At 41.6% G+C, this 71,904-nt stretch overlaps 3 protein-coding genes across 3 annotated transcripts; all 3 read right to left on the reverse strand.

The window, feature by feature from the left end:
• Window positions 1-415: 415 nt before the first annotated feature.
• On the reverse strand, window positions 416-16,822 carry LOC146651429 (ileal sodium/bile acid cotransporter-like). The gene is made up of 6 exons (XM_085385067.1): window positions 16,318-16,822; window positions 15,741-15,859; window positions 4,961-5,049; window positions 4,349-4,524; window positions 4,103-4,260; window positions 416-958 (listed from the first exon to the last, which is right to left on the reverse strand). Exons 1-6 carry the CDS (start codon window positions 16,713-16,715, stop codon window positions 768-770), a joined length of 1,131 nt encoding a protein of 376 aa, XP_085241193.1. The 5' UTR covers window positions 16,716-16,822; the 3' UTR covers window positions 416-767.
• A 6,866-nt stretch (window positions 16,823-23,688) lies between these two features.
• Window positions 23,689-30,266, reverse strand: LOC146651430 (ileal sodium/bile acid cotransporter-like). Its single transcript, XM_085385074.1, has 6 exons — window positions 29,869-30,266; window positions 29,291-29,409; window positions 28,234-28,322; window positions 27,622-27,797; window positions 27,376-27,533; window positions 23,689-24,231 (listed from the first exon to the last, which is right to left on the reverse strand). Exons 1-6 carry the CDS (start codon window positions 30,264-30,266, stop codon window positions 24,041-24,043), a joined length of 1,131 nt encoding a protein of 376 aa, XP_085241200.1. The 3' UTR covers window positions 23,689-24,040.
• A 13,470-nt stretch (window positions 30,267-43,736) lies between these two features.
• Window positions 43,737-54,148, reverse strand: gtpbp8 (GTP binding protein 8). Its single transcript, XM_085385143.1, has 8 exons — window positions 54,013-54,148; window positions 53,529-53,729; window positions 52,584-52,737; window positions 50,678-50,776; window positions 48,809-48,939; window positions 48,038-48,137; window positions 45,545-45,663; window positions 43,737-45,259 (listed from the first exon to the last, which is right to left on the reverse strand). The coding sequence occupies exons 2-8, from the start codon at window positions 53,696-53,698 to the stop codon at window positions 45,169-45,171; spliced, it is 864 nt and encodes a 287-aa protein (XP_085241269.1). The 5' UTR covers window positions 53,699-53,729; window positions 54,013-54,148; the 3' UTR covers window positions 43,737-45,168.
• Window positions 54,149-71,904: the final 17,756 nt, after the last annotated feature.

Below are 71,904 nucleotides of genomic sequence, written 5' to 3' on the forward strand. Positions count from 1 at the left end.
AACTGATCTGTATACTTTTGGGTTTTCTACATCCTACTTGATTTCTACTTCTTGTCCATTGCATTTATTTAACTGCCAACCCCTCTGCCAAAGCAAGTACAGTTGCACTCAGTTTTTTAAATTGGTGTTTCTTCAGATTATTTGTATGTATCACCACCCACATCTGAGTTATCCTTCTGTGGTAACTGTACCTCAGTGTCACTTCATCAGGCAGGGTCGTTTCAATCACACACTTTGAAAAAAACAAAAAAACAACTCCACAGCACCTTTTACATGACTGGATCTCACATAGATTTTTCTTACGCTGTAACTACATCAGTATATCACATTTTGTTCTTTATTATCATCACTGTGTTCTTGTTGCTTTTGAAATAACAGTAATATCAAATAAATTATGACTGTCACATTACAAAAAACAACAACAACAAAAAACCACCCTGTTTTCCACCACTGAAGCACTCATTAAGAGACACTAACAATGTACAGGCAAAGTGGTTCTAAATATTTACATATGAATAAAAGTAAATAACACATAATTCAGCAGTTGGTCCCCACCACGTTCCCACTTGAAGTTAGATACTGACTGTCCCGGGGAAGAAATTTGTGCAACCCTGTTCAGCTAAAACTTTTCCAAATGGTTTAGTGTGGTGCACATACAGCCTGCAGAGTGCATTGTGTCTTCACAGTAGAGTCTGAATGGTGTGTTCAGTGATGCAGTTGTTATTGCTCATACCAACAACCGAACATCTCTGGTTTTCAGGGCTGCATCACAGCTCAGTGCTTTTGTCAGTGCTTTTATCCTTCACATCCGTGTTGTTGCTCTCATCGCCCTCAAAGCCACCATTTTCCCGTGGGCGGTACTTTTGTTCTTCTAGATCAGGATTGTGACCTTCCAAGTACGGAGTGTCACTGTTTGCAGACGAACCGCCACCACAATACCTTTTGTAAAGCTGGAAGCCTGGACAGGAAACAAACCATAGATTCAGAACCAGTGAGCAAACACCTTTGGACAAAACCTTTAAAAGTGGAATAAACAGGACTTCAGTGACAAAGCATCTATGCAAGATGCCATAACAAGACAATTTGAAGCATCCTACGTCTTCTTTTCTGTTCAGTTTCAAAATTAGTAAGCATCTATGATAATCTGTAAACCACTGTTCTCAAATGTTTGGTGCCCAGGACTGAAAGAAAAGTGAAAATTTCAAGGTATTCTGCAGAAGACGGCCTCCATATCATTTTCAACAATGTGAACTCTAACTTCCATCAATCCCCTCACTCCACATTTTCACACATTAAAACCTATGTTTATTCAAGGCTATTCTCACCTCTGTGACATTAAGTAGCCCCATCTTCTCAAACACACAGGCATTGCTAATTTAAGCAAAGTCTTTCCTTCCGATGTGTTCCGATTTGCACTGGGGTATGGCATTAGTGAGATTGTGTTAGGTCCATCTCATCACTGGTAAATGTGCAGGATTACTATTTTTAGGGGGTTTGTTTTAACCCAAACCAAAGTCTTTCTCTCTAAATTACTTAAAATACTTGTAATTACCTAAACCCAACACAGAACCTTTTGGTTTGCAAACTAAAGAGAGTAGAATTGAAAGGAAAAGTGAGGGATGAAAAATAACAGCAAATAAAACATCCCACTAAACAAAAAAACTCCTGGGTGACATAAAAACTCATGAAGATGTTGCACTTAAAATTGTTCATAGATGTTAGAGCATCAGTGCATCAGTGCTAAAGACACAGACACACAACGCCCCGCCATTGATGCTGCAGGTCAGCCAGCTGGCTGCTCAGTTGCCTCAGTGACACGCTTGCACCTGGCTGCGTGGCTGCGTTTCATTACAGCTTCGCTCAGTTTCATCTGGGACAGAGACTGCGTTTCCAGACGATATTACATTTGTTGGGCACGATGGCATCTATGATCACTGTAGTGCCACTTAGACTGGTAAAGATGAGAGTGTTTCAATGCTGGACTCTCTCTCACCACCTGTGTGCATCGCGTCACCTCTGGAGGAGGCTGATGGTAACCGCATCGTGCATGCTAGTTCTCTATCCCTGGACGGAGCCCAGGCTACTGCATCAGGGCTCTCAGATGGGAGGGTGTTGTTTTGCAAGGTGGTGTCCACAGATGCTTCCCTAAGGGGGTGGGGAGCGCTGTGCGAGGGTGCATCAGTGAGAGGGATCTGGTCCGCAGCCCTGCGTGATCTTCACATCAACCACTTAGAGCTGTTAGCAGTGTTCTTAGCTCTCAAACATTTCCGTCCAGTCCTGGAGGGCCAGCATGTCTTATACAGGAAGGACAATTCAACAATAGTCTCTTACATAAACAGTCAGGGAGGGACACCCTCCCTTCCCCTATTAAAGCTGTCTCGCTCTCTGCTGTTATGGTGCAGTGTTCATTTCCCCCAAAGGGGGGTACTCTGGTGAAGGAATGGAGGTTGCACCCTTTGATAGTGGCTCAGATTTGGGATCTGTTTGGCAATGCACAGGTAGATCTTTTTTTGCCTCCAGGGTAAATATTCACTGCCCCCTGTTCTTCTCAATAATCGTTCACAATGCAACCTTGGGCATGGACGCGCTAGCGCACCAATGGCCAGTCATGCTCCTGTATGCATTTCCCCCAGTGGAAATGATATCTCCAATTTTAGAGAGATTGCGTCGGCAGTCTCTCTGACTGATTGTAGTGGCCCCTTGGTGGCCCACAGGGTCTTGGTATTCAGAGATAATCAGCCTGCTAGCAGTGAGTCCTTGGCAACTTAGTCAACTTAGCCTCCGCAGGGACCTCTTCTTTCAGGTGGGAGGAGAAATAATTCATTTGCGCCCGGATCTGTGGCGTCTTCATGCTTACCTGCTGAGAGGTCAAACTTGATTGCTAAGGGTCTGCTACCTAGTGTGATAGTGACAATTCAGAACACTACGGCCTCATCCACTAGAGGCTTGTACTGTTAGAAATGGCGAGCCTTCGAGCAATGATGCCAGGACCGCCACACTGTCCCATTCCAGTGCTCTTTTGTGAATGTTTTGAAATTCCTGCAGGAGCTGCTGGATGAGGTCCTTTCATTTTCAACGATTAAGGTTTATTTAGCAGCTATATCTGCTTGTCATTTTGGCTTTGACGGGGTGACACCAGGTGCACATCCCCTCACCATACCTTTTCTGAAAAGGGTTTGTTGGCTGAGACCTGTGCTTAAGTCCAGTGTCCCTGCTTGGGACTTTTCTTTAGTGCTGGAGGCATATGTAGCCCCTCTTTTGAACCCATTGAGTCTGTGGATATGAAATTTCTCTCATATAAGACTGCATCAGTTCTCACTTTGGCTTCAGCAAAGTAAGTGGGTGACCTACATGCGTTGCAGTGCATCCCTCTTGCACAGTTCTCTCCTGATGGCCATAAGGTCGTATTGCGTCCAAATGCTGCCTATTTTCCCAAGGTCAAGCCTGCATCTTATAACTGAATGGAGTTTGAGTTGCTGAGCTTTTGCTTCCCTCCTTTTGCATCTGAGGAGCAGAGGAGGATGCATTCTCTTTGTCCAGTGTGTGTGCTACGTACCCACATTGAGAGCACTCAGAATGTGTGTTTATGTTACCAGCTGTATGTTTACACAGAGCTCTACCTCTGGCTGGATTGGTGAAGCAGACAAAGGCTGTCCCACTGGATTATAGAAGCAAGCTCACTGGCGTACAGCACCAAAGGTCTTGCTTTGCCCCAGGGAGTGAGAGCTCATTCCATCAGGGAATGGCAGCTCCTTTGGCCCTTTTTAAAGGGGTACCTGTAGCTGATATTTGTGTGGCAGCTAGTTGGGCATCACCGCTGCTGTCATAGGTGTCATGATACTTGATCTCTGACACAGATAAACCACCAGAGAAGCATGAAGCATGCTGCAACTCTATTACTGGTTAAACTTGGGTTAAATATTTAATCCTTATATGGCACAGCACCTGGCTCAATCTGTTGACTCAACACAGCAAAAAAACATCACAATGGACGAAAAGAAGGAAAATAAGGAAGCTGCATTCACTGACCAAGAACTAAAAAAAAGTCAAGCGATGCAGGAGAAAATGGCCAATGTATGTGTTGTTTGTTTTAAGGTCTTACATCCCACAAAGACGAGTGCTGACACGAGCTGGAAGATGCTGTATATGAGGGGGAAGACAAACATGATTTCCAGCTCCTCTGGGCTGAAGGACAGCTGGACGATAGTGCTGCACAACTGGGCATTCTGGAAACCTGTCTCCAGTGCAATGGTTCGACATCTGAACAAATAAAGGAACAATGACGAACCTCATCAATAAGTCAAATTTTAAATGTAGCTGTGTCAGAAACATTTTGCTGTCACCTCACCTGTACCAGGGTTGACCCACAAAGCGAGCCAGGAAGAACCCAAGGCTCAATCCAATAAAGGGGTAGATGGTGCCAATTATCCACAGGGAGGGAGCAATGGTCCAGGACGACTGGTAGAGGACTCCTCCAACCACAGCTATAACAATAATGAGAACCAAGCCAACAATGGATCCAACCTGTGCACAACATAAACACTCCATTAAAACCCAGTCCAGGTGATTTAACTGGTTCGGCACTGTAAAATGGAAATATCACATCCCCCCAGTATGTATGATGGAAATGCTATTTCTAAAAAGAAACATGTCACAGAGGCACAAGATGTTATAAGTGAAAACATTAAACCTGTAGCATTATATTCAATAAACTGCAGAGCAGGGGTGTCAAACTCCAGGCCTAGAGGGCCGGTGTCCTGCAGGTTTAAGATATCTCCCTGGGTCTACACATCTGATTCAAATGATTAGTTCATTACCAGGCCTCTGGAGAACTTCAAGAAATGTTGAGGTCATTTAGCCATTTAAATCAGCTGTGTTGGATCAAGGAAACATCTAAAGCCTACAGGACACCGGCCCTCGTGGCCTGGAGTTTGACACCTGTGCTGTAGAGTATTCCTACCTTCAGAATCTTTTTTGCCATCTCAGGCCACCTGCGCTTTACGTACATTCCCACAGCAATCGGGATGATTAGGGCTGCCAGAGTGATACCTGATGATGCAAAATAGTAGATTGTGTCTGTGAAGGTACTCAGTCATCCAGGTCATCGTAGTCAAATGAGCTTGCAAAGAAAAGCGTCTGGACTTCTTTAAGTTACTTGAAGACATTTCACCTCTCATCCGACAAGCTTCTTCAGTTCTAAGGTCAAATGGTGGGGAGTCCCAGATATAAACCCAGTGGGAGTATCCCCCCTGTGGGGATGAATAGAAAAGTATTTGACCAGCATAATATAATCTGCAGTATGATCATTGCTTTAACAATGTAACAGATAGCTTTAAGATGGCCTTAAGATGTTTATGATGATGTTAACTTTGTATTCCAGGTGCAGTTATAACTATTTTATACATATTGCATATCTGTGCTTGTTTGAGTTGATGTTCAGGTTCATTAATGGTTTTGAGCTTCATCTAGTGAGAGTGTCTAGGTGATACATGCTGAGGGAAAACTAGAACATAGAAGGAATTGCAATACATGCTTACAAAACACTTATATCAGGTCATTTTATATTAAGGTTTTAGTAGAGGTTCTTGGTTAAAACATTTATTTAGTAGAAGACATACACATAGTCTCAGTGAGCCTCTGTCCTGGTGAAAGGTCAGAAGTGCAACAGGTGAATTGAGAAAGAGCATTTGAGGACGAGACACAGACAGTAGGAGGTGAAGAGGTGACACAAAGAGCATGTGAGGTCAACACGTACACACACATTAGTTAAGACTTATTTAGAGGAGAGATCAGTTATGTCTAGACAAGAAAGAGGAACAATTCATTTTAAGATAAGAACGGAAAGTACCAAGCCATGAAAATAGAAGATGATTTTCTGGGTGAAAAGTCATGATGATGTTGATCTGATCTATGTATAAAATGTACCGGTGACGCATGAAGGGGCGTCAGTAAACAAACCCTGATGTTATAAAATAATTGTTTGTGCCTTAGTAAGTCGAAGATCAATTGCTGTTTTCAGTGATCTTCCCACGTGTGAATTAAAATCTTCGTTTGACTTCACCCGGCCGGACCAGTGTGGTTATTTTTCGATCACCTCTTGTACCCTTCCTCAATTCTTGAATCTTAACATTTGGGGGCTTCGTCCGGTGGTTGAGTAAGGGAGAAAAGTGGAGGTGTGAGCGGTGGTCCGAGGTGGTCTGACGGGCAGACATGAATTCCAGTGGTCGAAGTGAGTGGGCATAAGCCGGCTTATCCAAAAGGTAAGGCACTACCTGTTGAATTATTTCCAAAGTGTGCCAAATTGGAAATGATAAAACTTAAGTCTACTCACTGAAGTTACTGGTGGATGTCTGTTTTGATTTTGATGAGAATCTCATGACAGTACTGAGGATTTAAAGCAGTTGGACTGCTGGAAAGGATTTAATGCGGTTGGACCGCGGGAAGCAGTTGGACTGCTGGAAATGATTTTAGTAGGTTAGGGAATTTGGTTATTTTTTGGTTATAAGGTTGGACCTGCTTCAGTCTTACACTTTGTTGGGTGTTTTACTGTTGTTCCAAAGTATTATAAATTACTCAAGAACGCCAGTTGGACTGGTAGGAAGCGCAGTTCTCGGAGGTAATGCTCCCTCCTGGCCGAGGACGCTTGGCCCTGATCTATCGGCGAATAGGGTTAGTACGGTCGGCAACCGGGGAGAACTTGGGAACCTCCAAAATAGCTAGTGGTTGGACCACTTTACCGTTTGGAACGGTATCTGCGCTTTTTTGGGCAGCAAAGGTTGGACCTTGGGTGTTGGACACTCTTAAATTGAGTTAGGGATTTTAGAAATGAGGCCAGAAACAGTTAAAGTCTTGATACTGGTTAATTGGTCGCAAAAAACTCAGGGAGTTTATCGGTTAGACTGTTATGTTAAATTTGTCGAAATTTGATAGGTGTTAAAAGGTTTAAAATCTGTGCAGTTGTAAATATAAGACGTCTCTGTAAAAAAAAAAAAAAGATCTCTGTGGGTCGAGTCAGCAATGCACTGACTGCCTGCAGCTATTCTTAGATGAAGAGTGTGTGTGCATGCAAATGAGGCAGCTGATGCAGAGCGCATGAGAGGACTATGCTTTCGGTTTTGTGTGTCATTCAGCTCTATAACTATTGTTTGCAAATGTGGATAAATGTCTGCGATTAAAATGCTGGCTTAGTATATAATAACATTGTAAATATATGAATGGTGACAGCGTCAAAATAGAATATAAGAATTGTTTGTGTTTAAAACCAACGTTTAGGTAAGAAGATTTAAGGTGGATTTGAAGGCATAAACACAAAATAAAAGGGTTACAGTCTGCAAGTGTTGTTAATTCATGAGCTGACTGGATGCAGAGTAAGTGGAGTGGTCATCCTGAGAGGATTGAATGATGCTCTAACTCTGTGGTCAAGTCAGACATAGGCTTTAAGCAACCATGAGCCACTAATAAGCGTGACAGATTAATGAGTATGTGTAAATTGAACTTGTTAAATAGCCTTAATAGAAGTAACTCAATGAACACGCAATAAAGTGGACTTTTTAGGGGTAGTTTACCACTGATACCATAAAAAGCAACTCAATTAGTAGTTCAATAACAAAGTTTAAAGATAACCTTTGTTATTTGATAAGAGAGAGAAAAATTCAGGTTACATATAGTAAATAAATAAGGGAATGTTAATCTCTGCGTCATTTCACACTGAAATTTCAATTGTAGGGGATCATTTGGAGGTGAATTGTGTAGGACACGGGGAGACAGAAGAATCTCCCCATGAGTTTTCGGTGTGCATAGAAATTGAGGAGGCTGAACTGGAAGCCTGCCTGGGTCGTTGTTTTTGTTTATTTGAGGGTCTGCTGGAAATTTGTGAGAACGACCACCTTGATATGTGGGAGCCTTCTCGGGCAGCGATTTTTTGTTAAACCTGTGGCAGGCTGTGCAAAATGGAGAAAGCTTTGACATAATGACATAAAGGTGATTTCTTGGTTTTAGATTTATTAGTACGGGACAAGTTGAGGGACCCTTGAGGGTGTGTTGCTGTAAAGTATATAAGGGACGCGCAGCGCCGTTAATGGGTTTAAAATAAATGAAAAAACGAAAAAACACTAATCCGAGGAACTATTGGAGAGGTAAGTATACGGAGGTGAGCGCGTTGCGCATAAGGGTTGCTGGTGTCATATATTAACACTGTGAGGGCGAATAATTTTGATTGAGTGTCAACGCTTGAGAACGCGAGGACAGCGTCTAAAGTGCTGGGTTAAACTTTGTGTGTCACCGAGCAGGGGAAGAGGAGCCAGTGGTTGCGAGAACAGCGAGACGAAGACTGAAACCGAAAGTTAAGCGTGTCTGGGTGACCTAGACCTAGAAGGTGGAGTCGACCAACGCCATTGGAAGAGGTAAGTCTGTGTTTCAGAGAATGGCTGACAGCTCGGGTGCGACACCTAGTGGGAAAAGGGGATGCAAACCTCTGAAGGACCAGCTTGAACAGCTTAAGAAAGCTATTCGTTTGGCTTCCCCAGGAGCATTAAAATCAGCAGAGAAAGAGTGCCAAGCGATGGAGGTTGAGGTAAGCAAACTTATTACATCCCAACAGAAAGGGCTGGGTGATAAAATACCTCTGAGCTTGGTGTTAAAAACTGAAGGAGAAGTGTACGGACAAATGCATGAGGCCCTACGTGCGTCCATAGAGGCATTAACGGCATTGGAGGTTATAAAGCAGAGAGTAATGCAGGGAGGGCCAGAAGAGGAGAATGAAGACCGTGCGACGTCATCAGAAGAAGAAGACGATGAGGAGGACGAAGATGGAGGAGCTGAACCCCAACCAAGTACAAGCCTAATTTTGAGGAAAAGAAGTGTGAAGAGAGACCAAGCACAGAGACAGCCCATATTTAGGAGCTCAAAGGGAAAAGGAAAGTTGAGGAAGAGTAGAAAAGTGAGTTTTGAACAAGGAGCTCCTGACCCTGGTTTAAATCTGCCTCTAATAGCAGGTCCAAAGAACGGACCAGTTTATCGCGCCTATAAGGTGAGAGATTTGGAAGCATTGGTTAAACAACTTCCACCAATAACCAAGGGAGAACATTGGGAAGGAGAAGAATTAGCGCTGGGCGATTTTCGCGCTTTGGCCGGACGTTGTATGCTGGGTGGTGGGTTAGCAGATGTAGAGCAGATAGCTCAAACAACCAGATATGCAAATGACCTGCAATACCATGAGGTGCAGGGTGACTTAGCAGATGCAGTTCGGGAGAAGTACCCAACTCCTAACTCTGGAGCCATTCCAAAAATTATTTGGGATCCCAAAAACACACCCAGAGAGTGTTTAGCTAAAGCAAAGGAACAATGGTTGTTAGAAACAGGAATACATCCGGGGAAGGAGGGTGAAAGTAGAGCGTGGTTTCGTTCGGCAGTGCTGGCAGGGCTGCCCAACCAGGTTGCAGTTGACTTGGAAAAGAACCCAGATTTTGCCGTTGCAGACTCGGTGCAGTGGGAGAGACATGTGACCCACAGACTTCAGCAGGAACAGGATTTGACGAACAAACAAAAGAAAGAGTTAGATGAAGTACAGGCGCAGCTGCTTAGGCTGCAGCTGGGTGAGGCTCGCGAAAAATATAATGCGAAGAAAAAAGAACCGAAAGAACTAAATAAGACTATAATGGTGGCAAGGCCTCAGCCCGATCCTGTGCCTGACTGGCCAAATCAGGATCCAGGTCTCTACCCTGACGATCGTTGGCCCGGCAATGCACCAAGGCAGCGTCAACCAGTGGGGAATTGGGGGACCGGTGGACCGAAGAGAGGGCGTGGTGGATCCGTGAGGGGAGGACAAAGGGCTCGGAATCCGGGGAATCCTGGCAGTGTGTCTTGGACTGCGTGTCTGAGATGTGGAGCAGAAGGACACTGGGCCCGAGACTGCCCTGAACCGCCGCAGAACTATCAGGGGCGAGGCTATCGATCCCAGGCACGAGGAGGCCCAAGACAAAGAGCTGCTTACAGGGGAGCACATCAAGCTCCAAACCCGAATGCAGCACCAGTCGCCCAGTACCCAGTAGCTGACTGGGGCTGGGAGGGGGAGCAATATTGACGGAGCCCGGAGAGACCGAACAGCATGGGGGCGGCAGAACCCATGCTGTCAATGACCGTGGAAGGCACTGAATTGCCCTTCCTGGTGGATACTGGAGCAACATACTCAACACTGAAAGACACACCAGACAGTGCAACACTCTCCTGTCACACAGTTAATGTGGTAGGCTTTTCCGGGATTCCAATGACACTGCCATTGACAGATCCAGCATTGACACAGCTGGGAAAACAGACTTTGAAACACCAATATGTGGTGTCCTCACAGGTGCCTGCAAATCTCATGGGCAGGGACCTGCTTGTGAAACTGGGAGCCACAATCATGTGCTCACCAGATGGACTGATTGTTACTCTGCCTGGAGGAAAAGAATTCCCGTGTCTGGGATCACCTTCAAAGACTCAATATCTAGTCCAGAACTCTGAACAACCCACTGCCGAAATCTACTGGGGGAGGCTGGTGGAAGAAGGCATTCTGAGACATTATCAGCTATGGAGACCCTGGATGATGAGCCTGGCCGTCTACTCCCCTCCGCGAGATCCTTTCCACGTTACACTCTTTTATGATAGGGAAGATAACGATATCTATCGGGAACAGTTCCAGTCTGATCTTGAGGGACAGACGTGGAATGTGCAAACACATAACATTTATGTTGGACCAGAAGGTGTGGCCGCGGCTGTGAAATTTACTGATGAACAACTGCCTTGGTACAATGTGGGAGAGGATTCAGCCCCTCACATTACATTGGCGGTCCACGAGGGTCATGGGCCAAGAGATCTGGGACCGATGGTCAAGCGGGCGCTGGACAACGCATGCTGGCAAACCACCCAAATTCCAAATGTCTGGTCTGCACCAAAATGTAAAATATATCGCATAACTTGTTTGTCCAACGATGCAGTGATCTTAGAACATAAAGAAATCTCCAGAATACATGGCAGGGAAAGAATGGATCATCCTGATGCAGTAGCTGAGCTCTCAAAATTGCCTGATACTTTGTGGTCTGCAGGGCCCACAGATGTAGGTTTAGCTAACTGTTCGCCTGTCCTGTTCCAGCTGGGGTCTGACATACCAATTAACAGACCACAATATAAGCACAAAACTGAAGCAGAAGAAGGTATAGCTGAAACCATTGAAGGGCTGTGGAAAGCAGGAGTGCTTGAGCCCTCATGGTCATTTTGGAACACACCTATTTTGCCAGTGGGAAAACATGGGACAGGGAAGTACCGTATGGCACATGATTTGAGAGCAATAAATGCCATACTGAGGACTGACACTGTGCCTGTACCAAATCCCTACACAGCTCTGACCGAAATTACTGGGGACCAAAAGTGGTTCACATGTATTGACCTAGCGAATGCATTCTTTTGTCTCCCACTGCACGAGTCACTCAGAGACATTTTCTCTTTCACATACAGAGGCCGGAAATTTAGGTACACACGCCTACCACAAGGCTTTGCACTCTCACCAGGAATTTTCAATCAGGTGTTGAAAGAGGCATTGTCCCCATGTCAACTGCCAGAGGGCTGTACATTAATACAGTATGTTGATGATCTTCTTATTGCAGCCCCGTCAGCAGCGGCCTGTACGGCGGCATCGCTCGTGGTGTTGAACAGATTGGCGGAGTGTGGCTTCAAAGTGAGCAAAGAAAAACTGGAGTTGGTCCGGCCAGAGGTAACATTCCTGGGCCGGGTGATCGCACACAGATCAGTGGGGTTAATGAACACACACAGAGACCAAATTCTGACACATCCAAAACCAAGAACTGTGAAGGAGTTGCTTTCCTTTCTTGGCTTGACAGGTTACAGCAGGCAGTTCATTCCGAACTATGCGGGTAAAACTGCCCCTTTAAGGGACCTGATCAAGAAAGTTGGTGTCCGAAATCTGAAGGCTGAGTTGCCTTGGACGCCGGACACAGAGACAGCGTTCATTTCGCTAAAACAGGATTTGTCAAGAGCCACAGATCTGGCCACACCTAACTATGATGAGGCATTTTATCTTGATGTTTCAGAAACAAAGGGAGTTATGAATGGTGTGTTGTTTCAGAAAAAAGGGGGAGGTAGGGATGTACTTATGTATGTTAGCATAAGATTAAATTCAACAGAAGCAAGGCATCCCACATGCACACAACACGCAGCAGGAGTAGCAAAGATAATTCAGAAAACAGCACACATAGTGAGGGAACACCCACTGAAAGTGCTTACCACACACAGTGTAGTGGCCTATGTGAACTCACAGGTATTCACAATGACTCCACTGACGCAACAAAGGTTGAGCAAAATTTTAGAGGCGCCAAATTTGATATTCACACATGAAGGAATAAATATGGCAGACCTAATGGGGTCAGGAGAACCACATGACTGTATTAAGAAAGCCCAGGTTGAAGGAAAAATCAGGGAAGACCTAAAGGCAGAGCCCATACTTGGAGCTGAGGATTGGTTCACAGATGGATGCTGCCACAGAGATGAAGAAGGATTGAAAGCGGGCTATGCAGTAGTCTGTAGAGTAGGAACTGAGTTTCAGGTGAAAGAAGCAGGAAAAATCGAGGGACAACAGTCGGCCCAGAGAGCTGAAGTGATAGCCCTAACTCGAGCCCTGAGGTTGGCTAAAAACATGAGAGTGAACATCTACACTGACTCAGCATATGCGTTTGGAGCAGCTCATGTGGAACTGGCTCAGTGGAAGAGAGCCGGGTTTAGAACGGCCACTAATGCACCCATCTGTCACAAAAAAGAAATGGAGGAACTGGAAAAGGCCCTGGAGGACCCAGACGAGGTAAGTATTATAAAATGCAAAGGCCACTCACAAGCAGACAGTATGGTGGCAAAAGGAAATCAGAAAGCTGATGAAGCCGCAAAGGAAGCAGCGGGCTACAAAGGACAGAGACAAATGGTGCAGGTAACCCCAGAAGAGGAGGTTAGCACTAACAGCATGGAAGAAGTTAGACAGGCTCAGGAGGAGACATCCCCAGAGGAAAAGGGGGTGTGGGAAAACAAAGGAGCCTGGCAAGATGGCGGTTTGTGGAGGGGGCCAGATGGGCGTCCCGCTTTAACGGCCAAAATGGCGGAACAAAAGGTGAATGAGGCTCACGGGCTTGGTCACGTGGGAGTGAAACAGATGGAGAGAAATTTGTGCCGATGGTGGCATCCTGATTTGAGAAGGATGATACTAGAAAAGGCCAGAACGTGCCTAATTTGTGGGGCACACAACCCAAAGCCAGCAGTAAAACCTGAAGCTGGTAAGTTTCTCATGCCAGAAAGGCCAGGAGAAGAGGTCGTGATTGATTATACCGACATGATTGATACAGGCCCAGGTGGGGTGAGGTATTTGTTGGTGTGTGTGGATGGTCTGACTGGATGGCCCGAAGCATGGGCGACCAAACGTGAAGACGCGAAAAGTGTGATTAAGTGCTTAATCAATCATTACATTCCAAGGCATGGGTTTCCCAAGAGAATTAGATCAGACAATGGTACTCACTTCAAGAGCAAAGATTTGCAAGAGGTAGAGAGGATGTTGGGAGTGCAACATAAGTTCGGGACGGTTTATCATCCTCAATCTCAAGGAAAGGTAGAGAGGATGAACCTAAATTTGAAAAACAAGTTGGCTAAAATCTGTGCGCAGACAGGGCTAAATTGGGTCGCAGCCCTGCCCATTGCTCTGATGACCATAAGATGTTCTGTTAACCAATCCACAGGTTTCACCCCTTATGAGCTGCTGACTGGGAGACAGTTTCCAGCACCCTGGACAGTGGTCCCGGTGGAGCAGCCCAGGACAAGCAACAGGTCTCATGTAGAATATTTTAATGAGTTGAAGGCTCTTGTGTCCAGCTTTACAAAACAGGTCACTTGTGAGAGACCCACGGGGAACGGAGAGGTCCCGGACGCAAAGGCAGTGGACCCTGGGGCGGTGGCCCCTATGTCCATGATGCCGATGATGGATCTGGAAGTAGTCGAGTGGACTGAGGAGTGAACAACAACCTATGTATCGACCTCTGGTGTGCCAGAGGTCGAAAGGGGGATTGTGGGGATGAATAGAAAAGTATTTGACCAGCATAATATAATCTGCAGTATGATCATTGCTTTAACAATGTAACAGATAGCTTTAAGATGGCCTTAAGATGTTTATGATGATGTTAACTTTGTATTCCAGGTGCAGTTATAACTATTTTATACATATTGCATATCTGTGCTTGTTTGAGTTGATGTTCAGGTTCATTAATGGTTTTGAGCTTCATCTAGTGAGAGTGTCTAGGTGATACATGCTGAGGGAAAACTAGAACATAGAAGGAATTGCAATACATGCTTACAAAACACTTATATCAGGTCATTTTATATTAAGGTTTTAGTAGAGGTTCTTGGTTAAAACATTTATTTAGTAGAAGACATACACATAGTCTCAGTGAGCCTCTGTCCTGGTGAAAGGTCAGAAGTGCAACAGGTGAATTGAGAAAGAGCATTTGAGGACGAGACACAGACAGTAGGAGGTGAAGAGGTGACACAAAGAGCATGTGAGGTCAACACGTACACACACATTAGTTAAGACTTATTTAGAGGAGAGATCAGTTATGTCTAGACAAGAAAGAGGAACAATTCATTTTAAGATAAGAACGGAAAGTACCAAGCCATGAAAATAGAAGATGATTTTCTGGGTGAAAAGTCATGATGATGTTGATCTGATCTATGTATAAAATGTACCGGTGACGCATGAAGGGGCGTCAGTAAACAAACCCTGATGTTATAAAATAATTGTTTGTGCCTTAGTAAGTCGAAGATCAATTGCTGTTTTCAGTGATCTTCCCACGTGTGAATTAAAATCTTCGTTTGACTTCACCCGGCCGGACCAGTGTGGTTATTTTTCGATCACCTCTTGTACCCTTCCTCAATTCTTGAATCTTAACACCCCACAGAGGGACAAAAGGACCCCCTGATGATCCTCTAATCGCCTGAGCCAAGGTGTGAAACTGGTTGTGGGTCCCAATCACCCAGTTTCACAACTTGTAACTTTTTTCACTAGACTGCTTCATTAGTCTGCACTACTTCTTCAAAAAAGCAACAAGTTAAACAGAATGTGAACATTATCAGACATGGAAAAATAATGTTCAGTCTAAGTTAAAAAAACAAAATCCAGAAACTTGTGAACAGAGATGAAAAATATATCATTTAAATGAGAGTTTAATACTATTCACTAATGGTGGCTGCAGTGAGCCTGCTTTTGATAGCAGAGCTTTGGCGGGGCGTGGTCTGCGGGGCAGGTGAACATACCTGAGCGCCATCCGCAAACACACCTCACCAGCTTAAAACAGAATGAACTAGGTACTGTTGATGTGTGTAGGCTGTAGCCAAAAAGCTGCAGCCGCATGTGTAAGTCGACAGCCGACAGACTTGCACACGCGGCTGCAGCTTTTCAGGGGATGCAGTGGATGTGCATATTATTAACCTAGCTGCCACAAATGTCTTTGTTCCACCATAAAAGTGATTCTGATGTTAGTTCCGCATAACCTTTCTGCCAGGTAACTTGTGCCCCACCAGTGGGGTGCTCCACACACTTTGAGAACCACTGCCTTAGAGGCAGGAACAGCATTCACAGTTACATCCTGATAATACACATTCTTAAAGGCACATGTTTGAAATTCTTACAGGTGTTTCAGTTCTGCGAGAGCTTTCCTTACCGATACTGTCATACGGGATCTTGATGGTGTCACTGGATGTCCATACACTGGTGTAGATTAAAAGACAGAGAGGCATCATCCCCAAGGCCAGGAGAGAGGAGCAGGTTGTCATACTGATACTGAGGAGCGAAGGATTTGGACACTGATGAGTTTTCTGCATTTGTCCCTAGCTGTGCTTATACACACTAACACAATTTGTTTTATTTAAATAGTGCATTAACATTGAATAAATGTAAATAAAACTCTAGACCAATAAAAACTTGTAATACATTAATTCTGTTGTTCTCCTGCCAGGTAGCTACACAACAAGAAAGTCTTCCTTAAAATAGCTTAAGAGTGTTCTGGGATCCAAAAAACATGAAAATGTTCTATTTAGTTTACATACACAAGAGAAACAAATAGTTATCATAGAGTAAACATAGTGGTCCTCTAAGAGCAGCACTTGGTGATAGTAGGGAAAAAAGAAGGTTCCTTTTTTAACAGGGAGAAACCACCAGCTGAAAAAGGCTCAGAGAAGTCTGCTCTTTAACATAAAGGGAAAAAGAAAAAATAGCAATGAACCTGCCCAAGGTCTCACCTGAGGTCCATGTCTCCTTCCAACCAGTAGCAGATGATGTTGGAGTTTGAGCCACCTGGACAGCAGCCCATGATGATGATGACCACTGCCTGCACAGCCTGGACCCCAAAAGCCAGTGACAAGGCAAAAGCTGTGAAAGGCATAATGCCAAACTGGCAGAGGAAGCCAATGATAATGCCCCATGGCTTCTTAATGTGGCCCCACAGCTTTGCAGCTTCCACTGTGCAGCCCATGGAGAACATGACCATTGCGAGCATGATGGTGAGCACCGTGCTCATCACTACACTCAGGGTGGCATTGAAGTTACTGGGAGGAACAAGGCAGTCTGTGCCCGAGCAGGCTGTGGCAGCATTGTCACAGATAGCTGGCAGCATGGTGGTTGGCTTCAGCATGGACATTGTTGTGGCAGAAGAAGAATATCAGCAGATCCTTAAAACTTGCACACACTTTGGGGCTAGGGTCCTTGAAATGAGACGAGTCCAGTTTCTCCCCCTGTCCAGGAAAATGGACCTGACAAAGAGAAGGAGTGAGCTTGGATCACTGCCCTTTATGCCCACGGTTCCAAAGCCAAATAAAATTTGCCCGAAAGATAAAAAATTAACCAATAGTCTATGTTTTATGGGGTCAGCGTTCAAAACACATGCATATAAAAAAGAAAATCCCAATGAAATATGAAATGCCATTGGACCTTGGCTCCATTTTTTATAGCCACGTGGGTTTTAAATTTTTATTGGACTCTCATGTCATCAAGCATCATCATGCAGGAAAAGCCACAGAGCACATGTTCTTTGCACAGTTCCCATAACATTCCCAATATAAAGGCATGCAGCTTACACAATCATAAAAGAAAGTGTAGAAATATTTTTTGCATTGATAGGAAAAGAGCACATAAATTGGGGGTGGGGGGTGGGCTAGAGGTGATTTGTCTGTGGTGTCATTCATTTTTGCATTTTGATTTTACATTTTTTTTATGTGCCATAGGTCTAATTATATAGAGAATCAAGATGCTGTAAAACAATAAAACATGAAAGGATGAAAATGTTTACGGGCACTTCATGTCAATATACCAGGTGTGGAAACAATAAAAAGTCAAAGTGTCCTGATAGAAATTTAAGGGCTATCACAAGGATAGTACCAGCATCATCAACATAAAAACAGTTTACCTAATAAAAGAAGAAAAGAAATCTGCCACATGAGCATGTTTAAACCCACCAGGAGATCCCTGGGCTGTTCTCTAATTGGTGGCTTTATTTTCCAGATATATTTTATTGCCTTCCTAACTGACTTTATGCAACTTTGCAGTCTGGGTCGTTGTGTCCTTGGGCAAGACACTTCACCTACCGCCTACTGGTGATGGCCAAAGGGTCCGATGGGGCGATATGGCAGCCTTGCTTCTGTCAGTCTGCCCCAGGGCAGCTGTGGCTACAACTGTAGCTTGCCTTCACCAGTGTATGAATGTGAGAGTGAAGGAATAGTGGTATTGTAAAGCGCTTTGAGGGTCCCGAAAAGCGCTATATAAATGCAATCCATTATTATTATTTTTCATCTATCATTTATTTTTCAGACTAGTTTATGTAATTTATGATTCTTTCACAGGGGTTTCCTTCATATTAATCAGATCATGTGTTGTTTCATTTTAGTAAAGTCTTCATTTTAAGCACTCACTATGTAATGTACTGTACATGAGACATCATGAGGTTAGAAACCTAAAACACACCAACGCAATACCTTTTTAAATCCTCTCTGGATGCCCATATCAGTCCATAATGGTCATGTCAATGTCTAACTTTCATTCTTGAACTGAACTGAATGTTTTACATATAAATATATTGCGGGTTATTGAGGAACTAAGCATTTCCATGCTAAATCCTGACATTAGTGCATCTCACTTTAACACATGAAGTGTCTGTCTGTCTGTGTGTTTGCTACTTTATCCACCAACTCCCTTAACACAGTTGAGCAACTGAACTTGGCACACAGGTACATTTTAGGCCCCTAAAGGCTCTTATCTACAGAGTGGATGCCACGTGGTTGCCAGGTCAAGACACTAAAATGATTTATGCACATATAACATCCTATTAAACAACATTGGTATTTTCATTTCATGGTAGTAAAATGTAATTTATATCCACAATAACTCATTTATGCATGACAGCAAAAGTAGGACCAAAGTAGTATGTTTTTGCGTTTTTGCACCACAACACCACCCCATCAGTTTAATTTAATCAAAATAAGACCATGTTTATATTTACAAATCTGATTAATAAATGTTTTATTTTAATCCCATCATGTTGCCTAAAACATGAGGACATTCCTACCTAGCAATGGGCTAAAATGATAAATAAAATTACAAAAAAATCCCGTCTTGCCCCTTCAGGCACTCTATCCTTCAAGCTTGGGTTCTCTACCACAGGCTAATGATATATGTAGTATAGCTACATCTATTGACCACCCTATGGGGAGTGTCCTATTTTGAACTCGTGACTTCCAGGCCATACAGATATTCTGTCATGGTCCTGCGGCCATGACTCAGTGACTTTGTGTTTGTGTTCCTTATTGTTATTATTCTCTTTATTATTCTTGGGCTGTTTTGGGATGGTTTGTGTTTTGGGATTTTAGATACTGGGTTTTGGGTTTGTGCTCCCTCTATTGGTCCCTGGTGTTAGTGTTCCCCTGTCTCGTCAGGTTAATCAGGTCCAGCTGTGTCTCCCACCTGTGTGTGATTTCCCAGTGTCTCTCTGTGTACTTATAGTGTGTGTTTGCCTCTGTTCCTCGTCGCGTCGTCTGTATTCATACCTTGTGAAATCCCCTGCGTGCTCTCCCTGCTGTTCTCCCTTCATGTTCAGGTTTGCCACTCCTTTGTGTAGTTGATCCCAGTTTAGTTCGTCCTTAGTTCTGTTTGCCATCTCCACTTTATGTCTGGTATTGTTAATAAATCACCCTTCACATCTGAATAAGTGCTGCATTTGAGTCCTCCTTCCACTCTTCACACGGCTGCTGCCCCGAACCGTGACATATTCCTGTATACTATGCCGATCAGTTCGTTATAGCCAGGGGTGGACGTAACGAATTACAAATACTCACGTTACTGTAATTAAGTAGATTTTTTGGGTACTTGTACTTTTATGAGTAATTTTTCAAGTGTGTAATTTTACTCATACTTGAGTACAACTTACACCATGTAATCTGCTTGGCTACTTATAAAATCAAAAGTCGCTACTGAGTACACCCACAATTTGAATTAATATTCAAACCTTTCATCTGCATTTTTGCAGCCAATAACGCTGTGCAATAGCGACCGCGCCAATTTAAGGCGTAAGCAAAGAATAAACTCCGCTGCAGCAGCAGGCACAGGTGTCTAGAGGTGCTAAATGGTGGAGTATAAACTACTTTATAGACGGAAGATTTGGAGACAAAGAAGCCAAAATGAAGACAGAGGACCCTGCTCTTGCTCTTGACGAAGGCGGTCGCACTTTTCTCCTCTCCTCCTCCTCCTCTCCCTTATCTTCCCTGCTTAGCTTCTTATGTCCTTGTCTTGTCTTGTGTTTTTTTTTTTTTGTTTGTTTTTTTTCCCCACCATCCCCCCACCCCTTTACCCCTGTATGGCTCTCAACTTCATCACATTCGTGTATCCAAACAGCCCATATTTACACCCGTCTATACACAAGAATCAGCACAACATTCAAGAACTCTGATCAGAAGGGCCTAACCAAGGATAAATTCAGGGTAAACCCAGAGGAATTTACGTCATCTCTATATTCTGTCAAGTCCAAAGACGGTAATACTGAAAGAAATGGTCCCCAAATTTTTTTAAAGGTTCCGTATTTCCCTTTTACACTATGCGATATCTTCTCAGGTGTACAGTAGGATGCTAACTCATTAATCCAATATCTCAGTGTTGGAGAATTTTCAGATTTCCAATGTGTCAGAATACATTTTTTAACTGCAGTACTTGCAAGTAAAATAAAATATTTCTTGTGGTAATCCACGTTTATAGAATCTATGTCACCTAAAATCCATAGTTTTGGGTCCATTTCGACTTGGATCCCAATCACCCTTGAAATTATTTCAGTAGTCCGTCTCCAGAACTCCTCTATTACTGGGCAATTCCACAGCATATGAAGGAGATCACCATCTATCACCTTACATCTCAAACATTTGGGAGAGTAATTAATATCAATTTTATGTAATCTGTAAGGTGTATAATATGTCCTGTGGAATATATTAAATTGCATTTGTCTATGATTTGTGGAAATTAACATGGTCTGTGCCTGTTCCATTAGATGGTACCATTCTACCTCTTCATAAACATAGCCCAGATCTGCCTCCCATTTTCTTTTCAGAGCCGTTTTGTTGTAGTCAGGTAATTTTTCATTAATAATAGTGTATATTGAAGATGCTATTCCTTTTATTGACTTCCATGGTTTGGTGCAAAGATGCGTTTCAAAAGGACTTTCTTTGGGAATCTCAGGGAAAGTTCCTTTGGTTTTTTCTTTGATCCAGTCTCTTATTTGTAGAAATTTAAAAAAATTTTGGTCTGGAAGTTTAAATTTTTCCTTTAGTTGTTGGAAGTCAATAAATGTGTCATTATTGTATAGATCGTGTTTTTACTTACTTTTCCCTGGAACATTCTCTCACAGTCTGTTCTCTAAAACCTAAAAGAGGAATTATGGATTGGATCAACTGGTCACTAAATGCAATCGACACCCCTTTCTCAACGAGAAGTTTGAGCTTGGGTGAGCCTGAGTGCTGAATAGGGATGGGTACCGGTGTCCGGTGCCATGATGGCACCGGTTCTGACATAAACGGTAGTAACCAGACCGTGCTTTATTTCGGTGCTTTTTTTTCCTGAGCTGTGATACACTTCTAGCCAATCATTTTACGTTTCCGAGGATAGTAGGCGGGGCCAGGTACGTACGTTCTGTTAGAGCAGAGCTACAGATTAAAAATGTCCAAGGCGAAGCGGTCAAAAGTCTGCCTGTACTTCACAGCAAAATATGCAAACTCAGCAGCCTGCAACAAGTGCTTTAAGCTGATACTGTGATACTGTCAAAGGAGGTAACACCAAGAATCCGATTAAACAGCTGGCGACGCATAGCGTTTTTTTAAAAGCCGAGAAATGCGCCGTATTTGATAGCTTGCTGCCAGACCTCACACCGTGCACGTCGGGTGGGTTGCCAGTTATCGGACCCGGAGCAACATCCCCCAAAAACCCGAAGAATAGAGTCCTGGCCCCTAGCCCTGCCAGTGTAGCAGAAATGATGACGGATGATGATGTAGCAGCAGCCGTTCTTCTCTGCGTGAGTAGCTTCATGTTGTTCGTGTGTAATTTACGTTGAGTAGGCTAACCACGTTATTACATGAATGCATGTAAGGTGAACTAGCAAACATCATCATAGCTACATGCGGCTGTCTTCTTGTTTGATGGCAGATGCTCCCTTCACCCTGGCCAAAAAGGCTAAAATGACCAAAGAAAAAGTGGGAAACAGTTAAACATGAGAGGTTTTTGGACAAAGTTTGTGTTTTTTCCATTGATTAAGCACTGCTTCCAGCCAAGAGTGATGCCATATATGCCACATAGCTGCAGAAAAGGCACACATTGTTGTCTTTTTGGACTGGACGGACCTTAAGTCTTTCACCTCTTTAACTACTTGCAATGTTGTAGGAACACAGGTTGTGCTTCATGTATGATAAGCGGGCCTTGTAAGGTAGATGTAGAGAATGTGCACTAAAGGGCAAGCACTGTGGAATTCCCAGTACCAGTGTGGTCGTGAGTTTTTCTGACTGTCCTGTTAAGTGCTTCTACCGCTTTTCTTAACCACTGAGTACAACCTGTGTTGTTTTAGTTTATTAAAGTCTTTATCTCCTTCCTAATTCCCTTTATGCAACTTTGCCATTACCTATCATTTATCATCTATCATTTATTTTTCAGACTAGTTTATGTAATTCATGATTTCTTCACAGGGGTTTCCTTCAAATTAATCAGATCACGTGTTGTTTCATTTTATTAAAGTTTTCATTTTAAGCACTTGCTGTGTAGTGTACTGTACATGAGTCATCATGAGCTTAGAAACCTAAAACACATCAACGTGATACCTTTTTAAATCCTCTCTGGATGCCCATATCAGTCCATAATGGTGATACCAATATTTAACTTTCATTCTTGAACTAAATTAAATGTTTTACATATAAACATAATACAGATTCTTGAGGAAGTAAACATTTCCATGCTAAATCTGGTGCATCTCATATTAACACATGAAATGTCTATCTGTGTGTTTGCTGCTTTATCCACCAACTCCCTCTACACAATCAAGAGTTGAGCAACCAAACTTGGCACACAGGTACATTTTAGGCCTCTACAGGTTATTATCTATATGGTGGATTTACAAATCTGGTTAATGTTGCCTTCACCCTCCACATCTCCTTGAGTTCTTTTCTCAGCTCTTGGTATTTCTCCAGCTTCTTGTGTTCCGTCTTTCTAATGTTGCTGTCATTTAGGATAGCTACATCTATCACTACAGCCATCTTAATCTGCTTATCCACCACTTCTGTGTCCAATTGGTTAGCCGTAATCACTTTGTCTGTTTGTATCTGGAAGTCCAACAGGATCTTGGCTTGGTTATTCTCGACCACCCTACGGGGTATGTCCTATTTTGACCACGGGACTTCTAGGCCATATTTGGCACAGATGTTCCTGTATACTAAGCTGCACATTCGGTTACGCCGCCCCATGTGTGCCCGGCAGGGCATAAATAACATCCAACAAATATGCTTTTTTAGATAACAACAATAACAAAAATCTGTTTATCTTTATCTACTTTTATGGAGCTGTTACACAGTTAATTCATGCTAACAGCTTTATTGGTAACCATATTTTTTATATAAGAAATGTCACATTTTTCTTTAATGTTATAGCAATCTATTTACATTTTTTCTTGTATTTGTGTAACTTAAACTGATCTGTATACTTTTGGGTTTTCTACATCCTACTTGATTTCTACTTCTTGTCCATTGCATTTATTTAACTGCCAACCCCTCTGCCAAAGCAAGTACAGTTGCACTCAGTTTTTTAAATTGGTGTTTCTTCAGATTATTTGTATGTATCACCACCCACATCTGAGTTATCCTTCTGCGGTAACTGTACCTCAGTGTCACTTCATCAGGCAGGGTCGTTTCAATCACACACTTTGAAAAAAACAAAAAAACAACTCCACAGCACCTTTTACATGACTGGATCTCACATAGATTTTTCTTACGCTGTAACTACATCAGTATATCACATTTTGTTCTTTATTGTCATCACTGTGTTCTTGTTGCTTTTGAAATAACAGTAATATCAAATAAATTATGACTGTCACATTACAAAAAACAACAACAACAAAAAACCACCCTGTTTTCCACCACTGAAGCACTCATTAAGAGACACTAACAATGTACAGGCAAAGTGGTTCTAAATATTTACATATGAATAAAAGTAAATAACACATAATTCAGCAGTTGGTCCCCACCACGTTCCCACTTGAAGTTAGATACTGACTGTCCCGGGGAAGAAATTTGTGCAACCCTGTTCAGCTAAAACTTTTCCAAATGGTTTAGTGTGGTGCACATACAGCCTGCAGAGTGCATTGTGTCTTCACAGTAGAGTCTGAATGGTGTGTTCAGTGATGCAGTTGTTATTGCTCATACCAACAACCGAACATCTCTGGTTTTCAGGGCTGCATCACAGCTCAGTGCTTTTGTCAGTGCTTTTATCCTTCACATCCGTGTTGTTGCTCTCATCGCCCTCAAAGCCACCATTTTCCCGTGGGCGGTACTTTTGTTCTTCTAGATCAGGATTGTGACCTTCCAAGTACGGAGTGTCACTGTTTGCAGACGAACCGCCACCACAATACCTTTTGTAAAGCTGGAAGCCTGGACAGGAAACAAACCATAGATTCAGAACCAGTGAGCAAACACCTTTGGACAAAACCTTTAAAAGTGGAATAAACAGGACTTCAGTGACAAAGCATCTATGCAAGATGCCATAACAAGACAATTTGAAGCATCCTACGTCTTCTTTTCTGTTCAGTTTCAAAATTAGTAAGCATCTATGATAATCTGTAAACCACTGTTCTCAAATGTTTGGTGCCCAGGACTGAAAGAAAAGTGAAAATTTCAAGGTATTCTGCAGAAGACGGCCTCCATATCATTTTCAACAATGTGAACTCTAACTTCCATCAATCCCCTCACTCCACATTTTCACACATTAAAACCTATGTTTATTCAAGGCTATTCTCACCTCTGTGACATTAAGTAGCCCCATCTTCTCAAACACACAGGCATTGCTAATTTAAGCAAAGTCTTTCCTTCCGATGTGTTCCGATTTGCACTGGGGTATGGCATTAGTGAGATTGTGTTAGGTCCATCTCATCACTGGTAAATGTGCAGGATTACTATTTTTAGGGGGTTTGTTTTAACCCAAACCAAAGTCTTTCTCTCTAAATTACTTAAAATACTTGTAATTACCTAAACCCAACACAGAACCTTTTGGTTTGCAAACTAAAGAGAGTAGAATTGAAAGGAAAAGTGAGGGATGAAAAATAACAGCAAATAAAACATCCCACTAAACAAAAAAACTCCTGGGTGACATAAAAACTCATGAAGATGTTGCACTTAAAATTGTTCATAGATGTTAGAGCATCAGTGCATCAGTGCTAAAGACACAGACACACAACGCCCCGCCATTGATGCTGCAGGTCAGCCAGCTGGCTGCTCAGTTGCCTCAGTGACACGCTTGCACCTGGCTGCGTGGCTGCGTTTCATTACAGCTTCGCTCAGTTTCATCTGGGACAGAGACTGCGTTTCCAGACGATATTACATTTGTTGGTCACGATGGCATCTATGATCACTGTAGTGCCACTTAGACTGGTAAAGATGAGAGTGTTTCAATGCTGGACTCTCTCTCACCACCTGTGTGCATCGCGTCACCTCTGGAGGAGGCTGATGGTAACCGCATCGTGCATGCTAGTTCTCTATCCCTGGACGGAGCCCAGGCTACTGCATCAGGGCTCTCAGATGGGAGGGTGTTGTTTTGCAAGGTGGTGTCCACAGATGCTTCCCTAAGGGGGTGGGGAGCGCTGTGCGAGGGTGCATCAGTGAGAGGGATCTGGTCCGCAGCCCTGCGTGATCTTCACATCAACCACTTAGAGCTGTTAGCAGTGTTCTTAGCTCTCAAACATTTCCGTCCAGTCCTGGAGGGCCAGCATGTCTTATACAGGAAGGACAATTCAACAATAGTCTCTTACATAAACAGTCAGGGAGGGACACCCTCCCTTCCCCTATTAAAGCTGTCTCGCTCTCTGCTGTTATGGTGCAGTGTTCATTTCCCCCAAGGGGGGGTACTCTGGTGAAGGAATGGAGGTTGCACCCTTTGATAGTGGCTCAGATTTGGGATCTGTTTGGCAATGCACAGGTAGATCTTTTTTTGCCTCCAGGGTAAATATTCACTGCCCCCTGTTCTTCTCAATAATCGTTCACAATGCAACCTTGGGCATGGACGCGCTAGCGCACCAATGGCCAGTCATGCTCCTGTATGCATTTCCCCCAGTGGAAATGATATCTCCAATTTTAGAGAGATTGCGTCGGCAGTCTCTCTGACTGATTGTAGTGGCCCCTTGGTGGCCCACAGGGTCTTGGTATTCAGAGATAATCAGCCTGCTAGCAGTGAGTCCTTGGCAACTTAGTCAACTTAGCCTCCGCAGGGACCTCTTCTCTCAGGTGGGAGGAGAAATAATTCATTTGCGCCCGGATCTGTGGCGTCTTCATGCTTACCTGCTGAGAGGTCAAACTTGATTGCTAAGGGTCTGCTACCTAGTGTGATAGTGACAATTCAGAACACTACGGCCTCATCCACTAGAGGCTTGTACTGTTAGAAATGGCGAGCCTTCGAGCAATGATGCCAGGACCGCCACACTGTCCCATTCCAGTGCTCTTTTGTGAATGTTTTGAAATTCCTGCAGGAGCTGCTGGATGAGGTCCTTTCATTTTCAACGATTAAGGTTTATTTAGCAGCTATATCTGCTTGTCATTTTGGCTTTGACGGGGTGACACCAGGTGCACATCCCCTCACCATACCTTTTCTGAAAAGGGTTTGTTGGCTGAGACCTGTGCTTAAGTCCAGTGTCCCTGCTTGGGACTTTTCTTTAGTGCTGGAGGCATATGTAGCCCCTCTTTTGAACCCATTGAGTCTGTGGATATGAAATTTCTCTCATATAAGACTGCATCAGTTCTCACTTTGGCTTCAGCAAAGTAAGTGGGTGACCTACATGCGTTGCAGTGCATCCCTCTTGCACAGTTCTCTCCTGATGGCCATAAGGTCGTATTGCGTCCGAATGCTGCCTATTTTCCCAAGGTCAAGCCTGCATCTTATAACTGAATGGAGTTTGAGTTGCTGAGCTTTTGCTTCCCTCCTTTTGCATCTGAGGAGCAGAGGAGGATGCATTCTCTTTGTCCAGTGTGTGTGCTACGTACCCACATTGAGAGCACTCAGAATGTGTGTTTATGTTACCAGCTGTATGTTTACACAGAGCTCTACCTCTGGCTGGATTGGTGAAGCAGACAAAGGCTGTCCCACTGGATTATAGAAGCAAGCTCACTGGCGTACAGCACCAAAGGTCTTGCTTTGCCCCAGGGAGTGAGAGCTCATTCCATCAGGGAATGGCAGCTCCTTTGGCCCTTTTTAAAGGGGTACCTGTAGCTGATATTTGTGTGGCAGCTAGTTGGGCATCACCGCTGCTGTCATAGGTGTTATGATACTTGATCTCTGACACAGATAAACCACCAGAGAAGCATGAAGCATGCTGCAACTCTATTACTGGTTAAACTTGGGTTAAATATTTAATCCTTATATGGCACAGCACCTGGCTCAATCTGTTGACTCAACACAGCAAAAAAACATCACAATGGACGAAAAGAAGGAAAATAAGGAAGCTGCATTCACTGACCAAGAACTAAAAAAAAGTCAAGCGATGCAGGAGAAAATGGCCAATGTATGTGTTGTTTGTTTTAAGGTCTTACATCCCACAAAGACGAGTGCTGACACGAGCTGGAAGATGCTGTATATGAGGGGGAAGACAAACATGATTTCCAGCTCCTCTGGGCTGAAGGACAGCTGGACGATAGTGCTGCACAACTGGGCATTCTGGAAACCTGTCTCCAGTGCAATGGTTCGACATCTGAACAAATAAAGGAACAATGACGAACCTCATCAATAAGTCAAATTTTAAATGTAGCTGTGTCAGAAACATTTTGCTGTCACCTCACCTGTACCAGGGTTGACCCACAAAGCGAGCCAGGAAGAACCCAAGGCTCAATCCAATAAAGGGGTAGATGGTGCCAATTATCCACAGGGAGGGAGCAATGGTCCAGGACGACTGGTAGAGGACTCCTCCAACCACAGCTATAACAATAATGAGAACCAAGCCAACAATGGATCCAACCTGTGCACAACATAAACACTCCATTAAAACCCAGTCCAGGTGATTTAACTGGTTCGGCACTGTAAAATGGAAATATCACATCCCCCCAGTATGTATGATGGAAATGCTATTTCTAAAAAGAAACATGTCACAGAGGCACAAGATGTTATAAGTGAAAACATTAAACCTGTAGCATTATATTCAATAAACTGCAGAGCAGGGGTGTCAAACTCCAGGCCTAGAGGGCCGGTGTCCTGCAGGTTTAAGATATCTCCCTGGGTCTACACATCTGATTCAAATGATTAGTTCATTACCAGGCCTCTGGAGAACTTCAAGAAATGTTGAGGTCATTTAGCCATTTAAATCAGCTGTGTTGGATCAAGGAAACATCTAAAGCCTACAGGACACCGGCCCTCGTGGCCTGGAGTTTGACACCTGTGCTGTAGAGTATTCCTACCTTCAGAATCTTTTTTGCCATCTCAGGCCACCTGCGCTTTACGTACATTCCCACAGCAATCGGGATGATTAGGGCTGCCAGAGTGATACCTGATGATGCAAAATAGTAGATTGTGTCTGTGAAGGTACTCAGTCATCCAGGTCATCGTAGTCAAATGAGCTTGCAAAGAAAAGCGTCTGGACTTCTTTAAGTTACTTGAAGACATTTCACCTCTCATCCGACAAGCTTCTTCAGTTCTAAGGTCAAATGGTGGGGAGTCCCAGATATAAACCCAGTGGGAGTATCCCCCCACAGAGGGACAAAAGGACCCCCTGATGATCCTCTAATCGCCTGAGCCAAGGTGTGAAACTGGTTGTGGGTCCCAATCACCCAGTTTCACAACTTGTAACTTTTTTCACTAGACTGCTTCATTAGTCTGCACTACTTCTTCAAAAAAGCAACAAGTTAAACAGAATGTGAACATTATCAGACATGGAAAAATAATGTTCAGTCTAAGTTAAAAAAAACAAAATCCAGAAACTTGTGAACAGAGATGAAAAATATATCATTTAAATGAGAGTTTAATACTATTCACTAATGGTGGCTGCAGTGAGCCTGCTTTTGATAGCAGAGCTTTGGCGGGGCGTGGTCTGCGGGGCAGGTGAACATACCTGAGCGCCATCCGCAAACACACCTCACCAGCTTAAAACAGAATGAACTAGGTACTGTTGATGTGTGTAGGCTGTAGCCAAAAAGCTGCAGCCGCATGTGTAAGTCGACAGCCGACAGACTTGCACACGCGGCTGCAGCTTTTCAGGGGATGCAGTGGATGTGCATATTATTAACCTAGCTGCCACAAATGTCTTTGTTCCACCATAAAAGTGATTCTGATGTTAGTTCCGCATAACCTTTCTGCCAGGTAACTTGTGCCCCACCAGTGGGGTGCTCCACACACTTTGAGAACCACTGCCTTAGAGGCAGGAACAGCATTCACAGTTACATCCTGATAATACACATTCTTAAAGGCACATGTTTGAAATTCTTACAGGTGTTTCAGTTCCGCGAGAGCTTTCCTTACCAATACTGTCATACGGGATCTTGATGGTGTCACTGGATGTCCATACACTGGTGTAGATTAAAAGACAGAGAGGCATCATCCCCAAGGCCAGGAGAGAGGAGCAGGTTGTCATACTGATACTGAGGAGCGAAGGATTTGGACACTGATGAGTTTTCTGCATTTGTCCCTAGCTGTGCTTATACACACTAACACAATTTGTTTTATTTAAATAGTGCATTAACATTGAATAAATGTAAATAAAACTCTAGACCAATAAAAACTTGTAATACATTAATTCTGTTGTTCTCCTGCCAGGTAGCTACACAACAAGAAAGTCTTCCTTAAAATAGCTTAAGAGTGTTCTGGGATCCAAAAAACATGAAAATGTTCTATTTAGTTTACATACACAAGAGAAACAAATAGTTATCATAGAGTAAACATAGTGGTCCTCTAAGAGCAGCACTTGGTGATAGTAGGGAAAAAAGAAGGTTCCTTTTTTTAACAGGGAGAAACCACCAGCTGAAAAAGGCTCAGAGAAGTCTGCTCTTTAACATTAAGGGAAAAAGAAAAAATAGCAATGAACCTGCCCGCTGTCTCACCTGAGGTCCATGTCTCCTTCCAACCAGTAGCAGATGATGTTGGAGTTTGAGCCACCTGGACAGCAGCCCATGATGATGATGACCACTGCCTGCACAGCCTGGACCCCAAAAGCCAGTGACAAGGCAAAAGCTGTGAAAGGCATAATGCCAAACTGGCAGAGGAAGCCAATGATAATGCCCCATGGCTTCTTAATGTGGCCCCACAGCTTTGCAGCCTCCACTGTGCAGCCCATGGCGAACATGACCATTGCGAGCATGATGGTGAGCACCGTGCTCATCACTACTCCCAGGATGGCATTGAAGTTACTGGGAGGAACAAGGCAGTCTGTGCCCGAGCAGGCTGTGGCGGCATTGTCACAGATAGCTGGCAGCATGGTGGTTGGCTTCAGCGTGGACATTGTTGTTGCAGAAGAAGAATATCAGCAGATCCTTAAAACTTGCACACACTTTGGGGCTTCTTAGAGTCCTTGAGGTGAGACAAGTCCAGTTTCACCACCTGTCCAGGAAAATGGACCTGACAAAGAGAAGGAGTGAGCTTGGATCACTGCCCTTTATGCCCACGGTTCCAAAGCCAAATAAAATTTGCCCGAAAGATAAAAAATTAACCAATAGTCTATGTTTTATGGGGTCAGCGTTCAAAACACATGCATATAAAAAAGAAAATCCCAATGAAATATGAAATGCCATTGGACCTTGACTCCATTTTTTATAGCCACGTGGGTTTTAAATTTTTATTGGACTCTCATGTCATCAAGCATCATCATGCAGGAAAAGCCACAGAGCACATGTTCTTTGCACAGTTCCCATAACATTCCCAATATAAAGGCATGCAGCTTACACAATCATAAAAGAAAGTGTAGAAATATTTTTTGCATTGATAGGAAAAGAGCACATAAATTGGGGGTGGGGGGTGGGCTAGAGGTGATTTGTCTGTGGTGTCATTCATTTTTGCATTTTGATTTTACATTTTTTTTTATGTGCCATAGGTCTAATTATATAGAGAATCAAGATGCTGTAAAACAATAAAACATGAAAGGATGAAAATGTTTACGGGCACTTCATGTCAATATACCAGGTGTGGAAACAATAAAAAGTCAAAGTGTCCTGATAGAAATTTAAGGGCTATCACAAGGATAGTACCAGCATCATCAACATAAAAACAGTTTACCTAATAAAAGAAGAAAAGAAATCTGCCACATGAGCATGTTTAAACCCACCAGGAGATCCCTGGGCTGTTCTCTAATTGGTGGCTTTATTTTCCAGATATATTTTATTGCCTTCCTAACTGACTTTATGCAACTTTGCAGTCTGGGTCGTTGTGTCCTTGGGCAAGACACTTCACCTACCGCCTACTGGTGATGGCCAAAGGGTCCGATGGGGCGATATGGCAGCCTTGCTTCTGTCAGTCTGCCCCAGGGCAGCTGTGGCTACAACTGTAGCTTGCCTTCACCAGTGTATGAATGTGAGAGTGAAGGAATAGTGGTATTGTAAAGCGCTTTGAGGGTCCCGAAAAGCGCTATATAAATGCAATCCATTATTATTATTTTTCATCTATCATTTATTTTTCAGACTAGTTTATGTAATTTATGATTCTTTCACAGGGGTTTCCTTCATATTAATCAGATCATGTGTTGTTTCATTTTAGTAAAGTCTTCATTTTAAGCACTCACTATGTAATGTACTGTACATGAGACATCATGAGGTTAGAAACCTAAAACACACCAACGCAATACCTTTTTAAATCCTCTCTGGATGCCCATATCAGTCCATAATGGTCATGTCAATGTCTAACTTTCATTCTTGAACTGAACTGAATGTTTTACATATAAATATATTGCGGGTTATTGAGGAACTAAGCATTTCCATGCTAAATCCTGACATTAGTGCATCTCACTTTAACACATGAAGTGTCTGTCTGTCTGTGTGTTTGCTACTTTATCCACCAACTCCCTTAACACAGTTGAGCAACTGAACTTGGCACACAGGTACATTTTAGGCCCCTAAAGGCTCTTATCTACAGAGTGGATGCCACGTGGTTGCCAGGTCAAGACACTAAAATGATTTATGCACATATAACATCCTATTAAACAACATTGGTATTTTCATTTCATGGTAGTAAAATGTAATTTATATCCACAATAACTCATTTATGCATGACAGCAAAAGTAGGACCAAAGTAGTATGTTTTTGCATTTTTGCACCACAACACCACCCCATCAGTTTAATTTAATCAAAATAAGACCATGTTTATATTTACAAATCTGATTAATAAATGTTTTATTTTAATCCCATCATGTTGCCTAAAACATGAGGACATTCCTACCTAGCAATGGGCTAAAATGATAAATAAAATTACAAAAAAATCCCGTCTTGCCCCTTCAGGCACTCTATCCTTCAAGCTTGGGTTCTCTACCACAGGCTAATGATATATGTAGTATAGCTACATCTATTGACCACCCTATGGGGAGTGTCCTATTTTGAACTCGTGACTTCCAGGCCATACAGATATTCTGTCATGGTCCTGCGGCCATGACTCAGTGACTTTGTGTTTGTGTTCCTTATTGTTATTATTCTCTTTATTATTCTTGGGCTGTTTTGGGATGGTTTGTGTTTTGGGATTTTAGATACTGGGTTTTGGGTTTGTGCTCCCTCTATTGGTCCCTGGTGTTAGTGTTCCCCTGTCTCGTCAGGTTAATCAGGTCCAGCTGTGTCTCCCACCTGTGTGTGATTTCCCAGTGTCTCTCTGTGTACTTATAGTGTGTGTTTGCCTCTGTTCCTCGTCGCGTCGTCTGTATTCATACCTTGTGAAATCCCCTGCGTGCTCTCCCTGCTGTTCTCCCTTCATGTTCAGGTTTGCCACTCCTTTGTGTAGTTGATCCCAGTTTAGTTCGTCCTTAGTTCTGTTTGCCATCTCCACTTTATGTCTGGTATTGTTAATAAATCACCCTTCACATCTGAATAAGTGCTGCATTTGAGTCCTCCTTCCACTCTTCACACGGCTGCTGCCCCGAACCGTGACATATTCCTGTATACTATGCCGATCAGTTCGTTATAGCCAGGGGTGGACGTAACGAATTACAAATACTCACGTTACTGTAATTAAGTAGATTTTTTGGGTACTTGTACTTTTATGAGTAATTTTTCAAGTGTGTAATTTTACTCATACTTGAGTACAACTTACACCATGTAATCTGCTTGGCTACTTATAAAATCAAAAGTCGCTACTGAGTACACCCACAATTTGAATTAATATTCAAACCTTTCATCTGCATTTTTGCAGCCAATAACGCTGTGCAATAGCGACCGCGCCAATTTAAGACGTAAGCAAAGAATAAACTCCGCTGCAGCAGCAGGCACAGGTGTCTAGAGGTGCTAAATGGTGGAGTATAAACTACTTTATAGACGGAAGATTTGGAGACAAAGAAGCCAAAATGAAGACAGAGGACCCTGCTCTTGCTCTTGACGAAGGCGGTCGCACTTTTCTCCTCTCCTCCTCCTCCTCTCCCTTATCTTCCCTGCTTAGCTTCTTATGTCCTTGTCTTGTCTTGTGTTTTTTTTTTTTTGTTTGTTTTTTTTCCCCACCATCCCCCCACCCCTTTACCCCTGTATGGCTCTCAACTTCATCACATTCGTGTATCCAAACAGCCCATATTTACACCCGTCTATACACAAGAATCAGCACAACATTCAAGAACTCTGATCAGAAGGGCCTAACCAAGGATAAATTCAGGGTAAACCCAGAGGAATTTACGTCATCTCTATATTCTGTCAAGTCCAAAGACGGTAATACTGAAAGAAATGGTCCCCAAATTTTTTTAAAGGTTCCGTATTTCCCTTTTACACTATGCGATATCTTCTCAGGTGTACAGTAGGATGCTAACTCATTAATCCAATATCTCAGTGTTGGAGAATTTTCAGATTTCCAATGTGTCAGAATACATTTTTTAACTGCAGTACTTGCAAGTAAAATAAAATATTTCTTGTGGTAATCCACGTTTATAGAATCTATGTCACCTAAAATCCATAGTTTTGGGTCCATTTCGACTTGGATCCCAATCACCCTTGAAATTATTTCAGTAGTCCGTCTCCAGAACTCCTCTATTACTGGGCAATTCCACAGCATATGAAGGAGATCACCATCTATCACCTTACATCTCAAACATTTGGGAGAGTAATTAATATCAATTTTATGTAATCTGTAAGGTGTATAATATGTCCTGTGGAATATATTAAATTGCATTTGTCTATGATTTGTGGAAATTAACATGGTCTGTGCCTGTTCCATTAGATGGTACCATTCTACCTCTTCATAAACATAGCCCAGATCTGCCTCCCATTTTCTTTTCAGAGCCGTTTTGTTGTAGTCAGGTAATTTTTCATTAATAATAGTGTATATTGAAGATGCTATTCCTTTTATTGACTTCCATGGTTTGGTGAAAGATGCGTTTCAAAAGGACTTTCTTTGGGAATCTCAGGGAAAGTTCCTTTGGTTTTTTCTTTGATCCAGTCTCTTATTTGTAGAAATTTAAAAAAATTTTGGTCTGGAAGTTTAAATTTTTCCTTTAGTTGTTGGAAGTCAATAAATGTGTCATTATTGTATAGATCGTGTTTTTACTTACTTTTCCCTGGAACATTCTCTCACAGTCTGTTCTCTAAAACCTAAAAGAGGAATTATGGATTGGATCAACTGGTCACTAAATGCAATCGACACCCCTTTCTCAACGAGAAGTTTGAGCTTGGGTGAGCCTGAGTGCTGAATAGGGATGGGTACCGGTGTCCGGTGCCATCATGGCACCGGTTCTGACATAAACGGTAGTAACCAGACCGAAAAGCAGCACACATTTCGGTGCTTTATTTCGGTGCTTTTTTTTCCTGAGCTGTGATACACTTCTAGCCAATCATTTTACGTTTCCGAGGATAGTAGGCGGGGCCAGGTACGTACGTTCTGTTAGAGCAGAGCTACAGATTAAAAATGTCCAAGGCGAAGCGGTCAAAAGTCTGCCTGTACTTCACAGCAAAATATGCAAACTCAGCAGCCTGCAACAAGTGCTTTAAGCTGATACTGTGATACTGTCAAAGGAGGTAACACCAAGAATCCGATTAAACAGCTGGCGACGCATAGCGTTTTTTTAAAAGCCGAGAAATGCGCCGTATTTGATAGCTTGCTGCCAGACCTCACACCGTGCACGTTGGGTGGGTTGCCAGTTATCGGACCCGGAGCAACATCCCCCAAAAACCCGAAGAATAGAGTCCTGGCCCCTAGCCCTGCCAGTGTAGCAGAAATGATGACGGATGATGATGTAGCAGCAGCCGTTCTTCTCTGCGTGAGTAGCTTCATGTTGTTCGTGTGTAATTTACGTTGAGTAGGCTAACCACGTTATTACATGAATGCATGTAAGGTGAACTAGCAAACATCATCATAGCTACATGCGGCTGTCTTCTTGTTTGATGGCAGATGCTCCCTTCACCCTGGCCAAAAAGGCTAAAATGACCAAAGAAAAAGTGGGAAACAGTTAAACATGAGAGGTTTTTGGACAAAGTTTGTGTTTTTTCCATTGATTAAGCACTGCTTCCAGCCAAGAGTGATGCCATATATGCCACATAGCTGCAGAAAAGGCACACATTGTTGTCTTTTTACAAAAAAACCCAGCTGAACATGAGAGGTTTTTGGACAAAGTTTGTGTTCTCCATTCTTTAAGCACCGGTTCGAGCACCGTTTAAGCACCGGCACCGTTTCAAAAGTACAGATTTGGCACCGGTATCGGATAAAACCTAAACGATACCCATCCCTAGTGCTGAAGATATCTACCTATTCGGAACCATGGTAACAGGGTTCTGGCTGATCGGAGCTGGCTTGGCCCTGACTTATCGAAGAATTAAGAAAGCGGAACCGGCTGTTCAAACCCCCACAAGGCTGCCCGCTGGGATTGGAACGATGGGAGAGGTGTGAGTTTCTCAAAATGGGCTCATTGATAAGATCTTGGAGAGGCTACGGCTGCTGAATAAGATCTCTGACTGCAGACTGGATACATCTCAGAAGGGCTAGCCCGAAATATCATCTCTGGGCGCAAATTGGATGACATCTCGGGGAGGCACACTGCCGTGAGTTCTCAGAAATCTTGAGCACAAGAAATGACAACATCACAGAACAGAAGTATGGCGAAGCTTGCGGGAGATTGAAAGACCAGTGTTGGACTGTAGAACTGCTTTGAAATTCATATGAGCTGTTCGCACTAAAGTAAAAATCACTATCACTTATGCGGATACCCCCTTTGGCGCCGGTTGCGGTCTCAAGGCTGGAGCTGAACAATAACACCCTGATAACGACTGTGTTTAGTCTGTTCCTTCCCATTCCATGCTGGCCACCTGGGTTGGCTGGAAGACTGTTTACTTAGCCTAGCAGGGCGAAGGACACTGTCTCAGCTGAACTCTGGACACGCACATATACACTGATATGCACACACTCATCCCCCCTCGCTTTCCAAACGCCTTCGACACTTATTCTCTTCCGATGCTGACGGGGATCAAGGAGACCAGCGCATGCAGGCCCGGATGTACTGTCTAATTCGGCTGTCTTTCACCCTTTACCCACCCCTGTCGCTTGTCATGTGTTTCTTTGGTGTATTAAGAGTTTTTTTCATGTGCTATGTGCAGAGGTGTTTTTTTTCTGTTCTCAAACTGATCTCCCTGTTGGAGCTCAGTCTAGGGGGAGTTATTTTTTTCTCCTTATCTTTCCTCATGTGGTGCATTTTCCATTGTTATACCTCTCTGACCTGTCTTCCCCATGTGATGTTTTGTGTAATGTATGTATGGTCGGAGGGTAAGATGGCGCCGCCATTGCGTGCAATAGGTCGGCAGCCTTATGAAATTTCCCCTTGTGGGACTAATAAAGGTATATCAAATTTAAATTTATCAAATCAAAACACTGTCAACCATGAAAACGACGTAGAAAAGACGGAGGACGAGTGCCCCCCATGGCTGTACCTGGAGGAATTTTTCATGTACAGAGGGAGAAAAGGGGACAGCGTCCAGATGCAATGCAAACTTTGTTTGACCTCATTCGTAGGAATGTTTTAGCTTATTATTTGGACAACCACCATCATTACAATAAATTTAATTTGTAGTCATTTAAAACTTGAGGTAAGAGGTTTCACAACTATACGTGTACAATATTGCTTTCTTATTTTTCATGTGTGTTAAGGTTATTAGTTTGGCTAAGATATTGTCACCACCATTGGTTAGCCTGATATTAAAATAAGATGGAGCTAGCTAACGTGCGTGTGTGTGCACATGCATATGAGCTACAATTCGTAGGAATGTTTTAGCTTATTATTTGGACAACCACCGTCATTACAATAAATTAAATTTGTAGTCATTTAAAACTCACAGGCCTACAATCAGCTGGCCTATATTTAAAAAAAAACAAAAAAAAAACTGGAACATAGTGCTGAGCTGCATCTCAAATTAATCTTCCAGCTCTCAGCTGACATGTACCAGAGCCAGATTGATGGATCAGTTGATCAGTATCATTGGCCTGATATAGGCCTATCATAGTGACATGGCTCTTGATCAGTAGGGTTATATGTTTCCCAATATGATATATTTTTTTAAAGAACATAATGTAGATTGTTTTTATTTGTTAGCTGTATGGGCAGCATTTTTGTGTATGTGATCCCTTTTCTTAAATTAGATTTGCTAAATACACATATTTTGCTCTCTAAGTATTATCTACTTGCAATTACAGCCTTAACATACATCAAACAACATCTTGAAACGATAGAGCATGGGAGTGAGGATCAGCAAAGAGAGTCATCTGATGAAGATGAATTCTTCTCCAGACCAATCTCCAGAAGGCTGCAAAGTACAGTTGAGCTTGATGGTTACCTTGCTTGTGCCACAGACACCATGGAGCTGCTGCACTCCTTCTCAGCAATCAAAAACCTCTCTCTTAAACTGAACACAGCTCTGCCTGCTTCTGCTGCGTGTGAACGATTTTTTTAGCTGTGCTGGTTTACTCTTCACAGCCAAACGAAGTCGGATAGCCTCTGTTAATTTAGAAAACCAGCTCTTGCTGAAACTGAACAAAAGGTTCAGAAAGTAAAGTGTGACAGAAATGCTAAGAGTTTAAGACACTTACCTGCCTGTTGTTCAGTGTATGGGGAAAAGTTTAAATGGTTCGACGCATGTTCAGAAACATTTTTGTCATTCTTTTAACAAACAAAATTCCTTCTTTTATATCTACATTTATTTACAAAACAAGTTACCTTTCTATACCTTGTTCATCTGAGAAATGTGCTTTGAACATTATACTGGTGAATCGAGTTGAATGCCTGCTATTGATGACAGAATAAAACATCAGTCTGTTAACAAGTAATTAATACTCTGAGTAGTTTTTGAGAAGAGTACTTTGCACTTTTACTCAAGTATTTTTAACACCAGTACTTTTACTTGTAATTGAGTACAATTTAACCACTGTAACAGTACTTGTACTTGAGTACAAATTTTGAGTACTCTTTCCACCTCTGGTTATAGCACTCCATGTATGGCCTGCTGCTAGCATCTTGCACCCTGCTGTTATGTGCTGATTGTCTCAGGGGCATCTTTACACAGCCTGCACCGGGGGTCTTGCCTGGTGTGATAGACCCCAACCTCTTTGGATCTTGCACTTAGAGCTTGTTCCTGTGCTGCCATGATTAGTGTCTCTGTGCTGTCCTTCAGTCCAGCTTTGTCCAGCCACTGCTGGGATTTCTTTTTTTTCTTTTTCTTTTTCTTCACCTGTCCCCTGTCCCGTTTGGTTCTTTTGGCATTGTCATCAGAATTATTGTCTAAAGGCAAAGAAAGATGCCCAACGGATTTACAGGGTGGGCCATTTATATGGATACATCGTTATAACATGGGAATGGTTGGTGAAAGTTCTGTTTGTGGCACATTAGTATAGGTGAGGGGGAAAACTCCTCAAGATGGGTGGTGACCATGGTGGCCATTTAGAAGTCGGCCATCTTGGATACCACTTTTGTTTTTTCAATAGGAAGAGGGTCATGTGACACATCAAACTTATTGGTAATGTCACAAGAAAAACAATGGTGTGCTTGGCTTCAACTTAACTTTATTCTTTCCTGAGTTATTTACAAGTTTCTCTTTGTTCACAGCCATTGACATGTCGAAGAGGTTAACACGTGAGGAGCGGATCAAAATTGTGTTGATATCTGGTGAACGCAGTAACCGGGTCATTGCAGCAGATTTCAATGCAAGACACCCTACGACACCCCCCATCTCCCATGCTACAGTTAGCAAACTGTTTTGCTAACTGTAAATCCAACACTGGTTCAGTGATGGATTTGCCAAAATGTCGACGCAAGCAAACTGTCACTAATGAAGAAACATCAGTGGCTGTCCTAGCTTCATTCATGGTAAATGAACTGGTTCTTATATAGCGCTTTTCTACTCATCTGAGCACTCAAAGCGCTTTACACAACTTGTGCATTCACCCATTCACACAAGCACACTTTTGTAAGTGCTTCATAGCTAACATTCACACACATTCATACTCCAATGGATGCATACGAAAACTTGTACTTCACAGTCAAAATCTACACAATACAGACAAGAACAGGAAGACTTCACAACCAATGACGGTCAGGAAAAATGGGTGAAGACCTTTTCAGACAGGAATCTCACTGAACCTGAAAACCATTTCTCCACAACAGTTTCCCATAGTGGACCTCGGCAATACATCAATACATGATATAAAAAACTTAACAAAGTCCAGACGCTTATAGTATGGTATAATTTTCATTTAACAGATAATAGCATGAACAGGCAAACAGTACTGCAGCATGTACTAGTAAATGGCGGTAATGATCAATGGATAAATTATGTTTTGTAGTGGTGGGCTCATAAGGTGGATAAAAACCTGAGTACAAAATCACCAGCATGCTCTGGTGAACCCAGTGACTAGTGTCATTGTACTGTCATTTAAAAAGTGAAGCTCCAGGTGGCACTTTAGTTTAATGAGTTTAATGACTAAAGTCATTAAAAATACAATGACGCATGAAACCTTTACTTCGGTTAGCCATTGTTTTTAAAGGAAGCTCTTGGAAATAGCAGGGAGAAACTGAATGTGCAACTGCTAGTGAGAGAAGTTGTTATTGATGTGTTACATTTTTATGAGACTCCCTGAAAAATAACCCATAAAGTAAAACTGAGTAAACAGTTTTCAAAGTTTCCATGCATGCTCAATCATCCGGTAAGGAAATCACAAAAAGTTTAATCTGTTCATCTGGACGTAGAATTTTCAGTGAGAGAAACAAACAAACAAATGAAATCAAAACCTAATTTCTCCTTTTCTTGATAGAGATAAACTGGCCTCACAGCCTATTATTTGTCAGCGGGTTCAGTCATTATTCAAACGTACTGTTTATAATTTTGGGGAAACCTGCTGAGACTGAAAGAGTCACTTGGATTAGCGACGAAACATTTCTCCCACTGAAAAGAGGACGTCCAGAGTAGAATCAACTTTTTGGGAGTCTTCAAAGCAAACACTGATTATTAAAACAAAGCAGTGTCTGATATAACTTGTAGTTACATTTTATTTTATTTTAGTTTTTTAAAATGTTGTCAGTTGTCTAGGAATGGCTCCAAGAGACCTTACTAACTTGTGTGAGTCTCAGCTCAATTCTCATTCTTAGACCATCATTGAGTGCCTTGGACTTTTCCATTTTTCTGAGTATTGGTCAATTTAGTGATTGCTGTCAAATAAATCTGTTTTATGCTGGCCAGTTGTAGTTTCTAATATCCACTTTTTAATGAAAACAGATTATGGAGTCTGATATGATACCCATTCTTAAACCCCTCTTTGTAATCACTTCTTCAGCAACTTTTTGTCAGGATCTAGTGAGAGAGTTATGTTGATGAGCTTTTACAAAACGTCTCTCTTAATCTATGCTTTAGTTTTCCAAAGGACAAGATCACATCAGCAGCTGAAAGATTTAAATCTTTAATCGTTTCTTTTGAAGCTCAAACTTTAAATGTAACTGGTGGAAAAAAATAAAAGGTTTGGCTATCACTAACAAAAATTTAATAGATCTCGGCCATGCCAAGATGAAAGACACTGTATAAATTTCAACACAACCTAATAAAATACATATCTATATATTATATCGCATATGTATATACTCAAACATGTATGTATAATTTTGAGCCTGTGTGGATTAGGTAAAACCCAAATTAAAATCAAACTAACTTTTTCAGTTAATTACACATGTATGACGTGCAATCATTCCTCCGTGAAAAAAGAACACTTACAGTAAACCACTGAAATTGCCCAAAAGTTACCATGTGAGGGAGGATTTTTTTGATCGCACCAGTGTTTTAATAAACTGTAACATATAGTTGACTAATGATGTTGCTGAATATGAGTTTTTGTATAAAGTGGGCGTATGTAAATATACATAATATCTCTTCTGCTTTTTAGCCCTACTACTTTAATAGGGCACCTTTAAAGTTTTCACGGCTCATAAAGTGTAAAGGTATGTGTGCAGATCAGCTATGAGGAAGGGGATCATAGTCATCCACTGCAGTGTAAAACAGTTTGTCTTCAGAGGGCGTCTTATCAGTCTTTATCTGGGTCAGCTGTTATCTTTTCTGCTCAATCTGACTTGTCCTTCGTTCTGACTGCAGTAAACTTTAAGTATGGCTTCTCTCCTGATGTGAACGAGCGTGTGAAGGCTTGTTGGGTCATATATCCACAAATCTGTCTGCAGATAACAATTTAATCTGATAGGATTCACACCGTAGTTACTGCTCTACTGTTAAAAAAAAGAAAAAAGAGTGATAAGAATTCATCTCGCTTGGGGAGAAGCCAACTAGCTCAACAGATGTTGAGTTTGCGTTGAGTTTATGGCCCTGGTCTTTTGCATAGTAGTTCCTGTGAAAAGTTTATGGATTTACGGATTTGTACCAAGTTGTGCCATCTTCAACCTCCCAGTCAAAAGTATTTTGTTGTTGTCTCAGTCATCCAGATAAGGAATTTCCAAAAAGTTGATTCTGTTCATGTGGCCGTAGTGTTTTCAGTGGAGGAAACGTTTTGTTACTCATCCAGGTGATGTCTCAGCAGACAGCAGATTTCCGTAAATAATGGACTGTGAGGTCACTTTCTTGATCATTAATATGCAAACTGACATGACCATTGATCAACAACCTTTGGTCAATGGCCAATGATAAATGGATTTTAGCACCATTTACATGAAAAGGGAAAAGACCATCTCTGAATTAAGGAGGGGGCCTAATGGTACATCTTTTACCATCTTACAATGCTGTGATTGCAGCCATTCCCCAATTCTTTAGATATTGCTCAAACCAGCGTTCCTCCCTGTCCTGATGTGTACATCCTCATCATTGAAAAAGTGGCTACTGGCCTGTAGGTGTAAATAGACTGCAGAGACCTACCCTGATGTGTTGTGCTATCTGTTTAGCCAGAGGTTGTTTGGTTTCCCTAATGTATAAATCATGGCAAGCCTCCTGGCACTTAACAGTGCACACTATATTATTCTGTATGTGCCAGGGGACCGGATCCTTGGGGTGGGCCAATTTCTAACGCAACATGTTTTGGGGTTTGAAAGCCACAGAGAGGCGGTGTTTCTCCCACTGAAAATGCTACGTCCAGATGAACACAACCAACTTTCTGGGTATTGGTTGTTGTTTTGCTTTTTGTAAGTTAGTTGTTTATTTGTTCATGAAGCTTAAAGCAGTTTTGTAACACTGGATCAGAGCTCGATTGTGTAGTAGGTGTGTGGTTCAGAAAAACTTCTGTGCTGTGTTGGGACTGTTGGATTTTTAGAACAAACACATGATAGAAAAGAACTTCTGTCTTCCTCTCTGTTTAATTACTTTAAACAGAGTTCAATCCTTGGCCCACGGTTATTGTGTTATTGTGATACTTTAACTGGTTTAACTGTAAAGAATTGATTTAATCTTAGAAATGTTACATAAAACAAATTAGACGAAACTACTGTTTCGATTTTATCAGAGTACAAACTTGCGTAATGAAATGGAACAATGGGCTATTCCCACATTATAATGAATGATAATCTATTTTCTCAAAAAGAAGGGGAATAAATAGTTCAGTCTGTCTGTAATAGTTATTAATTTTTCAGTCATATTATGATTTCAGCATTTAAAAACTGAAGATTTGTATTTTTTTTTAATTATTATTTTTACATGTGGCCTTGTGGATACAAATCAAACCAGTCTGAGCAATTGTCATTCTGATCTTTGTCAAAATTAGTTCATTAGTTTCAGCTTTCTGATGAAAACAGATTGCGGACTCTGATATGATTCCCATTCTTAAACAGCTCCTTGTAATCAGTACTTCAGCAACATGTTGTGAGCATAGGATAACTCTTTTAAGTTATTTTGATGAGCTTTTGCAACACTTCTCTCTAAATTCAGACGTATGTTTTCCAAAGGACAAGATCACATCAGCAGCTAGAAGATGAGTCATTGAATAATTTCTTTAGAACAAGGGGGGGTCTCTAATGGGGTGATATTAGGAGAGAAGGTTTGATTCTTTTAGATTTTTTTTTAACAATATAACAAATTTTATTCACATGTTCAACAGTTATTGGTCTGTTCTTGCACCTTTTCTCACTGTGTCAGAGTAAAAGTAGGAACAGATAAAAACCTTCAGGAATAGAAACACAGCAATAAATTTAGACATTTTAAACCCCAACGATCTAAATTTGCAAAGCTGCCAAGCCTTGTAAAAGAGATTTCAATCTCAGTGGAACGTCCTGGTAAAATAAAGGTAAATGTAAGAGGGTATAACAGAGATCAAGGCATCATGAGTTTTCTTTTTTCAACCATGTAGATTTTTATTTTTAGTTAAGAGGTTTTTATTTTTTTTAATCAACAGAAAAAACAGGCCTGAGGTTAGGCCTATGCTTAAACTGGAAAACCTTTAAAATTTTTATGTCCAGGATTATCTTAATGGCTGCCAGTCTCACTGTTTTATGGTGTTGTAAACTCACTTACTTGCTATATTAAAGTTTAGCCAAGTTCTGTGAAGGATAGAATTCATTATAATGCATTCAACTCGTTATATAAGGTTCCTTTTTTATTATGTTTGAATTAACAGTGAATTCCTGACATTAACATTGTATATGTAGAAGTATTTCACAATTGTTGGCTATAGTTATGACATTGTCTTAGTCATAGTTTTATACTGGAAAGTCAACTGTGACATGGCGTTCACTCAATATTTAACCAAAACGGTCATCTGTCCTTACGCAACCCAAAGCCTTCCCATGCAAAAGCCCATTCAAGGTGCAGCATGGAAACTCTAAGTCCCACCGTCAAACATTCGCCCTTTGTATCCGTCTACATGCCAACCTCATTAGACAACACTCTCTGGATAAGACAAAACATAATTTTTAAAAACAAACTGAATAAAAACACTTGCAGTACAGAGAAGTGGGATTGTAATGAGACATCTGGCAGCATCATGTAAGAATAAATGTAAAAAAAAAAAAAATAATTTCATCAAAAAATAATCGCCTCCAATCTGACCCTGAGAATTCTGATATTCTGCATACAGCTTCAGTATATTTAATGAAGCTGTATGCAGAATATTACCCTTATACTATGATCATTTTCTGAGACGCAGACCCTCAGTAGGTGTGGGTGCAAATTTGTTTTTTAATTATTGTTTTTAGCATTTTTCAGCCCTAATAATTGCATAAGTACTAGCGATATCCTCAGTAAATTTTCAGTAAATTCTCCTTCCCATTATTGAGCGTAACCAGTGGTTTGTACATTAGAAATAAACAGAGTTTACAGCAATCATGAAGGAAACTTGACAGTGATCCTACTACCTCCTAAATAGTGTTCCTGACTTGGTTAGATGATGTGAAGTTGGTTTTCATAACCATGGCAATAATTGTCATCATCTCTATATGTTTATTTTCATTAAGCCTAACAGTGGCTTTCCTCACTTGCACTGAGATTTCTTTCAACCTAATATTGATAGTTCCAATCTAAAGACACAAAACACAAATTCAGAGCAGTAAAGTGTCTGAAACTGGACTTGACAGTCTGTCAAACTAGAAAGTAAGAAGATAAGCAAACCAGAGAGTCTTTCACATTTTATTAGAAAATAAAAGCCTCTGAAGCAGTTTTTTGGATATCAGGTGTTGTTGTTGTTGTTGTTGTTGTTGTTGTTGTTGTTGTTGTTGTTGTTGTTTTTAAAGAAATGTAGCAGAGAAGCCCGTTTGCCCCTCTCAGCGAGACCGAGTCGGCCTCTTTTCAGCTCTGTGACGTCTCCTTTAACCTGATGCTGCCTGTTACATGAGCGATGAAGCATCTCAGCAGGTAAATCCCCCCAAACTGGATTGAGCTGTTTCACAAAGAACACAAAAAGGGAGAAATATAGACATTTTATTATGCTGTGAAGTATTGTTATACTGTAAAACTATCAGCTTTCAGGCACTGAGTTTGAACAAAAACAATAATTAATGAAAACATATGTGTCAGAGTCAGGTTTAATATAACAATAGAAATCCAGGAAGTATCACTCAAGCTTCAAAGGAAGAAGACTCATTGAGGGCTCTGTTTATATTTTTTCATCACTAAGAAACCCACTGTGTGAGTCTTGGTCTGTGAGAGGAAGTGAGACAGTTACCTAATAAGAAACGGTTGAGGGAAGCAGCTCGTCGTCTCTGTCTTTACCACATCCTGAAGGTTCAGCAAATTTGTCAGCAGAGTGCCACTCCCACATTTGTCGATCTTTGTCACCACCATCTGAACAATAAAGTACAACTCTCAGAAAAGCGCACAGACAGGATGTCCCCGTGGCTCCCCCAAAAAGCCTTCAGTAAATCCAAAACTGCAAGAAGAATACTAACGGGGCTAAGAGTTGTGAAGAATCCGGCTCCATCATATTCTAAATACTTAATTGTGCCATATTATTCCAATTATCTCAGTATGTCGGCCTACTTGACTTACATCGTTTCTAAAACTAGAATGGGAGACAAGGCCCTCTGCTGTGGAACCAGCTCCCAGTTTGGATTCAGGACACAGAAACAGTCTCTAGTTTCTCTTCTTTTAAGATTAGGCTTCAAACTTTTCTTTGTGATCAAGGTTATAAATAAGTTATGAATCAGATGATCCTGATCCACTGATAACTTTTAAGCTAGTGCAGAAGTGTTAGCACTGTCACCTCTCAACCAGAGGATCCTGGGTTAAAATCCAGCTTGTGGTCTCGGAGTGAAGTCTGACCAATGTCCCTGTGGTTTTTTTCTTTGGATGTAGACACCCTCACACAGGCCAAATGCATGCACGTTAGGTTAACCGGCACTTTTAAAGTGGCAAATTACAGTGCTTGGAATGGCACGAAAGCACGGTTAGAATAGTTTTTTATTCTAAACTGTATTGAGTGCCCAGTAAGACTGGAAAAGCACTATATAAATACTGGTACCTTACATGGACCCTCCCTTAGCAAGGATATGTTTCACTTTATGCTTGCTTCTATCATCCTGAACTAACAAAGCAGACTAGCTCTGACACCTGGTGGTCTCTTAAAAACACTGCACTCCCTGATCAGCATTTTAAAGGATTCACTTTGTTGTTGTTCTCCTGCAGTTCAAAGAAATGAACGAGGAACCCGGTGAGTCTAAAATGGGTGCAGCCTTGACTGTAAAAGCTGTACAGAAAATCTATCGGCAAGAGAACGTAGACCTCCTGCCACCTACTACCATGTGACACTCAATAAACTTCACTGACAAGTCTGTCCTTTGCCTTGTAAATCATTAAAAGAATCCGATCATTTGCAACCACTACTTCCATGTAATCATATTTAAAGTGTGTACACTCCCCATTTCTTTTTCAACTTCACAGAAATATCAGTTTTAAGTTTGAAACTGTCTTCGACTGTGCTGTCACAGCCTTAATGTGTTGCAGTGTTTAATCAGCTCAGAGCATGAATAATTGACCGCAGAGTGCGCAGCGAGCGGGGCTGCTTCATTTTAACGGCCAGTTTTTAAATAGCTGAGTGGGAACGTTCAGCATTAATTCAGTGTGGACATAATGATGAAGGACTGAGAAGAAGAATGAGCCACATGTAAGGCGGAGGGGGAGGCACTTCGATGCTTGTTTCCTCCTGGAGAACACGGCGGGTCTGGACCCACGCTGGAGTGGTGGCGCAGTGGCAGGATGGCTGCTGTGTTTGCTCAACCAATGTGATTTCTGTGCAGAGGAGTTTTTTTGTTTCCTGTTCTCATGCTGTCCTCCCATAGGAGTCCAGCATGAGTAGAGGTCTCTTTTTTTCCTCTTGTACTTTCCCATTGTAGTGTACATTTCAGTGGTTTTCTGTAATGTTACCGATCTCCGACCTGTATCCCCATGTGATGTCTGTGTTGTGTGTGTAAGGTCGGGGGTGGGTCCATTCCACTGCAGGGCAACCTGCATGTGGCGAATAAAGCTGATTGATTGGTTAGTGCTCAACAACTCCACCAAAGAGCGCAAACCCAAAGACCCCTCTTGATCGTGGCTCAAGAGTTGGGAGTTCGCCTTGTAATTGGAAGGTTGCCGGTTCGAGCCCCGGCTTGGACAGTCTTGGTCGTTGTGTCCTTGGGCAAGACACTTCACCCGTTGCCTACTGGTGGTGGTCAGAGGGCCCGGTGGCGCCAGTGTCCGGCAGCCTCGCCTCTGTCAGTGCGCCCCAGGGTGTCTGTGGCTACAATGTGGCTTGCCATCACCAGTGTGTGAGTGTGTGTGTGTGTATGGGTGGATGACTGGATGTGTAAAGTGCTTTGGGGTCCTTAGGGACTAGTAAAGCACTATACAAATACAGGCTATTTACCATTTACCATTTATTCCACAAAATATTCCACATGAAAGCTGATTAAGGGGCCCGGCCGGGCACAGCCCGAAGAGGAGACATGGGCCCATCCTCCCGCAGGAGGCGCCATAGGGGTCGGGTGCATTGTGTGCCGGCTTAGTCTGCTGCCCCTGCGACCCGGCCTCGGATGAAGATGGATGGAAGGCTGATTAAATTTAGTTACTTTCAATCAACTAACCAGGCTTCACTTGTTCTACAAACCGCAAGATCTTAAAAACTTTTTTCGCACCAAATCATCCTGATGATTACAAAACTGAAATTAAGCCAGAGTCCTACCACATACGGACATCGGGTCTCCTCACACATCTCCAAGGCAATCAGATCAGCCTTCTGCAGACCGACGCTGCCATCGACCAACAGGAAGGTCCTCACGAGGCTGAAAGAAGACATGTTACACAAGGTTTTTTAGTGAACACCAGGTTCGCACCAGGAAGACATGGTCGCTCACCATCAGAAAGACAGGAGCACAAACGCTGAGTGACATTTAAGCTCACCGCAAACCTAGATGTGTCACCTGAGACCTGGTGAACATCCATTTAGTTTTTATTAGTTTGAGTGTTAGTTTATACTTATTAGGAACTCCTAAATAAGCGGGAAGGATCAAATTAATATAAGAGACTGCATTTAAAAGCTTAAGACTACTAATGTTAAACATTTTCCTTTTTAAAATGTTGGTTGTCAACCACCTTTTAAGTTTTGTATATATTGTCTGTGAAAGTTCTCAGTCATCCAGGTCATAGTACTCTAAAGAGCTTGGAAAGAAAAGCGCTGATTTTTGTGAACATGTCTTTGTTGCCAAAAACATCACAACAGCAATGACCAATCACTACAAGGCAAACTAAACAGGCTTATATTAGCAGATAGCATTAGCCAAACTGGTTTTTCACTGCAATAAACAACTTTTCCTTACTTACCTCAACCCCTCAGGATAGTTTCATAGCATGATTTCTTTGGCTAACTGTCAGAGGCAATCCTCAGTATTGCTCCATCATAGACATCATGAATAAACAACACAAACAAGTCTTTCATCAGCTCTTCATCACTTACTTTTTCCGTGTGTAGAGGTAAGGCTCTACCATATCCACAAAATCTCTGGGTGCCTTGTGTCCATACCCTGGCATGTCCACGATGGTGAAGGCTTTGCCCACTCTGAAGAAGTTCATCTTCTTTGTGTGACCCTGAAGGTAAGACACAGGCAAAGCTTATGATGTCCAGATATTGATGAACTCAGTCATTGCAGCATCAGTGAGTGTGTTTCAACTTTGTAACATTAAATTACAATGTTTAGTTTTTATTAGTTTCAGTCTTTTTATTTATCACAAGGAGGAGCAGCATGTAAGAAGTTCCAGATGGGGAAAACATGCAAACATGTAGACATCATAGTCTCTATAATCAGGCTGATTATGTGTAAAATTAAAACCATTGATATTTTTTGTCTAGTTATTTTTTCCACTCTTACTTTGATTTTCAGATAAGTTTTAAATAACCAGAAAAAATCCTGATTCTTGCCGATTGTTTGCAACCCTCATAACGCAAACACAGAAATGGAAGTGAAAAGATGGAGTAGCATGTCAGTGCAGTGTGTGATCTGGGTACAAGCGAACTTGTAGAACTTTGGCAAACTCATCTGAGGATTTTTGATGTGGCTTCACAAAATTATCACGATCAAAACAACGCAACTGACGACAAAAAAAATAAATAAATAATAATAATAATCACACAGTGTATGCCCAGTTTTATATACACCCTAAACAGATCGCCAGTCTGTTGCAGGGCTTAACACATAGAGACAGACAACCCTTTACACTAACATTCACACCTATGGGAAGTTTAGAGTTACCAATTAACCATTGCTCACTAACTGCATGTCTTTGGACTGTGGGAGGAAGCGGGAATACCTGGAAAGAACCAACACAAACACAGGGAGAGCATGCAAACTCCACAAAAAAAAAATGATGATGACCATGATGGTGGAAATGAACTCAGGGCCTTTTTATTGTGAAGTTTCTATCTGCCAGTTTCTATCTTATTTTTATCCCTGTGGCAAATGTGCATCTTCTGAGCCAATCTCTTTGTAAAACAGTGACTTTTATTATTTTCTACATGTAACACATTTACAGAACACACACTGAATGGTCCCCACACCAACACAAATTCAATTAAAATGTGCACATCATATTACCAACACTTTCTATAGTGCAAAATTTATGTTTTTAACTTTTATGCTCAGTTTTGTCAAACTGAGAAGTATTTTTGATGATAGCAGGGTACTGAAAGTACATCAGTATCTTTTTAATACATTTTCAGTAAGATAACTAATGTTTGAGATGACTGATTTATAATAGAGGCAGATTAGAGTTTCCTGTCCAAGGTCCAAACTCATCACCTCCCGTTATGTCATGGCAGAGGGAATGATGGGAAATTTGCAGCTTAAATAGGCGTTAAACTGAGTGAGGCATACTCATGTGTACCACCTGAAGTAGTTCCCAGAATTTGCTCCATTTCTTAGATGCAGGTATAAAAAAAATTTTATTTTTAGAAATTTTTTTTCTACAAGCTAACCCTCGTCTGTGTTTAAGTGAGTTGGTCAGAAATTCTTACATCTCCTCCCTCGCCGTAAGAAAGAAACTGAATATGCAAAGTGTAATTTGAAGTTTCCACTTCCAAAAAAGGTCATAATTTTAAGAGTATTTAAAAAAAAAAAGCCATCTAATAGTATAGAGCAGATCATTTTAAGTCATTTTCACAGCCAGAGCGGCCAAAGAACAACAGAAAATCAGCAACAATCAGGTGTGAATGTAAACACAGCATTTTATAAAAGAAATACAGCTTTTATAAAATAAATAACTGAGGTTTGTGTTTGTTCACCACTTTAAAGGGAAACAGTGTGTGGAGCTGGAGTGACGAGTTACTCACTGGAGTTTTAGAGACTCGGACTTCCACCTCAGGGGTGAGAGAAAACAGAGCTTTGATGAGAGACGACTTGCCCACGTTGCTCCTGCCGATAAAACACACCTGGAAAACACCAACAGGAAGTCAGCTGCAGATTTGTGTGCTGTAATTTACAGTTCTGCGATTTTTATCCTGGAATCTTTTTCCTGCTCCAGTTGCCACCATATCACCTTTAGCGCCATTTAGCCATGTGGCACACCTGCCAGGTGGACACTGTCATCGAGCTTTGAACGCTTCGCCTTCTGGAGAAGGCCGAGTGGTAACGGAACTTCTCTGTCCTGTTAACACTCGCTGCCAGAGCTTAACGTTCTTCTCCATGAGGTTATAAATCTGATGATTTATTAGCCATGTTCAGTTCTGCTTCATTATTCATGAGGATGAAGAGACATTAGGTTACATTTTTCATCCATTTAGGGTTGAGGAGGGACGAATAAGCTACTTAAAGTCCACATTCTCTTTCTTTACAGCCATTCTACCTGACCCAGAGTCAGGGAAATTATTCTGCACAAGTGTTTTGTGTTAAACCTCAAATGACCACTGAAATAACTGAGTAAAGTGATCATATTTTACACAAGAATCCTTTTTTAAATGGTTGTTTGTGCTCCTCATACCTACAACATTTACTTTATCATTCAGTTGTGGTTTTGAGTCACTTTTCTGCAAGGAAGAGTAATCCAACCCGACTCATCTTCTGAGCTGATTTCATTGTCACTTTGAGGCAAAATTTCCACCTCAAACCTTTTCCAGCAAGAAATGTTGCTACCCTCACTCTGTTAGCAAAGAGGCTTTGTCCAGTAAATGTGGCTTACTTTGTGAAAGTGCTTTGAGTGCCCAGTAAGAGTAGAAAAATGGCAATTATAAACCAGAAAGGAAACAATTATATTGTAGTGACAAGAAATGGAAAATTATAGTCAAAGCATCAACATGTTTGAAAGAAGACATGTTGTCATGACGAATGCATGGGGGGAAAAAGCCCACTTTTATCATTAAATATATCATTAAGAGCAAACAGAAATATGCGTAACCCTTCCCTTTGTAATCCACTTTGATCAAGTATTTACCTATTAAACAAACCTGCAATGTACTGTTGGGTAATTATCACCTTACATTAACTATTAATGACAGGCTAAAGAAATTCATGATGGACGCAGCTAAACTGGCATCACTGATTGATTTGTGAACTCCCGTTGATCTCAGCACTGCAGTCCTCAATATCTTGTTTCTGTGGCGTCATATTTAGACAAGAGGAACAAATGCTATGTTTTCAGCTAATGCTGCATCCACAGATACCTGCTAATTAGTGCTCAGTAACATCTAAACAAAATCACTCACCAAAACTGGAGCTCAGACTTTTTGGATGGTCTGTTAGTGAAATGAAGTGCACAACACCCATATTATTGGTCAGAACTATGGAATTAAAATGCTCCAAAACGCTCCAAGAGCACAAATGTGGTCCAGAGGTCCAGTTCAGAGACTCTATTTAGCAGTTAAGAGTCAGCTGAGCGTCTGTGAAAGTTAGTGTATCATGATAGTATCAAGATATGGATTTTGAGCTTGTCTGTCTCACTGTGGCAATGGTAACATATACAGATTGGCATTATCCAGCTTTGTAGATCGATATAGATATAGGCCATAGACTGTATATAAGAGATGGAGGTCACTAGCAACTAAGACCATGGTCTCATCAGAAAAGTGTTTTATGAGGTCACAGATTCAGTGAGTAGGCGTATTCTCTCATGACCTTCTTTTTAAAAGCTGAGGAGTTGCCTCCTGCTGGCCATTAGAAAGAATGCATGTTTACGGCACTCCCAACACCAGAAGTTATGTCCATGATTTATGTACAATGTTTTGAGCAATGCTGTCCTCTGACCTCTGGCTGTTTGAGATCGGGTGCGTGCTCCATCCTTTCTGCAGAGATATAGTAATCGATCTTATGAGACGGTGAAGAGTGGAAGAGCTTCTCTGCCTCAATCATGTCCTCCAAAGTGGGATCAAAAAGCTGGAACTGTGTCCGGTCCACAGACCTGAAAATACAAATATGGTTCAATTTCATTAGAAAATGTCTGTATCAACAGCTACATGCTACAGATTGAAACAGAAGCCACTGGCAAACTCATTTATATTTTTTAAACGGTAAAAATAGTTCCTCCAAATCTTTTACAATAAAAACCTTACTAAAAATTAAGTCTGTCAAAATGATACCAATGAGGTGCCTCATTAGTTAGAAATATGCTGCAGTGTAATATTATATAATAAGATAAAGTTATTCATGTGCAGTTATTTACAGGCTTGTACCCATTATCTATTACCTACACCTACATTATGTTTGTGTAATTAAAGTAAAGAACTGACACGTTACCCTCCGATTTTTGGAGGCTTGCACTCTCAGAGTGCTTTTTATTGCTTTATTATTTATCATTGTCTTACATTCAGGTATTTTTATTTAATTAAAGTGAGTTCACATGTATTGCTGCCTTGATTGTCTTTGTTTTCATTTTGATTCATGAAAACTTTCACACAGATTTAGTTTCATCTGTACATTTTTCCATAACTTACACATACATAAATATTTTAAATTAAATTAGTTGTGAGAACAGTGGCATAATTTCTGTTTTATTTGTCGTAATGTTTAATTTTTTTGTGTCTTACATGTTTCTGTGAAGCATTTTGTGCTACTCGTTGTAATGGGTGCTGTACAAATAAACTTGATGATGTTATCTTTCACAGTTATCAGTGCAACTCCAGCAGATGATGCCAGCTCACGTTCACAAAATCTCCACTACTGATGACTAAGAACCAGCCCTGTTTTACGCACCTGTGCAGGTAAGCCTCCAGCTCGCTGAAGGGGTACAGCAAACTTCGCAACTTCTTCGGGGTAAGTGATGTGACCTTCTGCACCGAGGCCAGTTTATGGATCCTCTGCCCAGTGGCACAGCTGACAGCAACCCCAGGCCGGAGCCGCAGGAGCTGCCGGACAGGAAGCATGTTACCCCGCTGATTTCAGATCAGTCAGACCCTGAGAGGAGATGCACACGCGGAGGTCACCTGACAGTTTCGCACAGGTACAGTCCCCCCTGAACTACAGCAGCATAAAAAACCTCCCCACTTCCACTTCTGTAGTTTAAGTGTGGAACACAGTCACTCACTCTTCATGTTTCATAAAACAGTAAATTAGAAAACGTCCGAGCAGATTCTGCGGCTCGTCTTGTTCTCTGCGAGCTTTTCTGATCATATTTAATGGGGGGCAGGGGGAATAAAAGCGTCCAAAGTGACTCCATTCATTTCCTTATATTACTTACCCGAACACCTCCACCTTCACGGCTTCATGCGATCAGAGAGCAGCGGAGTTTCTTTGAAAATGAACCTTTAAGCCGCGTCCATCGCTTCTGTTTACACACCGTCCTCCATGTTGCGTGCACCGGTCAAATGCATCCGAATGAAACAGCTCAACAACAGTTCCGCGACACAAGTTTAAAATTCCGATTTTCCCCAACGATAGAAACTTTACCGATATACTTTTTTAAAGTCCCAATCAACAACAAAACAAAACAATCGAACAACCATTTTTTAAATATCCTGTTATTCTGTTTTATTTCTCACAGAATGAGATGTTTCACTTCATGCAGAACGCTTTGTTGTAATACATTGAAGTTTGTACTTTTTGTGTAGGCTGCTTAATCTATATTTTTACTTGTTGATTCTTTTTTTAATTTCATTTTATTTTTAGTTAGGGATTCACTAATTGTTATCCATCATTACAAATCTAATTTCAGTGGTTGTTTATGTAGTCTAACATAGGATGAGCAACTCTCCTATTTTTTTTGCACTTGTTGACTTGTAAAAGCCTATATGACATTTTTTTTTTTATTTCACCATTCATTAACTGTACAGAGAAGGCATCGTTTAAATATGGTAAATTTTTCTTTAAGCAAACAGTATTTTTAAAGTTCTTCATGACTGGGCCAAGTGTCCTCTTTTTTGGAAATCAAAATACGGTCACCCTAGTATAACATCATGAAACTAAAACCATTTTTGTTCATACTAAACATATGTAAACCAACACTGCTTGGTTTACAGGAACAAATTATTAAGACTGTAAAATATTTGGATCTAACAGAAAGTCAAAGTTTATAGAAGGTCCCCAGATCTCTGCAAATGTTATTTTTATTTCTCCTTCAATTCTATTCTGTTCTGATGAAGTAGATAGAAACAGATGATAAAAAGCAGTCTCTAGTTCTTGTTTGTGTGTGTATTATTTTATTTTAGCTTAGTTTGGATTGAAGAAGCTTAAAGACAAACAAATTTTAGAAATTTTACCATCATTCAATGATTTTTATTTTTTATTCTTTTAGTCTATTTATTTATTTATTGTTCAACCCAGTTCAGTTTTGAATTTTGTTCTGTTAAAGTGAATTTATACAAAATGTTGCTTCATTTAAATGTGCCTAGTTTTTATTTTTATTGTGGTTAATTTTCACACTGTTTTTCAGTTTTCACTCCAGGATGTCCTTCATAACCTGTCATAAAAATTAAAATGTAGTTCCTGGTTCATGATTTCAGTTTATTGTGTGTTATCTGTTCTTTGTACAGCTTTTTATATCACTGGCTTTGATAAGTGCTACACAGATAAACTTTATAATTATTATCATCATACATGGCACAGCATATGATGATAATCTGTGTTTCCTTTTGAAATGCTGCTGTGATCTGTAACAGCCCAGTTTACACTCTAAATCCCGCTGATGATACCAGCTCCCATTCAGAAAACCTGCACGAGGAAAAAGGAGGAGGGAGTAATCCCAGGCCTGTTTTCTGTAACTGAGACATTTGTGAACAGACGCTGGCAGCTGGCCCATCAAGCTGCCCATCATCCTGTTTCCCATGAAAATGTCATGTTATGAAACATTTTTCCATGTGGTTTAAATGAGCAACGCTGAAATGAGTCTGATGATTCCATCTCCATCCCCGTGCTGCTCTAACGTCACTCTGCTTATTAAAAGGTGATTTATGAGCGTGAATCCTCGCTCAGATTTCCTCACGCTGATGCACAGAAACATTCCTGGTACAGCTCGAGCTGTCTCATACATCCTCCCTCACCCTCTCACTGAGGATTACTCAGGATTAGAAATCTGACGTTTAGGCCGAGCACGCCAGAGAAATGTCTCTATAAATTTGCCTATAGGAGGTGGCAGTGATAAGAGCGACTCCAGCCTCGCTCCCCCCACAGCATTCTTCTTCTCTGAGACTCCCGAAAGGAAATGGACTTTCATGTGGAAATGGTGGCAATAGAGCAGTTCTCCTCCTTCCTGTAATACTCTCATATTCACCCAGCTTTGACCGATGGTTTGTAAAGCAGACTTTTATTTCAAGAAGGAAACGTTGGGCACATTTTGGGCTCTCATCTATACCTTCACTCGCCACACGGTGGCAGCGCAGACTGCTGAAAGCACTCATCCACATATGTTAAACATCCATCCTGCTGCTCCATCTGCTTTTATGATTCATAGTATGTTCACTGAACACATTAATTCACAGTCACCGGCTTACAGCCCTCACATCCCCCCGTGCTTCAGTCTTTTATGTGCTAATACCTGCAGCTTTTTCATTACCTCCCATTTAAGAAAATATATGCTGGGAATCCAGCTGCATTAAGTGTCTGATCAAAGTAGAAGATGGAACTGGTTGGTTCTTCCTTTACTGTGTCTGGCACACGGAGAAGGAAGTGGAGCCCAGTTTACAAATTAAAAGCTCCTCTCTGCCTTACATTATCATTTTATTATTTCACAGAGGGATCTGCAGCAGGGGAGACTCATAGGTAGAAGTCTTCGAACCATTAACCACAAATCGCCCTAAAAAATCTATAAGAGGGAGCATCAAAGGTGAATAACTGCAATGAGCCTGTACTGCTCTAGCTCAACCCCAGTCCGGTGCGTTTAGTGATTTATGAAGTGACACATATCAGACAACTGGCAAATGCAGGCTCATTTAAATGCTTATATAGCATCTGGAAGGTTTTTTATTTTTATTTTGATTGAGTGGGTGTCCCTTTGCTTACTTTTGATAAGTCAGCATGGCTCTCTGTCCATCCTTGCGGTTTGTACCTCACAGAGAGCCTTCTTGAACTTCTCGTGACAATTTTGTACCTTAATGTGATGCTACAACAAGGATTCTTAAAAGAAAAAATTCAAAGATTAATCGATGTGCTTGGAAACAAGTTATCCTTTGTATTTTTACATTTTGAGTGCAATTAGTTTCTATCACAAAGTCATGTTTCATTCAGACTTTAAGTATGGAATTAAAAATATATTAAATATCATCTTAAAAGCAGACGTAACCAGGTCTAGGGGGATAAATGATGGGAAAGGGATGAGAGGGACCACAGAGGTGGGGAATGGTGAGCAGGGTGGCCATGAGTGCTCTCATGGCTCTGTGTCCCCATCCTACACTGTGAGCCACAAGATCAAATGCCAGACCAATCAATCGTCCACCAAGCAGACATCTATAGCACGAGCCATGATGGCCTTTACCTCCCCAGGGTGCATATCAATAAAAAAAAGAGATATCATACAAAATTGATTGTCCCCAAACAACCTGCACACCCACACCATCAAGCCTGAGAAAAGCCATCGTCACTCGTTGTGTTACTAATTCTCTTTGCGTCTCCATCTGTTCCTTTTGTTCGGTTTGATTTATGTCCAATTATTACTGATTTTTATCTACTATCACTTGATACACTTGATTTTTCCATATTTTTATAAAAAAATTTCTTTTGTGTTTTATTTTAAAAAATTATTTAATCGCTTAATATTTCATACAAAACATTTTTATTGTATTTTTATGTTTTTTTTATTTGTACTGTTGTTACGTTCCATTTAAAATTTGTTATTAATTACACTGAATTTAATTGTAAATGTATGATTTCATCTTGTAATTGATTTAAATTGTTCTTTTTTGGATAGATAAAATCTGCAGTTTCTGAAACAATCTGACGATCTTACTCTCCACGTCTACGCTTTAAAGCTATTCTGCTTCTATCTATGCAAAATATGTTCCAGTGGTGATTTGTCATATTTAACATGTCCAAAAGTTTCCAGTAATTCGTGAATCATGCAAAGCTAATCTCGTTTAGTTCACAAATACAAAAAGAAAAAGAAAAAATAAATAAACATAAATAGCTGGAAAGGCACAGAATAGCTTCTATTTAACATTGGAGAGCAAAGAAAGAAGTCCAGCTGCAACGCTGCACAGCCACCCACAAACACCCACACATTTGCTTCGATGGCGCTTTAATCTCTTTCTCGATTATCACAGAGCTCGACCTCCATGACCTTTTCAGGCCCATTAAATGCTTCATTTGCATGTTAACCAGGCAAAGGCCAACCCCCCCCCCCCTCCCCCAGGCACCCCCACCTTTCCTTTGGCCTCCTCCCAAAGCGAAGTGACAGTGCCACAATGGAGACGTGCGCCACCAGAATACCAAAGCTCGCCCCTCCCCATCATTCCTTGCTTTTGTCTGCTCCATAGGATGAAGTACAGAGGAGTTTATCGAGTCAGGAGGTCAAACCGTCAATACGCCTCATGCAAACACCCTTGACAGTCACATCCACCAGCCACAAGGGCAAAAAGACAACTGGAGATTAACACGGCCTGTGTTTGCTCTGTTGCCCATCTGGCAGAGCTGGGAGCTGTCAGGTCTCACACCTGTGGCAGACCATTCACCAGCGGTCAGCACGTGGAGGAGAGGAAGCTCATGTCTCCCTTTGTCTGTGTTAAATAAACACTCAGAAGAACGAGGTCATCCACCCTCCTGTAACCTGCAGATCAGTAACATTTATCCTCCTCACCAAACTTGAGCTAAGACTGAGTGGAGCTGCACCTCTTTAATGAGAACAGTGTAAATCATGAGCTACTGTGATACGGTCTCGTCACTCCTTATTCTTCTCTGTGTCTCTCTGAAAATCTCCCATGAACACAGCATAAACATTTTGGCAGGCGCCGCTCGGAGGATATTAGAGCACAAGCTCCGAGCGCTCAGGGATATCGATTTTCCTTTAGCGGGCCAAGAACCTTGGCTCTCCTGGCATCGATACGTTGAGGAGAGGAGGCTGAGCAAGAAGAAATGACCTTGAGCCAGGAAGCAATCACGACAAATAAAAAGCCTGGGAAGGAAACCCAGGGAAACAAAACACGGAGGATGTTAAAGGGTAAAGAGACTGTGGGCTCTCCAGAATCCCAATACAGATGAACTCAGATTATTTGAAGTTTAAAGGAGCTCTTTGCTTCCAACTCTTATATTTTCCCTTGGGATGATGCCTGCATATCTGTTCAAGCTGGATTTACATTAAATAATTAGAGTCTGTGCATAAGCTGTGCATCTAGACGACTAAAACTGGCAACTGAAGACATAAAAAGCACATCCAGAACGCATGCAAACATCTTCCTTCAGCAACACGAGTTTCACTGCTCAGTTTAAACTCAAAGCAGAGGTCAGAGGGTTTAAATCTGCCTGCTTTCATGTATACTGTAACCGGCATGTACCCTAACTGCTGAAAATAAGATGGTGTTTCATAAAAGCAAAAGTGTCAGATGGAAAAAATAGCACCATCTAGTGTTCACATGAAGACAATTTAAACTTGAGCAGCCAGAAGGACTTTAATTTTTTGCTTTTTAATCTTTAACCTTTTTAATCAGTTTAAAGATGTCATATTTTGCTCACTTCCTGTTTTTATTCTCGGATTATACTAGAATTAGAGGGCTTCAGTTCATCCACTCTCTGAAACAAGCTTTTATTAGCTTGTCCTCCTTTAGTTCAGGTTTCCTATAATTGGCTGATTTTGAAAAAAAGAAAAAAAAGAAAAAAAAAAGAAAAGACCAGCAGGTGGGTGGAGCTTCTGTACTTGTGACATGACCACAATATGAATATCACCTCTGTGACGCCAGAAACAAAAAATGTGTGAATCTGAGTGTTTTAGGTATTAACACTAAAATGTTTCTGGGGAATTTCCCAGTTAAAAGAGCTGTTCAATTCCTCAGAGTGTCTAAAAAATTAGAAAGAAAACATTGGCTACTGACCGTCTGACAGCGTGTGCCATTATCCGATCTCCTCTACAAACCAGTTTTGAAAAGAGCATCGATCAGCTCTTAAGTCAAGACTGGCAGGATGAAGATATGCTCAAGAATCATGTTTGTTGGGCTTAATTTTGCATTTCATTCTATCTATTTGTACCGTACCTACATTATTTGGTGCACAGATGAGATGATGGTAGGTAAAAAACAAAACAAAACAAAATACCCAAAACTTGTGATTTAAGGGTTAGATCATTTTAGGTTTTATATTTCATATCAGCTTAGATGATTTGAGTCAAACCTATCCTTCTGAAAGTTAAAAATCTCCTGAAATTTGTATAACAATTTTGTCTTTGCCTCAGAGTTGACCTTCTGTTTAGATTTCTGTCTTATTTTAGCTAATCTGCTTATTCCAGAGAATTTGTTGATGCTACAGTCTGTTTCAGGTCAAGGGGAAATGGAGTTTTACTTGTGTTTGCATGCTCCAACAATAAATAGCACCTGAAACAACAAGCACAGACTCCGTATTTCTTTTTCTGGGTCATATACAGAGTCATAGGAGACCAATTAAAAACCACAGGACACCAGTTCCTTCAGGAGCAACGCAGCGATCTATCTGCCGTGGGAAAAGTGGAAGAAATGAGAGATGAGGTAAATGGCATTGAGCTGATAGGCCTCGATCCAGAAACTGTGAACTGTTGTTAATTCATCTGATGCATTTGTCAGTGTGGAAATGAAGTGTGATCCTCCCACAGAGCTGCGCTGTGAGGTAACCTTCAGATTTATTAGGTCATGTTTCAGGATTTAGACTGCTCCCCACTTCAACAAGACCATTACCACTGCCAGCAGCTAACTCTCTCTCTCTCTGCTCCCTATTGCTTCTTCTCTACAGTCTTTGTCCGTCACACACTCACAAACCCACAATCCTCTTTGTGTCTCAGTCTTTCTCTCTTTCATTCCACAGAGATGATTTATTTTGTTTCTCCCCCTCTCCTCCTCCTCCTCCTCTACTCCTCAGCCGCCCTCGGGGTCAGCGCCGAGCTCCATCACTCTGTCTGGATTCTTAATCCCCACACTGGAGACGCCCGTGCCAATACAGGAGAATAACAGATTAAAAAAACGCATCCAAAGCCCCGAGTATCTCCCCTTCCTCTGCCTCTGTCTCTGCCTCCCTCCGTCCTCACCACAGATAAGTGGAAAAATAAACTCGGGGGAAGCTAAGCCGGAGTTGAGAGGCAAGTCATCGACCCAGGGATGACAGGGAAGCTTCCAGCACGGTGGTTAATGAAGGTGATGCAGTAAAGCAAGGCCCTCTGCAGAAGCTCCTCTGAGTTATAACACCGGAGCCTTGGGAGGTGACACGAGTGCTGGCAGGAAGGTTTCCACTTGGCTGCAATTGTCTAAGGAAGATACATGGATGACCCGCACAGGCAAATACACGAGTAGCTGAACATAAAAATAATGAAACCCAGGACTCTGCTTCCACATAACTAAAACTGATGGCATCTTCACCTCAGGGAGGTCAAAGTCACAACTTTGGCTCCAAAGTGAATGGTGGGTGGATGAGTATTAAAGGGTTTCATTATGGAAAATGTAAATATACAACTTAAAAAAGCTTTAATCGGACAATCCACCAATCCATGGCTCATGCTAATATTTGCATGGCTTTACAACAAACCGGTGACCTTAAAGCAGAATCTTTAGACAAAGCGGCTGCCGTCCTTTTGTTCGGGTACGAGACTCCCCTCCCTGTTGTGTGAGAGATGGGAGAGCGGAGAGGAGGGAGGGCTGAGACAGAGCAAGATAATGGCTGTGTCAGTTTCACACTGCTGTCCTCTCAAAATCTGAGCCAGGGGGAAGATGAGAGGAAAGTGGAAAGCAAGTGTATTTGTGCTTGAAGCAGTATTTTCACCTTTAAAACCCACCGACTAGGTCTGAGGCTGTTTTTGGTTTTAGCCATATGCTAAATGCTAATTTTCACATTTTCAAAAGATGCTTCATATCAAAAGAAATCCTATATTGTGGCATTGCATGATTTTAAATGTAGGTATTTAAAGAGAAAAAATAGAAATGTAGTGCCTAACCTTAACTCAAGATTTTATTATCAGGACTGAATCTCTTAACCTTAGCAAGTGATGTTGACTTGCCTCATCCTAAACAGACATATTCCAATACTTCATGAGGTGAAATTATATTATAAGCCAAATCACAAGTACTTTGGTAACCAGCTGAATTGCACAAAGCTAAACAGATGGATTCAAATGCTGGATCAACTCTCAATATGAACTCTCAATATAATGCTGGATACTTAAGTCAATAAAAAAGGGAAACAAATGCAGTTATGGAGTGACGTAGGCACTGGTGGTTTGAATGACAAGTGATGGCCTGTGAATTATCTTTGACTTCTCTGCTCCAAACCACCTTAAAGTTCCTTAAGAAATCCAGTTTGGGATTTCAAAAATTCACCTGCATGGACTTGTACCATTTGTCCAGGCAAGAAAAGAGTTATTGAGACACAAGGATAAAGACAGGTGTCAACGACAGAGCAGTTGTGGTAGCACAGCTAAATAAACACTTTACCCTTTTCTCTCTATGAAGGCTTTTTTTCACTCTTCAGCTAATCCTGGTTTCTATTACATATGCATACTTATACTGTGATGTGTATATTTTATATCAGCATGTTTACACAAAACAGTTCTTGGCCTTAACACTGAAAAGCTGACTTCACTATCTGCTGATTCCAGGAACACTGGTGACCCTGAGAGCCGACAGAAAAATCAATCAAAACACTGAACTCGGTCTGATTGACCAAATCATCACCAAAATGCACAACAGAAGCTCCTGTGGGCAACAATGACACAACACAGCCACAGTCCCACTCATTTCAGCTGGATACGCTTCTATAAACCTCATATGAACCAATGCTTTTTAACCTGCTTCCACCCCAGCTCCTCCTTAATGCAAAAGCTGGTGTGTCTCAGTTATGCACTGAAGCACGAACTGAAAGCTGATCTCAGCTACACACCTGTAAAATTTCCTGACTGGAACTTGTAATATTGACATGATAAAATTAGTCACCAGACAGACACGTAAACACCTGCTGAAGTACTTCAACCAGCCTTTGTGGTTGCACCTACTGCTTTAGGTGTCTCCATAGTAACACATACAGGCACACAACACAGACAGACTAACATAGGGCTTGTATCAGCTGGTCACATGAGTGTTTTGAGCTACGCAATTGCATGTCCAGCATGAGTTCTCCCACAGATATGTGGGATGAATCAAACTACCAGTTTCTTACACTTTTTTCAAACTAGCCATTTTACTTTTGTGTCATCCAGTCTTAAAAAACATTCATTGCTGCAGGGTTTACTGAGAGGTTTGGTATCATGAAGCTCCAACCCCCAAATTCCCTGTATGGAACAAACCAATGCAGCGATTTCCACATGAAATCTGAGGAAAAGTATTGTGGTTGCAAAAAAAAAAACTTATGTGTCTTGCTATGCATATCTTGTGCTAACAGCTCCATTCTTCACCTCTAAATACCTCAGGAGGTTGGTTGAAGAGGGATGCACTGTCCTCCCTCCTCCTCCTCCCTCTGTGTCCCTTTAAGGCCCCGACAACAGGACATCACTGCACCCAGAACACACACTGTTGGCTCATTGTGACTCGTTGGACTCGGACAGCACGGCACAATGTGTTTATTGGCTGCATGTGGCGCTTTAGCCATCCGGCTCCCACCCCCACATGGGCCCCTGAGCTCAGTCTGCATGGTGCCAGTGGCAGGTGGGGGCTCCGGCTGGACCGTAAGGTCATCTGTGCGGGGACGATGAGGCGGAGGCTGAGAAGGGGAGGGCAGAGTGGATATGTGTGTGGACAGTGAGTGAAACAGAGCAGGGAGAGTCTGTCTGCAGGAGCAAAGAGGATTAAAGCCAGAAGTGTGTTTAGTGAGGGAGGGGCGGGCGGAGGTAAACAGCGAAGGAGCAAAGCGCTGTTCAGGTTGAAGAGAGAGCGGTCGGGAGAAAATATTTGCTGTGTTCTCCGTTACGTAAATCCACGCTTAATTATTGGAAGTGCTGGAAGTTAGTATCACTGTAATTCCTTTGACAAGAAGCCAATGAGAGTTTTCCTAGGCCTCCGAGTTATCAATGAAAATAAGATATGTGAGAAATAAAAGTTTAGAGTCAGAAAAGATTATCCTGCTGAACAAAAAGTGTATGACTCATAAAGTAAAATATTGAAGCTAGGCTGTAAACAAACCACGGTCCCATGACTTTAATGTCAATGGCTTTACGTTGCTGTATTTGGCACGATAGCCTGGATATCCCCAAACATCTTCCTCAGTCTCAATGAACTACTTGTTAGCAACTAGTTAAAAAAAAATTACACAATTACTTCAAGACAGAGAACTTGAACCGCAAAAGGGTAACTGGGTATTTCCATATAAAACCAACCAAATGTGAAGCAAATTCCCACCTGATCTTTTCACAATAATTTGTTTTATTTCTTTGTACAATAACTTTATCATATTTAATGAAGTTGTAAATATTTTTAGAATGACAGGCACATAGGACTGAGCCAAAATTTGGTGTTCATTAGCTCAAGTTACTTTTTCCAGGATTTTTGAACCCTTATAACCATATTTAAGCTCCAGTTAAAAAGGCAACAAATTACAGTCTAAAGGCAAAATCTGTTTTTAGTTCAATATGATTCTTTCTATAACCAGCTCGGAACATCAATATGATGGGACACATCGCAGTTTGAATAACGTGCAGCAGTTCAATATCTGTGACACAAAGGAAAAGAAACCAGCACTGGTACTCTGGATGTTTGATGAGTTTTCTAATAATTTGCTGGAGGAAACATCAGAAAAGTGCATTCTGGGTAAATTTTCAAGGCTTGTATCATGATGGGGCATAGGTGACTATTCAAAGCACATTAGATCATATGAAACTCTTTTTCTAACCTACATTTTAACATCGTATGCCAGATGACATTGGCATTTACATGCTCTTTTAAATATTTTGGACGCATTACATAATTCAAACAATTTAAGGCCCTAGGAATTTAAGCATGCATGAGGTGGGAGGTGATTTTTTTATGAAATGACCCAATTTATATCTGAGTTTTAGGACTCATTGCTGCAGCACTCCATCCACATCAATAATGCAAAAGAAAATCATACTCTAAACTGTGGCTGAGGGGGACCGAGTAGTTCAGCTAAAGTTTAAAGTGTGGCTGTGATCCTGAGTTGATTACACCCATTCACACAGAGCAGAATAGAAAATGACTTGAGTTTTATTCATATTTATGAATATGGCCAATTTTTGTATTCGTTGGCTATTTGTATCTCCAAAGTTGAATGTTTTTTTTTGTTAACTAACACAGGTTTTATTTTTGGTGTATATTTACTACAAGTAAGTATTTCATATTTCGGCACTTTGTGACAAATTTAGCTTCAGTTGTCAAATATAATTAAATGCTCTTAACTTACAAAAGTTCATCTCTCCCATCCCTGCAATACCTATAGAAGTTGTTGCTGAGATACTTGACTTTGGCCTGAAGCGTTGGAGTGACCACATGGCATCTGTCTGTCTGTAACACTGGTGTGCAGAACAGCAGACACAGACAGAGCTGTATGATGAGTTCTTAACCTTGCAAAGCCTTATAAACATCCTGCAGAGAGACCTTCCAACTGCTCATTCCTCTTTTTGTGTGCAGACTTGTGTGTTTTGTGTGCCACTCTCATCCGATCGTGGAATTTGCCGCTTGCAAGTCTTTCACTTTGAGACGACAGCGCGCTGCCCTCCGTCTTGTTAGAGTGGTGATTGATTGAGAAGGTCTGGCAGTCCTGAGCCCCCTGCTCGGTTCATTTGTTATACATTTATAGTTCATAATCCATCTGCTCTCACCTCTTCACATTCCATGCCATTTTTCATCCCTCCTTTTGTATCAGGGGGGTCATTTTTCTATACGCCTGTGATAGATTGTTTAGTGTCTGCAGCCTATAATTGGCCCAGATAGTGGGAAGACTCACATGTGTTTATGATTAGAGCCCGAGGCTGTGCGGAGATCTCTTCATCATCACTCACAATAGCTGTCGAAACCTCACTTATTGCACTAAGTTGATTCATTAAGCAGTTCCAGGGCGTGTTGAGGGTAGAGTGGTGCTATGTGTAAAAGTGGCACACAGTGAGCATTTAAAAAGATGGCAAATAGTGCAACTTTTCCCCTTATTTGTAACTTAAAGCGCAGTCGATCCTTACTGCATGTGACCTGCAGGTGCCAGTAGAGGACCATGCATGAACGAGCTTCAGCTGAGTCACTCAGAGTTTACCATCTGTTGCTCTGCAAGAGTTCCCGGGAGATGCCAGACACGGGAGGTAGAGCTAATGCTTGTTACAGCCTCATCCCAGGTTTTATTAGTGTTTTTTTTATTACTATTTATCCCCACAGCTTTCGACTCTTTTTTTCCTGGTCACTCTTCGCAAAGCCTGAGGGAGGGTGAAGCTTTTACTGACATGGCCAACTTCTGGGTCAAGACAAAAAGTGGCCTGAAATTAAATCCTCCTGAAAAAGAAAAAAAAAATCTAATACACACAATTTATTTTAATGATAGCTTAGCTTTATTACTGAAATGAAAAACCCAAATTGAACAGATGACGAGCTGCACTCGGGCCAATGTGAAAACAACCAGAAGCAGCTGAAAAATAGCAGAGAACATGCAAACTCCTCAGGCTTACAGTAACTACAGGACAAGGTTAAACAGCACGGCTTTCGAATTTGCAAGCCAGAGGAATTTTCTGACCTCGATTTGTGGTTGCATGCCAAACATGGTTGTAAAGATTTTGGATTAATGTTGACCTATTTTCCAAACAGGGATTTTTCAAATGTATCAGCACAGCTACTTCACCTATGCATGACCTACAAATGATAAAATTCAAGCTTAATTTACTGCTAAAGAATAACTAAAAGATTTACTATGGAACATTGCATGTTGAATTTACTGCTAACATTGCATGTTGAATTTACTTACTGGTTGTATGGATGATTCACCAAGATTTAGAATCATTTGTGGTTTGTTCAATCTGTCTTATATTTATTATAAAATGCTGTATTATTCATTGGTGCAGTGTTATTAACTCAACATTTATAGTTATTGAGACATTTTAGGGGGAATTAATAGAAAAGGACTAAAAAGGTTTTGACATTCCACCTTAGATGTACAACTTTTATTCATATACATTAAATTTTTCAGTACAGTGTCACTAAGGGAAACATTGAGCGTACATACAGTATGTTTCAGCAGTGAATTACAGCCAGTTTTATTGTCATCTTGCTGCTTGTCATGCTGCATGTTAGCTTTAGTGAACATGAGCTAAATGTGCAGGTTTGAGTGGAAAGTGCTCCAAGCAGATGACGATCAGGCGAAAGCGCTCCAGAAATAACAGTGTCAAAGTGAGAGCTCCCTTCAGTATCAGGCAGGAACCCACCCACAACCCCCACAGCGGGTGTTGTAATCTGGATGGATGACTGACCTCTGTGTGTGTGAGAGGAAGAGAATCCTTAGAGCAAAGTGAGGGTGGTGTGTAATGAGAAAGAGTCTGATCTCGCTCACCGTGTCACTAAAAGCACGCTTTGGTGGCTCGTTCCCCTTCTTTGTCCTCATCGCTCCAGAGGACAGCTGTGCTTTTTTTGTCCTGTTATGAGACCTGCAGCTCAAGTGAGGACACTGTCACACAGAAGGAAAAGAAATATCATGGTGAAGTATTGACAGCTAAGTATGTCTGAGTTCTAACCTGACGTGTAGATGGGTTTAGCTTAGCTTAGCATAAAACTCAAGAAAGCCTGCCATTGTACAAAATAGTAAAAAAAAAAAAGTCAGTTAACTTTCACCTGGAACCCAGAAACAGCAGCTTTCCTTCATTCTGTTCATTAATAAGTTAATGAAAGTAATCCACCTTGGGAAAAGACAGCATTAGAAGTGTAAGTAGCTAATCGGCAGCTAAGACCAACGAACCACTGCTGCAAACTTGGCATTAAATATCTCCAAAGACCTGCACAGGTAACATGCTAACACACAAGCAATAGTTAACACTGAAAGGCTGCAAAGCCAAAATGATGCTGAACAGCAAACAGAAGCACAGACCTGAACCATGGTGTACAATGGTATAGAAGCTTGTGTCCTGCTACTAAAATAAAAACATATTTTAATATTCATGAGCAAAAAAAAAAAGGTTATTGTCTCAAAATTCCAGCTTGCTAACTTAGGCTCTTGAGAAAATCAGTTAAAACTGAGAAAATAACTTGAAATTTTGACTTATTGTTGACTTATTGACTGGTTAAAAAAACAGAGATTTTTTTCAGCGGTCGAAACAAGCTTTCCTATGAAGTGAAATTAGAGCGTGTTAATGTCACGAAAAGGCTTGGTTAGCAATATTAACCCTCACACTCTATGGTTCAGATGTATGCTAAATATTGTTAAGTAACATTATCTTATAGGCATACTTCTATAGCTCTTGAGGCTGTTTAGTTTCTACCATAGTCCAAATTTTAAACCTTTACCACTGTTTTATGTCTCCAAGTGACCATTCTGAGTGGGAGGATGAAGTGCCAGCTTTCAACAAACACTAATTACCTTGGTTTGCAAGCTAGTTAGGTTTGAGTGCATTGTGCAAAGATGCCTGATTAGTTCAGTAAAATCCAAATAAAATCTGATAATTTCACTCATCAAAACTGGAACAGTTTGTTAGTACAATTAACCGCAGATCAGCCAAATTCTTGATCAGATAATTGCATTAAAATGCTACAAAAGGATCCCCAAAACAGCCCAATTAGCTGAGGTGAGGCCTAGCAGACAGCTAGAAGCTACAGCTGCCTGTGTCACCATCCACCCATCATTCACAGACACCAAACCCTAGTTTTAAGCCTTAATTCTATACGAATGGGTCAGTTATAATAATGATCACCTCTTATACAGCTGTTATGAAGGGTGAAATTAGCTATAACGAGTAAAACAGTTTTGTTATCAGGCTGTGAACATACTGATTTCTGCTGTAGTAGTGGACATTTTAACTTAAGAGACTGACTCACTGCTGGAGAGATCCATGAGCGGTAATCAGAGGAACTGCAGTTTTTGGCTCATCAGCATTAGCTTCATTTGACAGTTATGGAAGCTGCTTCTTTATTTGTACAGTAGAGTTGTTGCTGCCACACATCTCAGTTAAACACAGTCAACTTACTTATGGTCAATTTTCAATACTTATTTTGTTTCTGTCCTCACTTAAATGTCAGGGACTTGTGCAGATATGTGGGCATATGCTAGGTTTAAAGATAGTGAAAGTCAAACAATAAGGAAATGCTTTGCCTTGTATCTGTATCTGAAGTCCTTCCCTCCCTGCCTCTAAAGGAATGTTTAACGTCGAATGTGAAAGCCTCTTTTTGATGTTTTTCTAGCCATTCACTGACTCATGGTCGATGACTTCAGCCTCAGTGGAGTGCAGTATATCAGGCCACTTTGCACTTACTATACCCACTACTCTTTTTACCCAGTGTTTTTATAGGAAACCATAGCAACAACACTTCATGCTACATTTCCTGTCATTGCTTTCAGGTGCAAAGAACAACAGGTGCAATGCTTCTGGCTTCATGGCATTCTTGTCTATTCAGAGGCATTCTCGGGGTGAAAGGCTTGGTTAAGAAGCCGTTGCTATTATTTTTAATATTTTCATATTAGAGCTTTCTTAGAGCTTTTTTTCAAGCTGTAGTCACAGCTCCACCACCTTATGCCAGCTGTCTGTGTGAAAATGAAATATACACTGTGAGAATGTGTCTGCTTTTCTTTTCTCCTAATCATATCCAGTGGGTGCACTGAGCAGATTTAAGTGTGCTAATGCTACCTGAAAACTGGCTAATTAAGAGTAAGATCAAACTCTACCCAGTCTAAAATCAGAAATATTGCTAACCTAAAGCCAACCATTACGTTATTTGTTCATAACGACCCGACTTAGGCTGTGAAATGGTTTTTCCCTCCAGCTTTACTGCTTTTTGAAGCCCTGTCACTACTCTGTGGTGGACGCTGTCCAGACGTACCCTCAAAGCTAGTTTATTTGTTCTGCGCTCATAAATAGACCAGTTTCATCTTCACCCACAACATGCTGTAATTCCCCATGTTATTTCATTATGGCACATTTTTGCCCTGTGAGCAATGCCTGATAGGTTTAACAGATTGACAAGTGGGACAGCCAAAAAAAAAAAAAAGCGCAAAGGAGAATGACGAATAGAGCAGGAGCCAAAGGTGGAGGCAAAAACTGACAGAGATGGAGAGAGGCTGAAGCTGGAGAAATGAAAGAGTGATGGGTTAAATGAAAGGGACTGAGCAAGCGGTTTGTTCCAGGCTCTGCGGTTGTGGGTGCCTGTCCAGGCTTAGATGAGAATGGGCCACAGCCGCTAAGATGTGCTGCTAGCTTTGGCTGCTTCAGTCTGCCTCTTTTGGCTCCATGCTACCCTTCTCCTCTATAAAAGGAGAGCGCTGGCTAACGTCAGTGTGGCCACACTCCTTATTGCCCAGAACAACCTCTGGCTCTTGGGATCGCTTACTCATCCCCATTTGGCACTCACAAAAAAGACTCCACTGCCTCCACCTTTCACAATCCCAACAAGCTCTGGTGGAAAAAGCGACACTTTCTCATGGTTAAAATTCCCCCTCAAGGACACTGAACTCGCACCCAAGGCTTTTTCTCTGTTTTCCTCTTTAGTTCAGCATCTGAGGACTGCAGGAGGGTGATTATGTAGCAGTCTGGATGATCAGCCACAATATTAAAACCACTCGCTGATGAAGTGAACAATGATCATCTTGTTCCAGCACTGGGAAATGTCAGGTTCTTCCAATCATGCGGATGTTACTTTAATACTTACCACCCACCTAAACATTGGCATAGCCTAAACATGAACAACACTTGCCCGCAAACAGCTGCCAAACTCTCGATATCCCAACTCAAACGAGCATCCAGAACAAGCATCCAGATCACCAGAGGCTTCGCCCATCAACTGCTGAGATCTCAGTGTCAGACACCACTGGACATGTGGACTACAGTAGCCCACATGTCCTGTGGGTCAAACATGTTAATGTAATCACATTATATTTTTCAGTGTGTGATTGTTCAAAATGTTGTAATCACATTACAGTCACTAATCAACCTCAAACTCATCAAATGTGCCTGTTGTGCCTATGCAGCTTTTTTTCCTTTTGTGCACACGGTTTGCATGTAGGAAAACAGTGGAGCAGTCTGCAAGTTTTGAGGAGTGAAAATATAGACATTAGTTTTCTTTTTATTCCATGAAAGGGTAAGAATGTAACAGTAAAGTGCAAACTATTGCCAGGTCAGAGAAAACTTTGGCTAACACAGAGACTCTCTGCAAGCATCTGGACAGACAGCATGCTAACACAAAGCTAGCTAAGAACCTGGAGTGATGTTCAAGTTGAGTGTATGCTGTAGTGTATGTAGCCAAGCAGCCAAAGCTTGATCTTCAGCAGTTAACAGAAGCAGAGAGAAGCAGTCAGCCTTGTAGCCTTCATTCATGTCCCAGTGCATGTTTCTACAACAGAATCACAGTGGCCATGTTTTTCTGTCAAATGGTCTTTGGGCTGGATGTCAGCTCTGCCCTCTGCCTAAAACTTCAACACTAGAAGAGCCTGCCTGTGTGTCCTCATTAGGAGAGTGATTTAAGGTTTGTATTAATAATTGGTAATAATACAACACATACATCAGGCCATGTAGCAAAGTAACTGGTCAGGAAATACATATTTTCACTCAGAGACCAGAGATGACGGAGGTCTTAATGACCTTTTAAAAAGATACAAAATTGGGTCACATATTCATTTTTTAAGAGACTAACATTTGTGGAGTGCTTTTATAAATCTGCACCCACACTGGGAGCAATCAGGACAACCAGAGAAAAGGCACTGTGAACTAAATGCTAGTGACATGAAATGAGTGGCACCTGAGATTAACCTCTTTATCCAGGTGAGTTATTGATGGAACTATCAATGAGAGCACAGCATACTATTGATTGACATAAGACTGACACATGACAATAAATACATTAGAGGATTAGCTAGACAA

The sequence above is a fragment of the Rhamphochromis longiceps genome, linkage group LG16 (genome assembly GCF_057381845.1).
Source record: "Rhamphochromis longiceps isolate RC_006_pf linkage group LG16, R_longiceps_female_GT1.1, whole genome shotgun sequence".
Lineage (NCBI taxonomy): Eukaryota > Metazoa > Chordata > Actinopteri > Cichliformes > Cichlidae > Rhamphochromis > Rhamphochromis longiceps.

Excerpts from the sequence above, each read along its gene's own strand:
- LOC146651429 (XM_085385067.1), bottom strand. The coding sequence starts at position 16,715 with ATGTCCATGCTGAAGCCAACCACCATGCTGCCAGCTATCTGTGACAAT. Across the intron at positions 15,860-16,317 it reads GAAGGAGACATGGACCTCAG|TATCAGTATGACAACCTGCT; the intron begins GTGAGACCTTGG and ends TTCGCTCCTCAG. Across the intron at positions 5,050-15,740 it reads GATCCCGTATGACAGTATCG|GTATCACTCTGGCAGCCCTA; the intron begins GTAAGGAAAGCT and ends TTGCATCATCAG.
- LOC146651430 (XM_085385074.1), bottom strand. The coding sequence starts at position 30,266 with ATGTCCACGCTGAAGCCAACCACCATGCTGCCAGCTATCTGTGACAAT. Across the intron at positions 29,410-29,868 it reads GAAGGAGACATGGACCTCAG|TATCAGTATGACAACCTGCT; the intron begins GTGAGACAGCGG and ends TTCGCTCCTCAG. Across the intron at positions 24,232-27,375 it reads AGCACTCGTCTTTGTGGGAT|GCTTCCAGCTTTACAAAAGG; the intron begins GTAAGACCTTAA and ends TTTCCTGTCCAG.
- gtpbp8 (XM_085385143.1), bottom strand. The coding sequence starts at position 53,698 with ATGCTTCCTGTCCGGCAGCTCCTGCGGCTCCGGCCTGGGGTTGCTGTC. Across the intron at positions 48,940-50,677 it reads TCCGAGTCTCTAAAACTCCA|GGTCACACAAAGAAGATGAA; the intron begins GTGAGTAACTCG and ends TCTTACCTTCAG. Across the intron at positions 45,260-45,544 it reads CCTCAACCGTTTCTTATTAG|CTCAATCCAGTTTGGGGGGA; the intron begins GTAACTGTCTCA and ends TTTGTGAAACAG.